Genomic DNA, 70,888 nt, shown 5'->3' with positions numbered 1-70,888 from the left:
GATTTTATTTATCAGTGAGAGAGAGAGAGAGAGGCAGAGACACAGGCAGAGGGAGAAGCAGGCTTCAGGAGCCTGATGCAGGACTTGATCCTGGGACTCCAGGATCATGCCCCGGGCCAAAGGCAGGCGCTAAACCCCTGAGCCACCCAGGGATCCCCCAGAGTGAGAGTTATTGCATAAGAAAGTCCAAGAACTTCCACTTCCTGCCAAGACAATAAATGAGAAACAATATTGCATATTCATAGTATTTGTTATGTTATTATGTTGCAAAGGTCAATGCCACCCTCAGAGTGTTGAAGCATGCAAGAGTGGTGGTCCCTATCATATCCCCATTGGGTTCACCAGGGTGACCTTACAGGAACCATATGGATAATAGAAGAAGACCCTGGAACTTTGGAAACTTAGGCAAGTAGTAGAACATCAACTGCAGTTACTTCCTGATATGGCAAGTATTCTCATGTGGATTAATACAGCCTTAGGTGTGTGGAATGCAGCTCTTAATTGACAACTAGCATTTTTTTCTATGCTGATCAGAAAGAAGGATCAGAAGCAGTTTATGTCTACATGGAACAAAACGGTACCCACGTATAGTCTCCCTCTAGGGATCAACTCATTCTTCTGTTATTGTGATGTACTCTGAAAGGACTTAGACCATCTGGACATTCCACAGGACACCGCAGTGGTTTACCATGATGACGGCATTGTGTTAAGTGCACTTGAAAAGCTTGAGGTACTAATTCTGTGTGACTTGGTAAAGCATATTCATTCCCAAAGCGGGGAAGTAAACCAGGTATGATCCAAGGGTCTAGGATCCAAAGAGCCAAGGGTCATATCATTGAAGCTCCTAGGGTTCACTGGTCTGGGGCATGCTGGAAAATCCCTCTAAAGGACAAAGTGTTGTACCTGTATCTCCTACCCCTGGGAAAGTACAACCTTCGACAGCCCTCCCCAGGTCTGAGAGACACACATTCCACACGGAAGGATCACCTATTTATCAGATGTGGAAGGTTTGAGTGAGACCCACGGTAGGGAAAGCCTGTGTAGTGGGCCCAGGGAGAGGCATAAGCAGCCTTGCCCCTGTGTTGTCCAGCCCAGCAGGTCCCACAGAACCATAAGCTTCTGTGGAGAAGGATGCCACATGGAATCTCTGCAGAGAGTCACAGTGCAGACAGACTACCAAGGGTCTAGAGCAAGGCCATAGCATCTGCAGCAGAGAACTGTGCACTGTCTGAAAACAGCTTCTGGTATGGCTGCTGGGTCTTGGTAGAAACTGTATCTGAGCATGACACATCATCTAAGCATGTGGCCACTCATGACCTTGACATTCTCTGGGATTGGGTAGGCCCTGCTGGAGGTGGTACACATGGGGTTGAAGGTGCAGAGAGCACAAGCAAACTGCAAGAAGAGGTGCCCCAGACCCTAGGTCCTTTGCCTCTGTCGCACTGATGCTTCTCCCTCAGCTGATGCTTCTCCCTTGGCTTTGCTTCTCCTTTAGCTAGCTGATGCTTCTCCCATAGTGCATACCTTTGGCCTTATGAGAAATTCCCTTTGACCAGTTTAGTTTGCTCAGGCTGCCATAACAATGATACAATAAATGTGTGGCACAAACCACAGGAATTTGTTTTCTCACAGCTCTGGAGGCTGGAAAGTCCAAGATCAAGTTTCCAGCAGGGTTGGGTTCTGGTGAAAGCTGTCCTAGCTTGAAGATGGCTGCCTTCTTGGTGTGTCCTCACATGGTGGAGAGGGAGAAAGGGCAACTTCCTGGTGTCTCTTCTTCAAGGACACTAATCCTATCAGATCAGAGCCCACCCTTATGACCTCTTTAACCTTAATCACTCCCATAAAGGCCCCATCTCCAATGCAGTCATGGTGGAGGTCAGGGCTTCAACAGAGGAATTGGGGTGAGGGGCAGGACACAAAAATTCATTCCATAACACCAGTGGACAGAGCAAGACAGTCATCTGAGCTTGGATCATGGGTGCATCAGCTTGGCATGGGTGCAAGCCAAAATGGTCTACTGCTGACCTACAGGAACTCAGAGGTGGCCTGAGAGACGATAGCTGGAGGACAGCTCCCATGGCCAGAGCTTCGGGTGGTGCACCTGGTCATCCACTTTGCTTGAGGTGGGGCACGCAGTGTGGTACACAAGGCTCTCCGGAAGCTGGCCCTTACACATAACTCTCTAGCACCCTGTTTCCTGGCTCTCCACCCACGCTGCATGCACCATTTCCTCTTTCTCTGGAGATTATGAGTCATTTCCCAGGCTGTCCCTCAGCTTAGATGTCTGTTCCATGTACTCATCCTTCAAGATTCAGTTCAAAAGTCCTTTCCTCACACTACCCCTCTCCCTACTACAGAATTGGTGGGTTTCCCTCTGTTTGCCTGATTTTTTGTCTAATGTAAATCCTGGTTTTGTGATGCGGGCTACAGTTCATTACAAACACTGCTCCCAGCCAGATCACTTGCGTGTTGAAGGCCAGGGTATCTGTAGGCTGACAGCTCTGAAATTTGTCTATCTGATCCAGAACACTCCCCTAAGCTCCAGACTGGCACATCCAACTATGCACTAGACATTACCACCTGGATGGATCATAGACTCTTGAATTTCCCAAACTTATCCCCCATTCTGGGTCCCCCATTGCCCCAACATCTCAGTAAGCAGCTCTCCCACCTTCCTTGGGTAGCTAGAAACCTTAGCAGCATCGTGGTTCCTTCTGCTTCCTTTTCAACCTCATTGTACACCAGTAATACTCACTGGCTCCAGACCCAAACTGTCTCTCAACATCATCTCTTCTGTTACCCGGCTGCCACCGCTCTCAGTACCTCTCCGGTATGGTCATCGCCAGCTTCCCATTGCACTGGGGGACCTCTCTACACTGGCGCCAAGCCCTGCCTTTCTTCTCCATCCAGCCCCTGGTTTGCATCCTTCCTGGAGCTTGTCACCCTTTCTGATCACTCTGCTACTGCCTGGTGTTTGCTGTGTCCTTGTTTGGGGGCAAACAAGGACTGTGTGTCTGTCTCTGTCACTACTACACCCCATACAGTCAGCATGGTGTCTGACTTATAGAAAGTGCCCAAGAAAAGTTCAGTGATTTAGTTCTAAAGGTGCAATTAAAGGCTAGTTCAACTGTTACTGGAGCGTGTTCTCGAGCAGCACTCAGATACGGACAGGACCAGCCCACACCGCAAGCACCAAGCACTTATACCCATGTTTCCAAACACCAGGTTATGAAGTCAAATGTAGTCACAAGAAGTGCAGCGCCAGGGTGCAGAGGAAGGAGAGGCAATCCGCCAGGTACGGAGCCTGCACTGAGATGACCTTCCTGCCAGGGTCTGCTCCAGTGCGCTGCCTGTTAATCATTGGCAGTGACTGTCATCCTGGAGATCGGAGCAGTACTGAGAGCAGAGCCTAGGTCCTCAGCCAGGAAATTATATCCAGGCTCCTTCCGTGCAGATTGTCCACTTGGAGGCCCAAAGAGGACATAGGAACCCACCCCATCGGCCCATCTAGTGAACATCTGACAAGCTCTTCCATCCCAATGCTTTCCTCCCATGATGCTTTATGATGACTCCTTTTCCTTTCCCTGTTTCCACTATTTAAATGCTCGTGTATGAAAATGGAAGCCTGGCTACTTCTTGGGGAAAGGCTGCAAGGGCTCCAGAGAACCAGTGCTCCATTTATAAGGTCAGTCACGATGTTGGTCCTTGCTGTCTGTTGTACGCATGCGTCCGCTGAAAAACACGTTCTATTCCTCTGCTGGAGCAAGATGGGAACACAGGGAAACAGATAAAATCTTAGAGTCTTCCCCTCTTTTGTCTGGTGCTATTTTCTCCCAATTCTGACTTTTAACATTTCATTAAAAAACCCATCTTGATCTTCTAAGAGTCAAGTTAAAAAAAAAAAAAAGAGAGAGAGAGAGAGACTATGTCTTTATTATAAGAATTAACTGCATAGACCAAAAGCCCTGGGGGGATTTGCCAAGGAACATCACCAGTTTTTCTTCCTGGTTTTATAAAGAAGAAATCAGTAAACCCAAGCAGGTGAATGGGGCCCACTGTCTGTGGTCACGAGGACAGACTCCGTCCAAGGCCAGCTGAGCTCAGACCCCTGTGTTCTGGGCCCTCAGCTGGCAGGGCAGGTGGGGCTTTCTGAGCCACTGCCCATGCCAGGCACCCTGCAGGCCTGAGCTCATCTCCCAGAGTTTCCAGGTGCCTTGTAAGGGTACCATCAAGAGCCCCTGTCTGAGCAAGGAAAGTCTAAGGAAGGTGTCAAGGTCACACGAGGGCTGAGATGAGGAGAGACTCTAAGTCAGATCTGTCAGGTGCCAAAGCTTGGGGCTGGCTCTCTCCCATGTCTTTCTCTCCCTAATTCAAGCATCCAGAGCCAACCCTGGCTGGATTTTCCAGGCCCGCATAAGTCAGCTAAACCCACCTGGTCTCTTTGCCAGGGTCTGGCGCCTCAACCCCCGCTCCTTCACTTGCTTCCTAAATGCAATCACCACCCTCCCTCCAACATCCACTCCTTGGGGATCCTCTGGCCACCCCAAAGGGCCCGCACACAGAACACAGCCTCCCACACTTTGGGGGCCTTTGGCTCTGTTCCCTTGAGGGAACACGTGTGCAATTAATTCCACAACAATGACACATGACTGACAATCATTTGTTGATTACCTTGCAGATGTTACACCTCATAACAGAGAGAACACCGTCTTCACCCATACCCGATGCCACGAAAACCAAGGCTTGGGGGTGGGTCAGTGACCCATCCAAAATGAAGTTGGCCCGGAGCAGAGCGGGCACCAGACCAGGCTGGTGGGCCTGCCTCACGGCGCAGCTCCCAGACTAACCCAGCTTCCTGCAGGAGTGGAGCACAGCCTCCGACGGCCGGGCTTCCTGCTCCAGCTGTGTGACCCCGGCGAGTTACCTAACCTCTCTGGTCTCTGTTCTTGTCTCCTGTAAAGCTTTCACGGGGTTGCTGTGAGGATCAACCAACAGAGACGTAAACTGGGCTTTTAATATGTGTTCGTTGTTAGTTTTCTTTTAGGAATTTTTATTATGCAAAATTTCATGGGGGGTGGTGAGGGTAAGTCAGAGCTCTAGGAGGGCAAACTGACTGACTCCTCCACCCTCACTCCTTCCGGATCTCTTTTTCCTGTCATTGTTGCCTTTTCTCTTGCTTTTATCTGGAACAAAGGAAGGAATACAAGATGAGAAGGAGGGCTGAGAGTGACAAGAAGGAGGGCTTTTCGACAATCCCACCTCTTCTGTCATGAGAGGATGGTCTCGTGGACATATACACTGACTTGGGAACAGGGATGTGAGTCTCCACCTTGTCATTTATGAGCAGTATGACCTTGGTCAAGTGACTCTAACTTCCCTGAGCTTCAGTTTGTTCATCTGTAAAATGGGAGAAATGGTACCAGCTTCTTCACTGGACTTAGGAAATCATTACCCCGGGACGGAGACCTCCCCAGCCTGCAGCTCTGGGCCAGCACAGCAGTGAATGTGCTCATAGATGTCCCCTTGTGGGCTCGGGGGGTGGGGGCGGGGGTTGCTTGGCTCCAATTATTGGGCTCTAGATAATAACGACTTTATTTAATTTCAGAAAGTTTGCTCCAGCCACATCCTCATCTCCAGCGAGTTTGGTACCCACGCCCGCATCCCCCCCAACACTGAGCATCACCTGCTCAGACCTCATTGTCCCTAACAGTAGCCTTTCCTGTGCCTCACACACGGGGGCCTGCACTCAGCAGTGAGTCACCCAGTCTCCCACTGGAACCAGTCTAATGGGTGCACTGGTTTCATCTTCAAGCCTCTGGGAATTCGCTTCAGTGGAAACTCTTCAAAGCATCAGTTTGGCTTCCTGTTTCCGTGGCCGTGATTTGCTCATCAATATTCTTCCCCATTCATCCATCGTCATTCCTGTCTTTCTGGGTAATTTCCAGAAGTTCCTTGTGCATCGGAGATATACCGCTGACCCTCAAAGGACACAGATTTGATCTGTGCGAGACTGCTTCTGCAATACTGCGTGACGAGGGGCGCCTGGGTGGCTCAGTGGTTGAGCATCTGCCTTCAACTCAGGGTGTGAACCCGGGATCCTGGGATCGAGTCCCACATCGTGCTCCCCTGCATGGAGCCTGCTTCTCCCTCTGCCTGTGTCTCTGCCTCTCTCTCTGTCTCTCATGAATAAAAAAATAAAATCTTTAGGAAAAGAACACTGCATGACGATTCTCTCTCCCCACCCATGACTCCACGCGTGAATCCCCTGAACCTGTGGCTAGGTTTGGTTATGTGACACAAGGGAATTAAGGTCGCAGATAGAATTAGAGTTGCTCATAAACTGGCCCTAGTATAGGAAGATTATCTTGGATTATCCAGGCGAGCCTAATGTAATCACAAAGGTCCTTAAAAATGGAAGGGGGAAGCAGAGGAGAGACAGAGAGCTGTGATGTGGGAAGGAGCCTGCCCACCCCCGCCTGGCTCAGAGGATGGGGAAGGAGCCCTGAGCTGAGGAATAGGAGCATCCTCACGAAGCTATGAGGCCAAGGGCATGCACGCTCCTTGAGAGCCCCCAGAATGGACCGTGGCCCTGCTCACACCTTGATTTTAGCTTGAAGACACCCATCTCGGACTCCTGACCTCCAGAACCTTAAGATAACAAATGTATGTTGCTCAAGCTGCTGAATTTGGGGTAATTCGTTACAGCAGCTATGGGGAATGCAGCAGTCCTGTTTGCCAGATGCACCTATGAATAAATGAGTGAATAGGGCCCTGGGTCCCTCTGCCAAGCAGTCCCTGTAACTCCTCCAGCTGTGCCCTCAGATGTGGTGGCCTGACGGAGCAGGCCAGCTCCGCCTCTCCCTCCAGCTCCTCTTCTGCTCCAGTGGAATCTCGAGTTTCATTAAAAGCGGCGCAGGGCACTTGTCTCACATGGAGCTCACGGTAAATTCAAAGGCTTCCCTGGATATTCACGTGCCCTCCAACACGCATGTCCAACCTGCTTCTGTTGCGTTGGTCACGTGTGTGCTGGTTGCCATTCATCTCAATGCAGCTGTGCTTTTTCTGGTTTTCTTTGTTTCTCACACCATCCTGGAAACATCCTCCAGGACGTGAACTCTCTCACTCCCGTCACTCGATCATCCCGCTTGGCTTTACACGACCACCTCCCCACCTTACAGATGAAGGGACTGAAGTGCCACTTGCTTATCGCGAATTCACCTTTTCCACTTCTTCGTGATTGCTTTAATACACGCTTACTGAGCGCTGGCTGTCTAGGCGCAGCCTTGTGTTCAGAACATCACAGGCGGTGGCCACCCCGGGTAGCCCAGTTCCCGAGAAGGAGGATGCGAAGCCTCCGTCGTCAGCACCCTGGAGAGAGAGAGGTCCGGCCGCCCAGCTCTGCTCACAGGGCTCCCCGATATTTAAAACAACCATACAAGCTGCAGCCACAAAACACAAGACAGCTACTCACCGCCTCTGGTCCTCTGGTCGAGTGCTCAGACCTGGCGCCTTGGGGACGTCTGAGCTCACAGCCGCTTAGGAGCCTGATTTGAGCCGCATCATGCCCGTGAGGTTCCCGCTGGCTGGACTCCCAGGCCTACCTCCACGGTAGGGCTGGTTTCTCAAGAGTTTGCCTGAAGTCGCTTGGCCCTTCCAGTAATATTTGTCCTGCCTACTTGTCCAGTCCGCCCGTCAGACTCCCGTTGCCTCGTTAGGACTCCTTCCTGATCTGACTGCAATCCTCCTTCCTCTCACAGGGTGAGAAGCTAATTTCCTTAATGACTAACTCTTTCTCCATCCTAACTAGGGTTTCGCAACTTGGGTAGTTATGTTTAAACAATAATTCTGTGCATTTCAGGATGTTTAGTAGCATCGCCGGCCCTTCTGCCCACTTGGTGCCTGAGCACCCTTGCACCCACACCCCTGTCCCTCATCCCCCACCCACCTCGTGACAACAACAAAAATGTCTCCAGACACTACCGACTGTCTCCTGAGGGCCAGAATAATCCCAGGGTTATTTCTACCTTCATGCCTCTGTTTCAGTTGGACCGAGTGATCTGTATTATTCTCCACTAGACTGAAAATCTATGGCTCTGTGTCATAGATTCTCTAGTTATAGTTTTTCAGAGGAAAATGAAAGTAGGGTGCTTTATTTATGTTTGTGTGGAATAAGAGGTCAATTTCCTTTATGGTAGTGATTAGTCAGAGTTCTCCAGAAAAACAGAACCAATAGGATGTGTATCACGGAATCAGCTCTTATGATTTGTGGAAGCACAAGTCCAAAATCTGTAGGGCAGACCAGCAGGCTGCAGACTCAGAGGAGAGTTGCAGGCCAAGCCCAAAGACTGTCTGTTGCAGAGTTCCTTCTTGCTCAAAGAAGGTCAGTCTTTTTCCTCTGAAAGCCTCCAACTAATTAGATGAGGCCCACCCACATTATGGAGGGCAATTTGCTTTACTTGAGGTCTACTGATTTAAATGTTAATCTCATCCAGAAAACACCTTCATGGAAACATCTAGGACAGTGTTTGACCACATATCTGGGCACTGTGGCCCAGCTATGTTGGTGCATAGAATCAATCCTCACAGGCAACAAGGATGGATTCGTTTATGGCAAAGACAGGGAGGATGAACTTGAACTCATCTGGAAATGTGGGGCCAGACTTCCAGACTTCCATGATTACTGCCTGAAATGTCAATGTTATAGAGGCCACACTGGAGCCATTAGTGGTCCTCAACCCTGGCCATTACAATCTCCTAGGGAGCCTTGAGAGGATAGCAATGTTGGAGTCACCCTCAAAGAGCCAGATCCATTTAGTCTGTGGTGGGGCTCAGACATGGATACATTGCTAGAGATCCCCAGATGCTCCTAACGTTTGACCAAAGTGGAGAGCCCCTGGGCAGAATGAATGTCTGATGCTCCCCGCAGAATAGACCGGCAGCGATGAGCACAGGCTTTGCAGCAAGGCGGGCTGGGCTTGAGTCCCACTTCCCTCCAAGTGAGTTATGCGATGCTAGAATAGCCATTACACCTCCCTAAGGCTGTTGCTTGATGAAGAAGATGCTTGGAAAGCACCTAGCATGGCTCCTTGGAGGAAGGAAATGCAACATACATCATCCATCAATTTACGCCTGCTCCCACCACTCGGCTCGGTATTAACAACCCGGGTGTCTCTTGCCATTTTCATGTAAGCTCCTCTTAAAATGTAGTAACAATTACATTTTATCTAACATGTGCTGTATTTTGAGGCAAATACTACACTAAAAGTAGGTATTTTTCTTATCCTCACAATTACACAATTCAGAAAAGTCCGTGATGGTCCCAGGCTACAAAAGAGGAAACTGAGGCACAGAGAGGTTAAGTGACTTGCCCAAGAAAGCTGTTAACAGTCTTGGATTTATCTGACTCTGAAGGTTAACATATTTTAAGAACTTTGCTTCCAGGAGACATAAATCAGGATTATAGCCACTGGTAAAGAGGAGGCAAAAAAAAAAAAAAAAAAGCCAGAGTTCCCAGATGTCACCACGATGTACCTAGAGAACCCAAGAAAAAAGAAATTAAAATTAATATGGGAGCAGAGCCATTAGTTATTTAATAGAGACTTTTGTTATAAAACAGTCATTTAACAAAAATTTTGGTACATATCCAAAATTCAGTCATTTTCCTGGTGAAAAGCAACAGGAAGCAGAAATCATACTTAAAAACAAAGATCCCATTCATAACAGCAACAAAAACAGAAACACTTGGAATAAACTTAGCAAAAGAGGTGAGGGAGGTTAATGAATACAACCACCAAACTTTATTAAGGGATATTAGAGAAGATTTAACCTTTGGAGACATGGTCTGTGCACATGGTAAATATTGTAAAACTTGTCAATTAGTTTGTTTAAGTTAGTTTAAGTTAAAGCAATTTCCTTTTTTTTTTTTCAAATAAAACTAGGCATCGAAATAATTTTGAAACAATTCAAAAAGTCCCAAGTACAATACAGAGTGCCTTCTGAGTTCGTAGCAACTTCAAAGTATCTCAAAAGGAAAAAGTTAGCTCTCCTGAGCACTTGAGTCACTTCCCCACTTCATTTCAGATTCAGTCACCTATGCCATGAGATTCTTTTTGCTTGGCTGTTCCTGGGCACAGTAAGATCCAAACTAATTGATCAAAAAACATACTTTACAGTTTTTAATGTCTTAAATTGTGAAACGTATCACAGGTTTAGAAATATTATACACACGTGCACACACACACACACACACACAGTTTAATAAATAATTAAATGAACACCCATGTAACCATCTAGGGTGGACAGACTTTTAAGAAGGCCCTATGATCTGGCTTTCATGTGCTTGTGTGATCCCTCCGTTTGAGTGTGGGTAGAACCTGTGACCTACCTCTAGACATAGAGAATATAACAAAAGTGAGGGAGCATATGTGATTGTGTGTGTGTGTTACAGAAGATGGTAACATCCATAATATGCTGTATTGTGAGCTGCCCTTCTGAGTTGGCCACATGGCTGGAAACTAGGGGCAGCCTCTAGTCCATAGCCAGCAAGACCCTAAGGCCCTCAGCATGGTAGCTAGTAGGAAACTTAAGTGTTGTCAACAATCACATGAGCCAGGGACCAGCTCCTTCTCCAGTAGAGCCTCAGATGAGACCACACCTTGATTATAGCCCAGCGGAGAACATGCCTAAGCTGTGCCCAGACTCCAGACCTACAGAAACCATGGGACAACAAATGTATATATTTTTAAGCTGCTGAATTGGGGGAAATATTGTCATTACCAATAGATAACTAATGTACAACCACGCGAGTGAGGCAATGGACTGCTACCAATACTTTAAGACTCAACGTACCTTTCCTAACACATCACTTCCCTCCTCCCCAGAAGCAAGCACTATCCTAATTTTTGTTTGGATCTTTCCTACGCTTTTCTTCATAGATTTACCATCTATGTAAGTATCACTAAATGGGATATGTTTGGCAAGCACACACAACTAACTCTAATAATAATAATAACATGGTCAATGGGGTAATTTTATTTATTTATTTATTTATTTATTTATTTATTTATTTATTTATTTATGATAGTCACAGAGAGAGAGAGAGAGAGGCAGAGACATAGGCAGAGGGAGAAGCAGGCTCCATGCACCGGGAGCCCAACGTGGGATTCGATCCTGGGTCTCCAGGATCTTGCCCTGGGCCAAAGGCAGGCGCCAAACCGCTGCGCCACCCAGGGATCCCAATGGGGTAATTTTTAACTTGACAAAGGAACTTTGAAATTGATCTTGAAGAATACATAGAAAGAAAGTAATGACAAAATATCTTGAAAAAGGAAAAAAATAAAATAGATCCTTTTACTAGATACTAGAAGACTATAAAGCTAATTCAATTCTGCTACAAGAATGGATTATGGAATGAGAGAATAAATATACCAGAAATGGACCCAGCTATGCCTAATAATTTAATATAAATTAAAGGTAACATCATAAACACTGTTTTTAAAAAGGGAATTTCCAATAAATTAGCAATTTATTTAATATTTATATTTACTTATTTAATAAATATCCAGACAGATCCTAACCTCGCAGTATGCTTCTGTTTGTGTGTGCACATATGTGCACTCCTGATCAGTTGATGTGTAGATAAAAAGTGGAATATAACACAAAAGAACATATAGGTGAATATTCCTCTGATTTGGTAATAAATTTCCTAAGATTGTTTTAGCTTAAAAGCAATAAAAAAAATCATGATGAAATTTACTGATAAATTTGACTGCATAAAAAATATTTGCATAAAGATGTAACTCATTTTTCCAGAAAGCAACCTAAACAAAGTTAGAAGACAAAGAATAATCCATAAACCATTTACAATAAATATGAAACAGTATTAACCTTTTGAGATATATCAAAAGCTCACACTGACAATCCAAAGACTAAAAGATTAATATAAAGAAAAGCAGAAATAGTAAAAATATCAAAAATAATAAGTATATCAACCTCACTATAGCAAGTGAAATTGCAGTGCAATATTGGCAAAGTGGGAGTTATGGTTGGCAAACAGTGGAATGAGATAGGTGTTCCCTCACTGTTTTCGTCCTGGGCCGAATGCAAATTTATTAGAATGTTTCTGGAGATCAGTTTGGTAAGATTGTTCCTACATCTTAAAAATGTGTTCTAGTTATTCCGTTTGTGATCATCCTTCCCAACCAAAAATGGTAAATGAAGTAGTTGATGTTAAAACCCATTCATCAAGACATCTGCAATGGCAAAAATGGAAACAGAGTAAATATTAGGGGAATCATGAAATACAGCATATGTACCCACTTGCTGGATGAGATGCAGGCATCTGATTGTTTACTTATAGCCTTTATTTTTTTTTAAAGATTTTATTTATTCATGAGAGACACACAGAGAGAGACGCAGAGACACAGGCAGAGGAAGAAGCAGGCTTCGTGCAGGGAGCCTGACATGGGACTCGATTCCGGGTCTCCAGGATCACGTCCTAGGCCAAAGGCGGTGCTAAACCGCTGAGCCACCCAGGCTGCCCTACTTATAGCCTTTAATGACAAAGATAAATTCTCATGGCTCTAAGTTAAAACAAATAAAAACAACACTGGAATTGTAGACTCTTCCCAGTAATGCAACAGCGGTTTTTAGTGGAGTTGGACACATCAGGGTGAAATCCCAGAGACACTACTTGTTTGCTGTGTACCTTTGCCAAGTTGATTCGTCCTTTTGAGTCTCAGGTTTGCTCACAGAATTGTTTTAAGGATCCAATGAAACCACATAAAGAAGAGAGCCCTACCTGCCTCCTTTTTTTAATAATGCTGAACATGGGGATTATGTAGCATGTGGAGGGAAGAGGCAAGAACCCAGATTCATGTACAGACTGATTATAAGTTTAAAATACATAAATATGTATTATTATCCATTAAGACTTAGAAGGACACATGGTTGGTTTCAATTTTCCATTTTTAAGGAAAAGTGGAAAAGAGTTGCCTAAATTTCCATGAGAGTGTGGCTTCTGTCCTGGGTGGAGATTGGGACCATCTTGTTCACGGGATCCTAGTATGAGATCTCCAGGTGAGAAATCTCATGCCAATCTTATTCCCAAATGACCGACTTACAAGAATTTCAAAACATTTTAACCCAGATGGGAAAAGGGGTTCCGGTGTGATTTGTGGAAATGACGAAACCACTTCTCTCACATGCTCCACAGCCTACGATGCTGGTCATCAGCTTTCACGGTGATCAATACCACCGAATATACAAAATGCAGATTCCCAGGCTCCATACTGAGAGATTCTCATTTTGGCAGGTCTGGAATGAAGCTGGGAAGTGTGTGTGAAACAAACAGTAAAGTTTATAAGTCTTAAGCATAGAGCTCAATGCACATGATACCCGTATGCACATACAGTATATCCGCACCCTAGAATACATATGGTATACGGGTACAGGTAATATACCAGCATACACACCTGAGTATACGTGCTTTTTCACATATGTATATATCTGTCTAACCACCATTCAGATCCAGGTGAAGAACACTTCCAGCATCCCAAAGACCCCTCCCCAGTCAATAACCCCTACCCTCGCTCCAAGTAGCCATTATTCTGTCAACGTGGATCACTTAGTCTGTTCTTAAACTTCACATAAAGGGAACCATATTGCATTCACTCTTTTGTATCTAGTTTCTCCTGCTTCACAACATGTTTACAAGATGAATTCCAGGTTGTTACCTGGAAGGGTAATTGGTTCACTTTTATCCCTGAATGTGGACAACCCCTCCATTCTTCTGTTGATGGCACCCAGGCTGACCTCAGCTTGCGGCTTTCTTGAATAGCACTGCTCGAATGTTCTTATCCATATCTTTTGCGAAATGTAGACTTTCATTCTACATTTTGGGTGTGGAATCGTTGGGCTACCGAGTAGGTATGTGTCTAATTCCAGTAGACACTGCCACACAGTGGAAATCCATGTTTTTAGAAGGAGTTTTGATGCAGGTGGTCTTGGACCACACTTTGAGAAACCCTACTTAGCTAAAAGCCCCATTATGTGAGCAAACACATTCCCTTGAGTTGACCCTTCCTTGGGGTACGCTACTTGGGGTACAAGTGGGGATACCAGCTAAGTGACTTGGGGACATGGGGAGAATAAGAAAACTAAATTTATACTACCTCTTAGCACCTCTTTGGAACAAATCTTTGTAATTTACTACTTTTTTCCCAAGAGAAGAAATTGAGACAAGGGAAGCTTTGATCAGGCTGGGAAAGTGGGAAGCCAGGTCACTGTGCCCCATCAACCAAGCCCTATCTCATCCCAACCATGAGCTAGTATAATAACATCCATTTATTTGCTGGCAAGGAGGGATTTGTATGGGACCTTGGGTTGTCCATACGGGGAGCAACTGACCCTTCCAACTCACCCGATACTAATTGCAAAGCCATTTCCCCCACGCTCTTAATGACGGAAGTGGCTTGCAGGAAGTAAGAGAGATGGCATTCCTCCTGAGGTGCTCAGCAGGTCTGACAACAAAGGCCAGTTATAGAAAAACCATCCTTTTTAGCCAGCTCTGGCCATTTTGCCATTGATTCAGCCAACTTCTCTGAGGTCAGAAAGCCAGGAAACAGGACTTCATGCTGGGAAAGTAGCAGAGGTGTGGGAAGGAGGGCCTGCCTGTCGTGTTGGCCAATGCGCTGCTTCCCTGGTCTCTCTGCCAGAAGCCAGTTACCCTTCCAGATTCCAGTGATCTCAGCAGGCTGGCTTAGCCTTGGCCCAGCCATGATCTCAACCTGCTCTCTACTGTTTTCAGCTGAGCACTACAACAGGGGTGGCAGAAACAGAGACACCTGCAGGTCTCCAGAAATGGGAGAAGGGCTTCCACGTGGAAGCGGGCAGGGGGAGTGAGAGGTGGTTATTAAAGGAGCCAGGCTCCTCACATGGAAGGCAGGCTCTAAACCCCACCCACCCCACCCACCTGGCTGGGCCCTATGTCCCTCCTTGAGTGTCCTCTACCAGAACACTACTGTTGATACTCACCCTCACTTCTCTAGAAACCCAGTGAAACAAGACAAACAGTGTTTTAACCTCAAACCTGAGTATGTCCCTAGAGCTCAATGTGTTGCCTGGTACATAATACGATCAATGAATATTTTGTTGAATACATGAGTGAATAAGTAATTGAGTGGATTTTGAATGAATGAATGAAGAAGTCAAATATCTTATTCATGCTCTTTTTCAGAGAATTAAGCTGCTAGGATCACGGAGTTGTAAAGCTCTTCTTCCTAACAAGAAATCCCTAGCTCTTTCAAAATAAAAAGGGACCCTGTTTTCCGAACTAGCAATGTCTGGAGATATTTGGGGTCATCACAACTGAAGCACGGGGTGCTACTGGCATCCAGCATGTAGAGGCCAGGGACACCATCACACACCCCAAGGTGGACAGGAGAGTTCAGCACAACGCAGAGGCATCCTAGCCAAACTGTCAATAGTGTCGAGGCCAAGAGAGCCAGATGTGGGCACGTGGCCTGCTGGAGGGCTGGCGTTGACATTGCTTGTGCAGAGTGGCAGCAGCGAAAGCTGTCTGGGAGAAACTTGCTCTGATTGAAAGCAAGATGAAAAGACTGGAACAGGTAAGAACCAGTCAGAGAAGATTTCACAAGTTGTATCAGCAGAAGCCAAAGAATTGGTACATCTGTGTGTCAAGAAGTGAGTGGGTGGTGTTTCTCTAGGATGTCTGTGACACCTAAACCCAGAAATGTGTTTGCGTCTTGTAGCTAAGACGGTGATAAATGCAGCCTTCCTCACAGCCCAAGGACTGTGGTGTGCGGCCATTTCATTTGGCCAGACCTGGAGTATTGGCTTCATTTTGATGAACAGTACTTTGCAACCTTCAAATATTATTGGTGTTGTTTCCCACACCCAATGAACTGGATGCTAGAATGGAAAGGAAAGAAGGTGGGAAGAAGAGAGGAAGAGAAGGGAAAGAAGGGAGGAAGGAGGGAGCCAGGGAAGGAAGGATTAAATCAAAGAAAGCATAATTGTCAAAAATACAAGTTATTTGGGGCACATTGCTTGCCCTGCTTTCATGTCATGGAAAGGACATTAGGGTGAACAAAAAGTTGGAAGACAAGGCCATTTGTGGTTCTCCCAGAGCGACCAGAAGGGTGAACTTTCCCACTTCCTAGTCCCTTAAAAAATAAGATATCTCAGACTTATCATCCTTGGTATGCCGGGATGTCTAATCCATGACCACATCATAAGAAAGCAAGCTGAGGGGATCCCTGGGTGGCTCAGCAGTTTAGTGCCTGCCTTTGGCCCAGGGTACGATCCTGGAGTCCTGGGATCGAGTCCCACGTTGGGCTCCTGGCGTGGAGCCTGCTTCTCCCTCCTCCTGTGTCTCTGTCTGCCTCTCTCTCTATGTCTATCATAAATAAATAAATAAATAAATAAATAAATAAATAAATAAATAAATAAATAAATAAATCTATCTTAAAAAAAATAGAAAGCAAGCTGATGATGATAATTCAGTTGCCAGTAAGATGGTGTCAGTCTTCACCTGCGGACTGCTTATGTGGCTCTCCACGTGGCCACACGATGGTTCCAGCCAATATTTCTTTCAGTTTCTTTTGGGGGAAGGGGGGGATATAGAACAGGATCTTCTGTGAAGGTTGTACTAGTTCGAGCTAATTTATTTATTATACAAGAATACACATCCCGGATAAAGTCCTTGATAATCGTTCCCTGCATTTGTACCTCAATCATCCTACTATTCATACAAGTCACCCCTAAATCTGGCTTCCCTGCATCTCGCCATGCCCATTCTATATCTGGAGGCTCAGGGTGGACGCTTAGCTTGTCCCGGATCCCTTGAGAGGGGGAGGCAGATCCGGAACTCACAGCTGTTCTTCTGATCAGCATCTGATGCTGAAGGTGTGTCCTGGGAATATACTACTATTTCTGGTTCTGCAGGCTTCAAGCTTAATTTGTCCAACGGCGGCCTCCTTTGCTCTGCCAAGCCTCCAGGCAAGTCCCTTTGCTCACTTCGGCCCCACGGTCTGTTCTGTCCTCGGGCAGCAGCAGTGGCACCTGCCCTCTGGGGTGCTCAGCCTGAGGCCTGGGGGGGCAGCCAGCTCCAGCACTCTGTGTCCTGAGTCCTTGCAAACCACCTGGCCTCCAGTTCGATTCCGCATGCCTGAACATGGGAAGGAGAGTACTGGCCCACCCATCAGGTTGGGAAGACCTGCTTTGTGGTGTGAACTGATCGAGTGGCTCCCGCATCTCCCCCACCGTGATTGCCATCTACCTGCGGGGCGCTAGTCCGACCGGCAAGAGGGCTGTCATCTTCCTCCTTTTCTTTCTTTCTTTTTTTTTCAACCAGGATGTGGAAGGTATACCAATCAGATACACAATTACAAAATGCAGCAGAATCCAAATTAAAAGGCCCAATTTAGGGCCACTGGAGCTAGTCTGGCTCAGGCAAGAGAGTTTTTTCACACACACACCTTGACGTGGGATCTCTAAAGTCTCAGGACCTGTCAGGTCAATGGTTTCCAAGGTTCTTTTTACCTTTCAAAATTAGTTAGTAGTTAGGAATTAATTGTATCAACAATTTTAATTTATATCGATATTTATTAACAGAAGGATTGATTCTATTAAAATGATGATACATGAAGAAATAAAAAATTGGTGATAAATTAATGAATTATGAGTCATCTAGGAGGAACACTTCTGTGGTGACAAGGTCTTCAGGAAGGAGCAGGAAGGCAAGTGGATGGCCCCAAACGTCCACCTCATCAAGTGGAAAGCACAAACAGGTGTCCTTCGCTGTTCCAAACTTTGCGTTATGTCCCTTCGCTTTTGGGAAAAACCCAACATTAGTACCGATTTTCACTTCTATGAAAAATGGTGAAAAGCAAAAAAGTAGCGGTCAGCGTTGGTTTTGCAGTGAGAGGAGCCTTGAGGAGGCAGCGCGCACCTGGCCGAGGACTGGCGCCCCCCGCACCCCCCGGGAAGTACCCTCAGCATCTCCGCCCCGGCCAGCTGAGCTGTGTGTGAGCATCCCGGCTTCACCTCCCCGTGCCGTGTGCATGTCAGCAAGGTGTGTCCTAAGTAGCAGAAAAGCACCTAAGGGAGGTTTTATTTGGGGGTCTGGGAATGCTAAAAAAAAAAAAAGAAAAAAATTTCGGAGAGATTAGTGGTAACTTTCTTTGCTTTTGGCCATTTTAGCTCAGGAAAAGTTCCACAGCCACGCTGTACTTCCAGATCTCGGGGAAAGCTGTATATTGTTGATGCTGTTTCCTCTTCCTCTCCTGAGATTTTCTGTGTCCTGCAGCCCTTGCAATCCTGGCTTACAGTAAACCTATGAAAAGAACTTCCCTTCTCAGTTTCTGTTTCCTAGTGGCTGCTAACTCCTGATATTAGACAGGATTGTGATAGCCAGGGGTAAATCAGAAAACAGGATTCTCACAGAAACCTGGGGCTTAATGCAAGAATAGAAAAAAAAAAAAAAATAGGGCAGCCCTGGTGGCTTAGCGGTTTAGCGCCGCCTTCAGCCCAGGGCGTGATCCTGGAGACCCGGGACCGAGTCCCATGTCCGGCTCCCTACATGGAGCCTGCTTCTCCCTCTGCCTCTCTCTGTCTCAAATAAATAAAATCTTTTAAAAAATAGTGATTTTGGTATTAAAGAATGTGAAGTTTATACTTATCTCCATGGAAGAGACGAATGAATCCAAACAAGAACATTGGATGATGATATCAAATACTCTTGGATATTTTTCAAGGATGCCACAACTGGATTCCTGTTTGGCTTTCTGAAAGCCTCCTCCCCAGCTTCAAGAGAACACCTACTCCAGGAAGCCTGCCTCTATTTCCCTCCTGAGATTTTCCTCCTAGGACACAGGTCACAGTTCATTGTATATTATTCCATTTGATGATGGTAACTTGGTGTCCCACACAACTACTATATGTTAGTTTTGGCAAACTTCCTTCTACATCTACAATAATGTTACTGCATTTACTGTGGGCCAAACCGACTTTGGCTTTACCTGGAGTATCTCACATAATTCCTACACGACCCTGAGACATGTACCATTACCCCCATCTTACAGCCGTGGAAGTTGATGCATACTGTTGTAGACACGAACGGTCCCCACATGCAGACCATTCGTTTTTGTTTGCGTTAACTCAGCTTGGGATGGGTTCTGCTGTGCTAACAACGAAACCTCAGTGGATGGATGGAATTAAGGTTTACTTGTTCACACCACCCTCTGCAGGTTTGCTGGCCCTCCTCCATCTATGGCCAAGCCTTTCTGGAATATGTGATCTCTGACATCAGGGGTGGAAGCAGAGATGGATACACCCAGCCTTTAACAACCCCTGCCTGGAAGTACGCTCCATTCTCCTTTAGAGTCACAGGGTGCAGCATGAAGGTCTCCCTCCTATAGTAGGGATCTTGGGGGCAAGTTATGCTTTAGAAAGAGCCTCTAGTGAGGAGTGGAGTTGAGGGAGGGGACACCTGGCTGGCTGGTGGGTGTCCTCCTGGCCCCCAGCTTCACTGGTCTTCTCAATCTGAAAGTGTTGGTTTCAAAGATCCTCACCTGTGATGTTTTTCCATAACTGTGGTGACTTTATATGCATTATTTTATGACTTATTTTTCCATCACAGATTTTGAAAACTTCCCATGTATGGATAAACTTCCATTTGAAAAATTCCATGTACTCAAGGGAAATTATGCTGAACATCAAAACACATACAGCCTTTGGCCTCGCATGTGTAGAAAGTGTGCCATTTGCCATGTTTTAAAAATCTGTTTACCAAGAGTTTTTTCTTCTGCCTCAATACACTTTTAAAAATTAGTCAAGGGGGATCCCTGGGTGACTCAGTGGTTTAGCGACTGCCTTTGGCCCAGGGTATGATCCTGGGGTTCTGGGATTGAGTCCCACATCAGGCTCCCTGCATGGGGCCTGCTTCTCCCTCTGCTTCTCTCATGAATAAAATCTTAAAAAAAAAAAAAAAAAAAGTTAAATGCATCAATCTTTTATCCCTTATAGTTTTTGTCATCCTTACACTCATGTCTGAAGTGACACAAAGTCCCTGAACTTTTCTCCTAGTATTATTTAAACTCCATTGTTTAAAATTTAAAACTTGGATCTACTTTTAATTTAGTCTGGTGTGAGGACAAGTAAGCAATCTTTTTTCAGATTGGTACGTAACTGAATCTTCACTGTTCAGCAAGTAATTTGCCATTTTCCCATTGATGTGAAATGAAAAGCCGTTTGTCCCCAAATCCAAATGCACAGGCATGAAGTACACTTCTGGACTCGTCTGTGGCAGCTCCAGCTCCAGATGTTAGACTAACAATCCTCATTTCCTTTCTTAGGTCCATTTCATATATGAGTTGTAGAATAGTATGATGAAACCAGGAGGGGAAACGTTTTTTATTGGAACTGCAAATTTAGACATCTTTACAATGTTATCTTTCTAGCCAAGATCATCTTTCATGATTAATATGAATGTTTGGGAATGGTTTTTCAATGCCTAAATGCATGTTATTCCTTACTTTTGAAGGCAGTACCAAAAAAGGCACAGCCTGCCCCAGAACGGAGTATCAGGTGGGATCTAGGTACATCTGGTACAATGTCTTCAGCTTACAAACAAGTTTAGGCCCAGAGAAGGGAGGTGAGGTGGCCTGGGTCACACAGCATTCTGGCAGTTGGGATGAGGATCCAGAAGTCACGGTCCCTTCCTGGGGGTTTCTCTCTCCTGACTCGGGTTCCTGAACCGTATGCCTCTGAGGCTGCAGGCCGGGGAGAAGCCACAGGGTCCGACACAGCTTTCCACGTCCCCTCCCCCGCAGGCCCCCCCGCCACACAAAGTCAGCGATCCACAGTGAAGAGAAAGACATTTAATCACTTCTTGGTCTTATCTCTTAAAGCGCTCAAAGTGTTTTCACAAGTGCAAAGGGAGCGATTGCTCTCAGCCAACATTTACCAGTAATTCCAACACACGCAAAAAAACTACAAATCACCGTGCTTTATACTTACTTTTAATTTCTGCACTGAAAAAAAAAAAAAAGGTGAAAACCATGACAGGTTAGTTTACAGTGACGTCACCTCTGCCTTTAAATTAACCTTTGCTCTTGGGGGCAGAAGGAGGAAAGAAAGACAGGAACACATCAGAGCAGGAGAGCAAAACGGTGGCCAAGACGCCCGGGTCTGGCTAACTCAGGCTCCGAAAACCCGGAGACAGTGGTGCCCTCGGTGCGCTAGCCTGTAAACACGGACAGGCGACAGTTAAGATACATTAAAAAAAAAAAAAAATCCCACAATTCCATTCTTAGAAATCAAGCACAAAAACTGACAGTGAATACAAGGTTCACGAGTGTGCCCCGCTGGCTGCAGAGGCCGCCACATGGTGTGGCACACGCGCCCCGGCCCCGAGCGGCACCTGCTCTACACAGAACCCCAGGCTTTGCTGAGCTGCCACGGGCGCCCCCTCGTCTCGCCAGCACAGGACGTTCTGCAGGTCGGGGGCGGCCTGCCACTGTGGCCTCCCCGGACAGACAGCAAGAGCCGCGGGGGCAGGTCTGTGTGCTTTCAAGGCTCTGCCTCTGGAATGTTCTGCACCGGGGCTGGGCTGGGTGGGGGGTTTTAGTTACGCTCCACAAGTTGTTTTAAGTGCTTGTTTTATTTTTCATGTGCAAACTGTCACTGTCTAAAGCTTTCAGAAGGACGTGTACAGATAGGAACACCCTGCAGAGAGACGAGGGCACTCGAGTGAAGGCCCTCCCTCCTGAGCGGGTGGGGGGCATGGGGGCGCATTACAGAAATATTTAGAGAAATGACGTGTTCTGCTGCGGTTAAGCTCTAGTCCCTGATTCGGTCTGTCCAAAGGAGGGGGCTCCTCAGTAGCTGATTGTCCATTCTTTGACGGAGGCATCATGGGAGGTCGTGACCAGCGTGTGCTCATCCAGCCAGGCCAGGCTGCTGACGTGGTGGAGACGGTGCGCATCTAGGGAGAAAGCAGGCACTTAAGGGAAGCCCAGCATCTCTGCTCCCCCAATGCCCCACACTAGGGGCACAGGATAAGCTGTGCCAACACCAACAACTGGCCCTCAGAGCTGACTGTGGGCTGCTGTTCATCAGACCCCTGGCCCTCTTCACAGAAGGGTGAGCATCTGGAAGATGGAAGGTGGGTGCAGGTCTTCTCAGCCCAGCATCCCTGCTTTCCCTCCCAGACACAGTACCATCCCGACAATCAGAAACGTCCCTTGGGAGATAAACTGCTCCTCCCACAAAGGGGTGAAAAGTCTTTCTTTTGATGCATAAAGCAACAATGCACAGAAAATACACAGCTTCCTCGTCCATCTGCTGTAATAAGATGGAGAGACAATGAATAAAGACTGAGAAACCTCTATAAGAAGTGGACCAGTGACCAGAATACCCTGAGAAATACCCCTCTGTAAGAGGTGCACCAGAGATTACCAGATTCCCCCTCAGGTTTCCGCCTCTACCCACGGACTCCAGCTGCATCGTGACCTTGCTGGGTCTTACTAGAAGCCTCACACACCAGCAGGCCCCAGATAATGTGTCCTGTACCGCCTCCAGCCTGGCCCTCCCATCTGGCTGGGGCTGCAGCCTGCCCGTGCCCTCCCTCCACAGCAGGTGCCAGGGGCCTTAGAGGTGGACTCAGATGGATTTTTAAATAGAAATCATCCCATTGGTTTTAATGCCAAAGGCTGCCCACTTGGTAGATAAGGACGATGGGGAGTGGACAGCACATGAAGGCCAGGGAGGAGTGGTTCAGGAGAGAAGTGCGGTCACAGGTGGCACTGGGACAGGAAGATTTCTGATCCACCCTGGACAGGTGCAGTCCCTCTTGGGGCCATGAGCCACATGTGACTAGAGCCCTTGAAGTGAGTTATTGTAGAAAAATGTAGAAGAAATGTAGAAGAAATGTTACATGTAGAAAATGTATGTTGGGCTAAATAAAACTTACTATCAAAACAAAACAAAACAAAACAACAACAACAACAAAAAACAGATGCCTGGGTGGCTCAGCAGTTGAGCATGTGCCTTCAGCTCGGGGTGTGATCCTGGGGTCCTGAGATGGAGGCCCATATCGGGCTCCCTATGAGGAGCCTGCTTCTCCCTCTGCCTATGTCTCTGCCTCTGTGTCTCTCATGAATAAATAAATAAAATCTTAAAATAAAGTAAAAATAATAAAAATAATTTTAAAAAAACCAACAAACAAACAGGTGAGACTATTCTTAAATGGGGCTGCTAAAAAAATGTGAAGTGCACATGAGGCTCTGTTACACTCCGACTGGGCACTGCCGGTTGTGGAGAGAACCTGGTCAGCAAGTTAATTCAGGGGTGGGGCGGGGGAGAGGAGTGCTGGGGTCTGAATGTCTGTGTCTGCCCCTCAAAATTGTATGCCGAGAAAGAGCTGAGGGCACGAAGGGGATCAGTGCCTCATTATGCGCCCTGTGGAGCACCGCCCTTCCTTGTGTGGGAGGCCCCATGAGAAGTCTGGGACTGCCCACCCCCTATCTGGGCCCTCAGCCTCCAGAACCATGAGCAATAATTCTGTGGTCTATAAGCTGCCCAGGCTGTGGTACTTTGTTATGGACTAAGAAACAGACATCAAGAGGGACCCCCCCCTCCATGTGCTAAGGCATGTGCCTGGGGTACAGAGACCACCTGCCCACACGCTAGGAACATGCACGTCCTCCATCCCTCTGAGGGTCTAGTAGGGGCCCACAGAACAAGAGCCCAGAAGCACAGATGGGACCCTCGGGCCCCGGGGACAGCCACTCTAAGGAGCCAAGGCAGAAGCGAGAGTCACCTTGGATCTTGACCCTGGTCTCGGGGTCACTCAGGGTCCAGACGTACACCATCATGTCCATGCCACCGGAAGCAAAGTGCTCGTTGTCTGGTGACCAGGCCAGGCAGACGATCTTCGCGTGGTGTCCATAAAAAACGTTGTTCTCCTAGTGGCGGGTTGAGAACAGAGATGTAGCAGGTCAGGGTCTGGGCCGGAGTGGCGCAGGTCATCTCCCCCGGCCTGCAGTGACCACCACCAGGGCCGATGTATATGCAGTGCTTTCTCTGCCAGGCACCTGGCACGCCTCACGGAGGCCTCATGAGGACCTGAGGTGCCCGCTGCTCCGTGATGAGGCGCCCGAGGGCGCGGTCCAGCATCAGGCAGCAGCCACTGCGGCCCCGGGAGCCCAGGGCCTCCATCACAGCACGCAGCTTGTGGTGCCAGGTGTGCCCACTCTCCTTCACTGAGCTCGGCCCAGCCAGCAGACAGAGCAGTGCAGACATGAGGGCTCAAGCACCCGCCTAGGGTGGGTGGCACTCAGTGAGTGTCTGGGGCAGCAGAGGGAGGCCGGCCTCCCCACCCGACACCCACCCACCACTCTGCAGCCCAGAGCGAGGACTCTGCAAGCTGGGCAAGGACGCTTTAGGAATGCTTTCTCTTCAGGGCATTCCATTTTCTTAATCCCTAGAAAGGGTCGACTTGATGATTTTCTTTCTCCAGTTTGCCTGTTTCGTGCTGTGTTTGTTGATCCCACTCTGTAGACTGCTGACTTGGCATGCCCTCAACAAGACTTCAGTTGTATATGAAGGAAATTACTTAAAATGAGTTAAACACAAAATCTGAGAAATGCAGTTAAGGGACAGAAGGAAATCTCCTGGGAGGCGGGGCATTAGGCCGATGGAGGTCTCGGCTACAGGTTTATGTCCTACATTCACTTGTTCCTTCTGTCAGAATTAACATTATAGTATCAGATAGGTTAAAAACAAAAAAACCCCCCAAAACCCTCAACTCTTGTTAATAACATATAAGCACAAGAATTTATGGGGAAGTGTATGGATGCTTATAATTTACTTTAAGTACACCCAGAATCGAGATTATCGGATGGGTAACCTAACACAGGGAGATGTTAATGGCAAGATCTGGGTGGTGAATTCTTTTGCCTCTGCTGCATTCCAAAACCATCCAAGTGCTGGGGGACTGATGGGGTGCAGGTCCCAGGGACCGGAGACCCTCCATCCTGCAACCCCCCACTCTGGCCAACAAGTGACTGAACCCCTAACAAAGCTCAGTCTGTGAACCGGGGTGCAGCTCCCACTGCCAAGTCTGTTCCATGATGAAATGGAAGGCTTTCGCCCCTCGGCTGCCCTCCGACGCCCAGGTGTCTCTGCACCCTGGTCTGCCCTCACCAGTCCACTGCCCAGTGCCCCCACACGAGGCTGTGCCGGATGATCCGAGTTCATCTTCACAAGACTTTAAATGGCTATGAGACTTGAGAAGAAAACCAGGTCCCCAAAGCCAGGAAGTCACTTAGCCAGACAGCCCAGGTGGACCAACCAGCCTGTCTTCACAGCAGGCCTCGCTGCCACCCAGGGCCCTAACTTCCTGGCGGCTGTTCTACACCACTAACAAAACCACCAGGTCCTAGACGACAGGGTACGCCGCCTCGTCCCACAGCATTCAGCTCCAAGAGCAAGGAAGCCACAAGTTCTTCTGCAAATGCTGATGACAGCAGGGAGAAGCCATGCTCTCCGCAGCCCATCCACTCACCGAGTAGCCGTCGGCAACACTGAACACCGTGACCACCTTGCTGGCATCACACACGGCGAGGAAGGCGCCATCGTGGGAATACGCCACGTCGGTCACGGGGCCCTTGGCCTCCAGGACCCGGCCTTCGTCCTTCAGCGTGGTGCCCAGGATGGAGTACAAGCGGACATTCCCGTCCTGCAGGACAGAGGGGCGGTGAGTCACTTCCCGATGTGCTCACTGGGGCAGCACACACAGGAATGTACACCATGTGCGCGCGCTCCAGACGCCCCCCTAAGACCTCTCAGCAGCTCCCACGGTGTACTCAGCAGTGCATGAAAAAATTACTCCAGAAGGTCACTACAATGCTGAATGCTAGGCGCCCCAATTCTGATTCTGCATGTTTGGGTGTTCAAGACTGCCCTTTTTCATAAACACTCCAATAAGTTCTAATCCAGGTATCCAGAGGCCAAACGTGGAGAACCACCTATACATGTGTAAGCGCTCCAGTGAGGGCCCCTGGTCTGGCTCTGTCCCCTCCGGCCACACGGCCCTTCTCAGCACCCAGCAAGTTCCTTTGGGCACAGATTCATTCTCTGACCAAGACCCCTCTGTCCAGCCTGCTGTCTCCCATCCTTGTCGTGACCCAGGCACTTCTTCACAGGGAAGGCACACCTGCTCTTTTAGAGGGCCTGTGCCACTCAGCCCATGGGCTGTCCCCTGGAGCCCGGGATGCCCATCAGTCTCTACCTAGCTCTCCTCGGCCAGAGCCTCTGAAGGGGTGTCTGACAGCTCTGCTGGCAGTTCCGCCTGTGCTGGGAGCCTAGCCAGGCTGACACCCCTTGGGCACCTCTCCTCCAGGCCAGGGAACACCCAACTTCATGCCTCCAGAGCCTCGTCCAGGTTCTGGGATTGAAAAATGATGGGCAGACAGAAGGAAGAGGGACAGGTGGTGTCCTTGTGAGTGCCCAAGGCTGCCCTGGGAGGCCGATCGAGGACCAGCCTGCCCTCTTGGGGTCGCTGAGCTGTCAGAGAGGCAAAGTTAATCCAAGGTCTCCCAGCTGTGTCCACGAAACAGCCCTGGCTCTGCCTCTAACACAAGAGGAATAGCTCAGTCGGCCCTGCAGGGTTTCTGAGCACAGATGCCCTGGAAGTGACAAGCCCACCTGATGCCTACCCACAGCAGGAGTCTGGGCTCCAGGTCTTGCGAGTAAACTGCCCACAAGGAAACCATTCCAAGGAAGGAAATGGCTATGTTCACAGACTACACAGAGGTCATCACGGAAGGCACAAGCCACCAATGTCCACCACCAGGCTAAGCGATGGGACACCCACTTGCTGAAATGCCATGAAAATCAATGGAGACCACTAGTGTGTGTGGGACAAAGGGGAAACTTGGTACAAGCACAGATGTGTCTTGTGTGATCACGGAGATTCACAGGCCCATGGTTCGCAGAGCACCAGGAAGATGAGAGCTGCCAAGACCTTGAGGTGGTAGCTGAAGGGACAAGATAGTCATCTCTTTTCAAGTGAAAAAAAGTAACAGGTCAAAGAAAGAAGCAGAGCACGGTGCTATGGCCCTGCAAGGGGGAACACCAGGTTCAAACCCCACGTCTCACTGTGACCTCCTGCCCCAGGACCACAGCTATGAACAACTCCCTGAAAAAGGGAAGGCATTTTGTTTCTCAAGACATGCCAGAGGGCAGGTATTCGGGCAAGAAAGGGTGACGGGCCCCGAAGGGACCAGCAGCACTACTGGGGTGCAGGCCTATAGGGACAGCGTCCGGGCAGAGCACATGCAGGAGAGCAGCGCCAAGGAACCATGGGAACCAGTGGGGCTGCTGCCCAGTCCAGGGGTAGGGCTGCGTGATAGGGAGATGCAGCACTCCATGGAGGGGCAGCCACAGACAGGACACATCTGACCCTGGAAACAGCTTACATGGGTGCAAAACGGTAAAGCCCACATGTCTTACTGCCACCAAGGATGACAGCAGATGAGAAGCTACGATGTAAAGACGATGAGCCCTGCCCTCTGTGTCTGGGCAGTGGTGGCTGACTTGGCGTCCATGGCCTCCCTCACCCACTTGAGCAGGCACTCTGACCTGCAGTCAGAACACCCAGTGGCCTGTCTGGCTGGTCCTTCTACAGGCTGGGTGCAGGGTATCAAGGATGATTTGAGGCTGGAGGCGGGACTGCCTGGTGAGCAACTGGAGTGGCCAGCGAGCGCAGAGCTGACGCATCCCGCAGGCCAGGTACTGGGCAAAGCGCTGCCCACGTACCAGCCTTTCATCAGCCTTCATGTGGCTCTGTGAGAACAGCCATGGGCCTCTTGGTGGGCAGCTGGCCCCAGGGGTCTTTGAGTGGCTGGGGAGCAGGTGGTTTCATAGGAAGCACCTGCAGGTGACCCCTAGGCTGGCCTCTGGCACGGCAGGTGCTGCTCAATGCTGGCTTCCTTCCTGGGGGCGCGAAGGTCGGTCATCTCGGCTGCAGAATCCCCTCTATCAGGGCACCTGAGCCCCCTGGGGCCGGATGGAACAAAGGGAGCTGGTCTGTAAAGCACTAAGGACTCGGCCTGGTAGGCAGGGACCACTGGGTCCCTGCGGCTCTCAGTTGAGGGCAGCAGGAGTCCACACTGTGCAGGACAGATGTCAGCAGTGAAGGAAAGCCGTGAACCACTGGGTTAGTGCTGCTTCGCCAGTGCTAGGAACCTTCTAGCCAGAGTCCTACCTGCAACCAGCCAGCCCAGCTCACCCATGCAGGTCTTCGCTCAGTGAGAGAGGTCACGCATGCCCCAAGCACTCATGCGGCTGACGGCCAAGCAGCACCGTCCCAGGCCAGCCCCTGCTCAGGGCTGGACCCTTGCTCTCCCACCACTTCCCTCCTGTTCTACCTCGGGACAGCTTGACACTCACACAGCGCATGTCACCCCCAAACCTCCTGACAGCCAGGGGCAGAGAATGTGAGGGACAGGGACTCACCGTGCCCCCGACAGCCACCATGTCACCGCTGGGGTGCACTGCCACAACTTCGGGCTCGTAGCCTGGGTTGTCGATGCTGAAGCACTTCTTCTGATCCTTGAGCAGGACGATCTGAAAATCACAGACGGCGGTCAGGGTGCCAAGGCCCGGGACAGGGTGCTGAGGCTGGGGACAGACCGCTCGGCCCAGCTACGGGCTCTGACCCGGAGCCTGCTGGAGGTGGGGGCCCTGTGACCCTGCATGGTACTTCCTCCCTCATCAGCCATCAGGGACAGTGACTGTGCCTAGTCACAGAATCATAGTAAGGATGGGCTGCTGTCATCACCAGGAGCACTGACTTCTCAGGAAGCCACTGGACACCTGAACTTCCCTTCCTCTCATTACCCAGTAAACAAGCTTTGTGGGACGGCGCCCTCATGAGGTTCTAGAGAACATAAGCGTTTCGTTTCTTCACACAAGCGAAGAACAAGGCTGTAAAGCAACACAGGGAATGAACAGTGCAGGATTCTAACTTCTGGCTTTCCAGGTCTAAAGAAACCCCCTTTGCAGCTTTGCCCTGTAGCATCCTGTGTGCGCCCCTGTGAGCGTCTCCCACAGCTGGGGAGACGCTGTTGGTACCCGTCTTCCAGACAGAAAACAGGGTCCCAGGTGTGGGTGCCGAGAACGGACAGCAGAGCTGGGCCCCAGGTCCACAGAAGCTCCTTGCTCCCAACCAGCCTCCCACGAGAGCTCGCCTCGTCCCTGGAAGCAGGGTGGGAGGAGATGGTGATAGCAAGACGGCTGGAGGCACCCAGCCCACCACGCCTATGCGGGCTTTCCCCAGCCAGCACCTCCTTGCTTCCCCGACTCCAGCTGGCGCAGGACAGGGTCCCCATGCAGGGTTGAGGTGTGCCGGTGTCCAGACCCTATGAGGACCTGCACACAGACAAACTAGGGCATGATCCTCCCACAGCCGCATACTGCTTGTGGGGACAGCTTTGTCTTAAGCCTCAGCTTCCCTGGATAAAAAAAGTCCTTAATAAAAGCAAACAAAAATAGCAGCTAAATTCCACTTAGCGTGTGCCACATGCTAATAGTACTACACACACTCCGCCCCTGGAGATGACAGGATCACCGCCTCCCCCACCCCTGTAATGGAAGAGAAAACAAGGTACAGAGAGAATCATAGGCCCAAAACCTTTCAACTCTCAAAACCAAGCTGGGACTCAGAATCCCTGGCTACCACCCGGTACCTTCTGCCCTCTGGTGCCCACAGAAGAGGCCCTCTGTGCCCTCCCCCCACGTGCCTCTCCCCCTCCTGCTCCTAGCTCACTGGACTACTCCCAGACAGCATGGCCTAGATTTGTGACAGCTCTGGCTTCATCCCATTGTACCCCTGCCCAAGCTACCAGCTGCCCCACAAAAGGCAGGCAGGCCCCCACCCCCACCCCCAGGCAGACAGGTGGCAGCACCCTTGATAAGATCTACTATTGAAAATGCAGGCTGAGAAACATTCGCCAGCCCCTTGGATGACTCAGGAAGTGGATTTACCCATTCGACAGCTAAGCACCAGGGGTACAAGCATTTGCTGCCACTCGCCTAAGAGGTGAGACATGAACCTAGCTATTTCCTGAGCTAAAATCACGGGCCCCTCCCAGCACATTCTGCTGATCCTCGGACCTGCAAGGAGGGGTTCTACAGAAGCCTCCTACCCAGGGCGGGCAGAGAGCCAGGGTAGCAGTGGCACATCACAGAACAATCGTGCACTCCTGCGCCGTGAGCCTTGGAGGGCCTTTCAGGACAGGAAACTGGGGCCCGAGACACGGAGCCTACCCCATGGAGAGGCAGCCCAGCCCCCGTGCTTCTAGAAGGCTGCCTTTCAGAGCTCCCCCAGCCCCCATGCTGCTATGGCTCTCCGCACACTCATTCCAACCGTTCCCCCACTGACCCATCCAGGCTGCTGGCAGTAATTGCTTGGCAGAAGTTCCTGCTATCTAGGACACACACAAAACCAGCCTCCCCGGAGCAATTAAGTGCACAGAATGGAGGAGGGGTGGCGGACCCTGCATGGCAGCTTTCTTCAGCAGGGTTGTCTCTCCTCCCATCAGAGGCTCGATCACACCTGCCCTCCTTGATCTATACCCTGAGATGCCCGGGTCTACTGACAGATGCCACCTCCTTTGGAACAGTATGCTTATGCAGTCAGTGGTCATGCCAGGGTCTCAGCCAAGGGCACTTTGTTCCAGAAATTCCAAAGGAAAGGTGTAGGGATGTGCCTTGAATGAGAACCCAGGCTGCAGAGCTGGGATTCCAAATCCCATTCTGGCCTCGGGTGCGCCAGATCACTGTCCGCCTCAGCCTCGTTTACAAAAGGAACTTGCAAGGCTCCAAGGAGCCTCGCGTGTACTTCCTCGTAAGCCTCCCTGTGAGCTGTCAGGGAGCGGAAAACCAGAGCTCAGAGAAGGTGAGGAACACACATGGAGTCACACAGCTCCGAGGCTCAGGGCTGGAAAGACAGCATTGCTCCTGCTGGGCCCCCAGCAGGCCCCAAGGGCTGACAGACACACAAGGAGGCTGATACCTGACGGCTGCCTGGGTTCAAATACCAGCTGTGCCCTCTGTCAGCTGCAGACCCCAGGCAAGAACTTACCCTCCCGGTGCCTGTTTCCTTATGTGTATAATGGGGAGGACCCCGTGCCTCCCAGACTGAGTGAACACACATGCAAGGGGTGCTCGGACACACACGCATCAGAGCTCCCACCGAACAGGACGCCGGAGGAGGACACACGTCAGATGCGGCCGCCCACCAGCAACGCCCAGCTGCCCTGCCACTCCTTCCAGCCAAGCTGAAGTGGACCGTACCTGCCCGATGCACACGACTACAGCATAGCCTCCAGGGCCGACAGCCACGCACTTTGGTTGCACGTCCATCTTCACAACTCCCTGACCACTGGTGGAGACAAGGGAAAAGGCGTTACGTCCAGCTCACGGGGGCTCGGCGCTGCACACCCACAGCAACTCAGGGTTTGGCGAGTGGAGATTCTGCTCCATCCACACCGAGGGAGCCAGGTGCTAAAACCTGGGACCCAGGAGAAAGAGCTCCCAGCTCCAGGGAGAGGAGAAATCCTGCAGGGGCTGGGGGTGGAGCGAAGAGGGGGTAGAGAAAGCGATGAAGTGGGGAAGGGGGGGCTCCTCTGCTGCTGTGGTGTGAGGGCTGTCCACCACCCCCTGGGAAAGCCCTTCCCGATCTCGTCCTGTGTCCATTGGCCACACCCTGGCAATCCCTATGTGGAGAAGGAACTGAGCCCACCTCCTACTCCCATGGTCACAGCCACTCAGCTCAGTAGGGTGATACTTTGGAAGAATCAATGGTTTCACAGATGAAAATCGTGTCTTCGTTTTTGGCTAATACCATGAAAACACGTTCTTGGAAAAATCTTACCCACACACATGCGCGTGCGCACACACGTGCAAACTTCTTGAAAATAGTAAACTAAGGAAAATCCCATGTGACTGGGCCAAGTGGGGGGGGTCCCCATGGCTCAGCCTCAGGGTCCCTGTCCTGTGAGGCAGTATGAGCAGTGGGAAGGCTTTCATGGGGGCTGTGCTAATGCAGGGTCACCAGAGGGCAGCATGAAGAGGAAGGCCAGGGCCTGGTTACCAGGTTCTGGGACACTTTCTGCACTTTTCATGAAGCTCGACCAACTCATAATTAACGCCCAGTCTGGCCAGGCAAGTGAGGCCCATGCAGCACCTTAGTGAGGGCCGCCAACACGTCCTCCCCCATGCAGAGCTTTCTCTGCCCCTCTTGCCTCAAGCGAGGCAAGCCCAGGACAGGGGTCTGTGTACTGAGGACAGCAAGGGCGTGGGGGCTACAAGTGCCAGTCCATACTTCCACGAGTCAGACCCTGCTCTCCGTCCTCCTCACTGTGCACAGGAAACTATAGATTATTTGCTAACAGCTACTACCCCAGCTCCAAAGATGGCCAATCCAAGGCACCGGAGCCAAGCTAAACCACATTGCCACTTCCACGGATTGCCTGGGTGCCTATCTGTCCTTTAGAGCACCTGCCATGTGTCAGGAGCCTTTGAGGGCCGCGCCGGGCCTTCTCGTCCATCTCCTGTTACCTTCCTTTGCTGATGAGGAACAGAACAGGGAGGGCATGTGGGCTGAGATGCTCCGCCTGGCTTCCCAGGCAGAGGCTAGACTGAGCACCATCCCCACGGGTCACCCGGACTCTAACCTGGCCCCTGGCCCAGGGCCTGGCCACAGGAGTAGTATTCGGAGGGGAGCAGTGAGAGGAGCAAAGTGCCCTCGAGAGCGGCACACAGTGCAGGCAAAAGGCTCCTCTTCCAGGGTATGCTCCGGCCCCCGGCCACCCTCACCTGTAGTCCCTCAGCATGAGGTTGGTGTACCGCACTGTGTCATCCATGCTGCAGCTCACCAGCTGCCCAGATTCGTCCACCGTCATCCTGGACACCTGGTTCGTGTGGCCCTTCCCAGCAAAGGAGTCATTCTCCCCTGTCTCTGAATCCCAGTAATGTGGGGCAGGGGTTAAGGAAGAGCAGTCTCCTGGACTCAGGGTAGGCCCCACCGGGAAGGCCTGGCTGTCCCGCATTCAGGGCAGCCTATTTGGGACAGGACTGTGAGCACAGGGCCCGAGGGGAAGTCTACATGGCAAGTCTAGGTCTGAGTTCCAGAACAGATGTTCCAGTGAAGCTGCGAGACAGCCAGTCCATCAGTAGGCCGGAACTGGACCTCCTGCAGCAGTGCTGCACAAGACCAAGGGAGCCAAGGAAGGAGTCGTGCAGATCCCTACCAGCTAGGGGTACCCACAGATCACAAGGTGCCCATGATGGGCTCCCATAGTGAGGGAACAGCTGCTCACTGGGCGCTGCACAGCTGAGCCCATGTTTACTCTGCTTTCTGTGGCGTGCTGTCAAGCTCACGACCGTCTGCAGGAGGCTGGCTGTACCCCCCTGCTCAGTGGGTGCCAGCCAGGTGCCGCCAGGTAGCATCCTGGAGCTGACACACCCAGGCAGGGCTCGTTTACAGACGGAGTCGGAGGTGCTCAGGTAAGAGGGGTGTTTTAAGTGATGAGATTTTTCTTCCACAGAAACAACTGGAAATCTCATTTCAAATGAAGATTCTTGTCGCCTTTCGAGAGCCACGGGCATGCTCCACTGCGGACATGTTCTTGTGAGAGAGACCCCAGCACTTGATACCCAAGGACACATAAATGTCTGAGAGCATCAGAGGTCATGCCAGGGTGCACTGGTGCTGGAGTTGGGGAAGATCTGGAAGGGGAGGCGTAGCGCCAGGAGGGGAGCCAAGGCAGGGCAGCTGAGACGGCATGACTGCAGACTGGCACGCCGCACCAGGAGGGGCAGATTGCAGAGCCTTCTTTGCCCCTCATGTTAATGCACCCCCCTATCCCCCAACACTCCCCTCCTTACATTTTATGGGTTAGAGGGTGACTTATCTGCCCTCCTACCCCAGGACTGCAGGGAGACCTCCCTAGCCTGGAGCTCTCTTGCGGAAACTGTGAAGCCCCACAGGGAAAATTCAGCTCTGCAGAGGTGAGAAACATGGGGTTCCTGGACAACCCCTGCCAGGAGGTAAGAAGCATGTGGACTAGGACACGGTCCATACAGGTGCAGGCCTTTCACGCAGTTCCAGGGCCCCACTGTGGGCAGCAGAAGAGAACTGCTTGATGATGCGCCTTTGGTGACTACCTGCACCCCACTCTACAGACAGCAGTCCTGGGAGGAGGGGGATACCAGCCCCAGGGGCGTAAACACACAGTGGGGGCTTAGGGGCAGTTTCACATGCCTCTAGGGAAAATTCTCTTGGGACCACAAATACCCCACCAGGAGAAGGGAGATGCAGGTCCCAGTCCCAGCTGCTGCCGACAAGCGGTGTGACTCTGGGGAAGGCACCTGAACATGCTGAGCTTCTGTTCTCCATTTCTAAAATGGGGACAGTGCTGACAGGTTGTAGGTCCTACTGAATCCAGACTCCTGGCTCATGGCTTGTGAGAGGGACCGGGCAGTACTAGGGGCTCGGGTGGGAGCAGCAGCTCCCTTCAGAGTTGAACAGCCACCTACTGCTGCACAGGGAGAAGTGACCCAGCAGGTGGAGGCTGCAGCCTGGATCCAGGGGCCCCCAACATGGACACAGCGTGCCTGAGCAGCCGCGGCTGGTTGGAGCCCTGCTGCCGCCACCTGGCTGGCTGGGGCCCCAGCTCCATGGGGACAGAAAAGTCCCCTCTCTCCTGCCAGTGGCCCTGGAGCCAGCTCTGTGAGTCAAAGGATATTAATGTGTCCATCGTGGCTCCCGGAGTAGATATAGGACTTGCCGCCGTTTTTATGCACCGTCAGACACTGGATGGATTTGCTGTGACCCTGTGGAGACAGACAGATGGGGTGGCATGGGCTGAGAACATGCCATTCTGCCTCTGCGACCTGCTGACCGCCCTACATGGACTGTGCCCTTGGGGGGGGAGGGGGAGACGAGGCAGAAGACCCTCGACACCGCGCCTGAAGTCAGTCCCAATACTGTGCCGCCCGCAGTGTGCCCGCAAACACCTTCCAGGAGCCACGGCCAGCTTTTCCCTAGCTGACCAGCCATCTGACCGAACCTCAGCATGCAGCCCTTCCCTCCTGGCTAGCTCTTCTCCTCAGGACACAGGGACTCCTGATAGCAGGGTGAAGGCCACTGTCCCAATCCCCATGGCCCAAGGGCCTGAGCCCCTAGCCTCTTTCTGCTAAACTCACACATTCCAAAGCAACTGGCATCCTGCCCGTGACCAGACCCCCAGGGCCACTGGTGCCCCACTCAGCCTCACGCAGGTTCTCCCCTTCCCTCGCTGGGTGTGCACCTCTTTCTGCCAGCCCCTCCAGGCAGAGCCCCTGCCTGGCGCAGCCTTACCTTAATGACCCGCAGGGGCTTGCTGGGATTGTTCTTGTCCAGGTAATTGATGTACCCAGACAGAGAGATGCTGAGGAGGTGGTCCTTCTGCCACAAGCAGCCCAGCTGCTGGTCCAGAACGGTGGAGCCCATTGTAAACGTATTGACGACAGAGTTCACATTGACATCCCAGATCTTAGAGGTTTTGTCTCCGGAAGCAGAGAGCAAATGGGTGCTATCAGGGCTCCAACTGATCTACTCAAATGAAACCATGGGCTACATGTCAGCAAGCACAGAGGGGGAAGGGGCTTCTGAAAGCAACCCACCCACCACCTCCATTTCTGAGCAGGGAGAAGCCAAGCCCAGGAGGGACCCGGAGGGACCGGTGTCCAGGTGCCGGCTCCTAGAGCTGGTTTCTCGAGGCCACGACACCCTTTCTGTGTGCCCCTGAAGCACTCTCCCACCGCCCCTACCTCAATGCCCCTCACACTTCACGCTTTTAATCTCCCAAGTTGTGAGCCAACAATTGCAAACGTGGCCTGGGCCCCGCCAGAGTCACAGACAGTCCCACAACACAGATCCGTACTCACAGCGTAAATGCCTCCGTCATGAGCCTTGTCTCCTCCCAGGGCACACACTTTCTCTCCTGTCTTTCCGTCGTAGATGTAGATCTTTCAAGGAATAACACACATGTGGGTCACAGGTGGGAGGATGCTCTCACCAGCTGGCACTCGAAATGAGTTCTTCCTTGTTCCTGGCTCTACCGTCAAGAATTTGCTACCGTGACTCTTAAAAAAGGAATCTGAAATACGTGCTAACAGGCGGAGTTTCCAGCTCCATTTAAAAGGAGAGAAATGGAAAGGGGTCCCCCACACTGTGATGACACAGCCCAGGAACCGAGCGCTTCCAGGAGGGGGATGAGGGGAGAGTCCTAGTCCCTCCTGGGAGGTCTGTCTGCCTGGAACAGCTGGGAGGCGGACAGATGAGCCCCCACTGCACCGGGCCCCGGGCCTCACCTGGCCATCTGCACTGGCCGTGGCAAATCTGTTCCCATCAGGAGAGAATCGCACACAGTTGACAAAGCGGTTGTGGTCCTGCGAGAAAGCATATGCATACGGTTATTCACCTGATGACAGGAGGTTCTAGGAGTTTCCTTATGAAATATGCAGTCTGCTTCAAACATCTGCTCCGGCTGCCAATGTGAAGTGTGAGTCCATGGGAAGACCTCCGAGTTTCACTACACAAGCCCGAGGCGGCTCCTGACTCACTGGGAGGTCTGTTTCAGCCTGCCTGCCTTGGCCCAGGCCCATCTGTGCCAGGAGGCTGTCCCCCCGCTAGGCCTCCCCTCCCCACGCTTGGTCGCTATGCTGGGTTCCCCTCATCCTCATCCCCAGCCCAGAACCCTAGGTCTCTTCCCTGAGTCTCCAAGCCAACACACAGTAGGTGCCCAGTGGGATCAGGGATCAGGATGGAGCAGACCTAGGGAGGTTCCGAAGAAATTAAACAATGGTCTTGCATTTTCAGGGAGTAAGACTCCAAACGATCTCTAGGAATGATTCCCTTTCCCAAATAAGTAAATTCACTTTCCTCTATCAAGGGTTTGCCTAAGAGAATATCCTCCAAACACTCCCCCGCCCCCTCCCCACCTGCAAGCCCCCTTTAGCAAACTACTGACTCTCCTCAAGGTAGGAAGGGCCAAGGGCTTCGGCAGGTATCAACACCTAACCTCAGGAAGACCACCGCCGCCCATCCCCTGCCCACACCTCGCCCTCCAAGCCCAAGCACTGAAGGAAAATCAGAAGCTGCTATCAGAAAGGCTTACACCTGTCTGGGTCATGTTCGAGGAGGAATCATGAATTGGTGCTAACCTGTGCACAGAAACCTCCTTAGGAAACAGGGTCTGTGCAGATGCAATCGAGTTACAGTGAGGTCTGTAGGGCGGCCCTGATGCAATGACGTGTGGGACACAATGCAACTGTGTCCCAATTGAGGGGGATCGGAACAGACACAGGCAGGGGGTGGGGAGGGAAGAGCATGTAAAGATGGAGGAGAAGAGGGAAAAGAATCTAGAAGGAGTCAGGGGGAACACAAGCCTGCTAACACCTGATCTCAGGCTCTGGCTTCCAGAATTGGGAATAATTTCCCAATGAAGCCCCTGGTCTGTAGTACTCTGTTATGGCGGCCCCAGGACACTATCAGGTAAACACATCATCTGTAGCGCTCCTGTAATAACAACCCTCCAAGGACACTATGCTCGCTGCACTGGTGAAGACACCCAGGCCAGGAATAAGAAATGGGGGCCAGGACCCTAAGGAGGTGAGCCACAGAGGCAGGATCAGAGGAATCCATGTGTCTGCAGAGGCCCACTGGGAGGGGGAGCAGAACAGTCATCCCTAAGTTGGAGTTTCCCTGGTGTAGGTAGCTCTGGTCCCGTGGAACCACGAGACTGCCATCTCTACCCGCTGACACTTCTAGGCCAGGCACCTTGGGCCCCACGGCAATTGGTCCAGAGCTGGTGCACAAAGCCAGCCCCGCAACCTGCTCTTCAGCAATCCCATCACTTCCCTCAGCTGACAAGGCCAGAAGCAGCTAACGCTTCATGTCATTCAGAGGGATCCCCTGCAGGGGCAGACACAGAAAAGCCTGAGCACTCTGAGCCCCGTGACACTGGTGATCCACACAAGCTGGCTTTCTGTCCTGCCTCCTCTAAGCGAGCACTGTTGTGGGGCTGAACCGTGCTCTGACTGAAGAGCCTATCCTCTGGGGCATTGTCATCAGTGCCTGTGATAGAGATGCGGGGGGGTAGGGGGGGTGGCTAGTGGCTTCAGCCTGAATGTGGCCCTGGTTTTGTGACCACTGGGAGCAGTCCTGTTACTAACATGCCACCCACCTGCCTCCTAGGGCCCAGCCTCAACCAGGCCAGGTCTGTAGGGTGACAGCAAGGCCACGGACCTGAGCTTCTGGTTGTGCTCACCTGTGTCAAGGCTGACCTTCCCTGCCCTGAGGTGTTGTGCTCCATGTTTCACAGCAGGTGCAATCCACCAATCCAAACCACAGTGGAACGGATCTGCTTTCAAAACCAGGATCTCTCAAGCCCTCCTGACTGTCTGCTTCCACCACTGCCCCAGTCACCCATCACCTTACTGCTGCACAGGCCTTGGGGAGCCTCCAGGCTCCTCCTAGGAGACAACCAGGGTCAGAGAGAACCGGAGTCTCTTGTTTCTCTTCCAGAACTCTCGACTCGACTGCACTGCCTCTGGGGCCTGGGCAGGCCGGGCGCCTTGTGGCAAAGCCACCCAGGTCCAATCCTTACTGGTCAAATGCCAAATACCACCGTGGTACCATCCACCCAAGGCTACAAGGGAGCTGGCCACAGCTGACCCAGGGAAGTAGGGATCCTATCCCCAAAAACTGGGATGCCCAAAGAATACACAACAGATGGAGCAGATCACCTCACTCCAGTTTTGCTGCTTCCCTGGCTTCAGGAATGTTCCTATACCCCAAGCCCAGCTCACAAGTTAGGATGCCCTCCTGAAGAGACCCAAGCCCGGCACCTACCCACAACCACCCAGTGGCCAGAGTAATCCCATTATGATGCTGCTGTCTCTCCTCAGAAAGGCCTTCTCCCCTGATCATCTGCCTCCATCTCTCTGGATCTGGTTCCTCACAGTACTCAGCATCCCGGATGTTTAGGGAGCATTGCGTATGATGGGTTTGTGGCCATCCTCTGCTGAGACATGGCATGGCCCTCCTCAGGCCCCGGAACAAGGCAGCCTTTTGGGCAAGCCTGGGTTTGGTGAGGGCCAGAAACAGCAGATGCACCCCTCCTCCCCCCTCCCCGGGACTAGGTGCTATGTGAACCCAAGGTCTCTAGCTTTAGAAACTCCTCTCCGTCAGCTTTTCCCGCAGCTTGAGCCAAGAGTCCAAATGAGCAGGAAACTACTGTCTGCTCCTGAAATAGCCCACTTAAAGGGAAACAGCCGGGAACAGCCCATTAACCAAAAAAGTGAGGGCTAAAAATAGCCTATTCCACAGGGAGGTAAGGCCTGAGTACAAAGAAGGAAGGGTCTGAGGGGTAAGGTACAGGGAGGGTCCAGACACATGCCAGCCTTCCTCTGGTGGCCCAGCCCAGCCACTACCCACTGAGCTAGGGCTCACAGCCCCTGGCCCTTCTCATGCTCCCTGGAAGAGTCACAGCACCACCCTGCAGGCCATCCGCCGATGCGGAGGGCCCTCGGTTTCTGGTCCACACCTGCCCTCCCATCAGTCACAGCCAACAAGAGCTCTGGCGGGGACCAAGTCAGTGGATCCTCCCTAGAACCCCCTGCTGTCACTATCCCTCCCCCATCATCACCTGACCCACAGTCACCCCTTCCTGACACTGAGAACAGAGTCCTGAAGCCATTAGGTAATAAGTAATGTACCTGAGCCCATGTCACGGATAGGGTCAGAGCACCACTGGGCTCCATGGCCTGACTCCAGCGAGCACAGGCAGACGAGCTGGTGTCAGCTCAGGTGTCCCCTCTGGGAGCCCTCCCTGGTTTCACTGGCCTCAGCTGTCCCCTGAACGTACAATTGCTATTAACATACTGAAATGCCCTGCCCACCTGTCTTGTTCCCTGTCATCAGTTCATGGAGGGAGAAACAGGCTCTGATGCCTGCGTGCACCTCCTCATCCTCCCTGAGGTCAGCACAAGCTCCATAGTTGGTGCTCTGAAAATGGTTTCCCGTCTTCACCTGAAACGGCCTCACCTTCCTTCAGTGGACGGTCCCCTCCACACCTGGCTTCGCCCTCACTCTGTGAAGTCTTCCCCGTAAGGGGCTTGGAGGGGTAGCAACACATCCTTCATTTGCTTCAGCTTGGCTGAGAAGCACAGAAGTGACCCCCCCTCCTCTGCCTGCCTCTTTTGCCACCTGGACAGGCCAGTTCAGCTACCACTTTGCTCTAGAGAAAGGGACAGGAAGCTTGTCCATGTGAGCTTGGCCAGGCCACTCCCCTGCCATCAGCCACAGCCTGCTGAGGAGGAGACCTGCCCTGCCAACCCCCAGAATGACCAGCACTAATGTACCCATGGCTCTCTGAAAAGCAAGACCAGCAGATGCAAGGGTGGAAGGCAGAATGGCTAAGGATGAGGCAGGGTATTGTGTGGGCCCCATCTGGGGTCAGGACAAAGCAGGCACCTGATACAATTTGAAGGAATGACATTGCTGCTTCTGCCCCATTGTGAGTCAGGAAACAGGAAAAATAGGACCAGAAAATCCTGCGTATTAGAGCTCCAATTTTAATTAACTGTCTAGAAAGGCAATGCCTCTAATAATAGCCAAGACGGATTTCTAGCTCAACTCACCTCCGCTGTGTAGAAGGAAGTGGGGCACCCGCACCTAGAGCCACCTGTGATAGGTGAGAGCACGTAGGTGGCAGGGGACAGCCACTCCGGGAGCAGCCGACCACACCACACAGCACACCTGGGTGGAGAGGACACACCAGGTGTCCCCGCTGCCATAGGTGTGCTCAGTCTGCTCTCACAAATACAGACTGGAAGTTTCCACTTTCAGATCACACAGCCATAGACTAGACAAACGGGCCCAAAGTAATTGAGTGCCGACTGAGCAATCGTTGAATGAGACAAACTATCATATTGACCGTAACGCCTGGCTGTGGGACGGGACACAGTCTTCCCAAGGGCCTGCTCCATAAGGGGCATCCACGATCAGTCCCAGCAGCCAACCTGCTCGGCCGACAGAAGAGGAAGCACAAGGCCAGAGGAGCACTCAAAGTTGTCCAATGCCCGCGAGGGCTAGGTGCACAGACAAGGCGGGCAAGCTAGCCAAGCATCTGTTGCAGGGCTGAGAGAGGCAAGGAGAAATTCTTGCTGCAGAAGCAGGAGTAGGTAAGGGCCTACCTGCCCCTTTTTTCTCAGGTCCCCCAAGGGACCTTGTCCACAGAATGCTAAAGGCAGAGGCAGTGAGGCCCAAAGACTCCATGCCATATGGTTTCCTATGACCCTTGGAAGCCACCTCCCCAGGTGGCCCACGGCATCTGTAACGTGGGTGGGCCGGGGCCTATTCCGTGTAAAGGGTCCTCCATCCCATCTTCCTGCAGCCTCTTGAGCCCACAGCACATTTAGGCAAAAGGAAAACTAACACTAATTGACCGCCTGAGGGCCTAGCAGAGTCTGGGTGAAGCTGATCCATGACTCAGCTCTGGAAGAACCAGAAGTCTACGCTCACTCTGCACCACGTGAGCAGCCGGTTTAAGCCAGTAAACTCAAGAATAAAAAAGAAAAACAATTCGACCCCCACTCAGGCCAGCAGGATGGACAAGTGGTCTGACTTGAGAATGTATGGTCACTCTGGTTTGTCTGAAATAGTGCTTTCACTTCCCCTTGGGTACTTGTACCACCAACGTTCTACTTTAGCATGTACTGAACTTGAGAGCACAATTTACTCTTTTTCAAGGCAGCAATTTGAGGGCAACCCCTCTGTGCTCCGGACATGCTCACCCCTTATCTCACGGTGTTAAACACGGTCAAAGGAAGACAGCAAGGAGCTGGAGCCTAGACAGGCAGGCAGCCATTCATCCACTACAGCTGTACCCTGGGGTTTCCAGGGTCCAGGGCAGATATATGTGGGTAAGTCAGACTGATCCACACGGTTGTCAACAATTTACAAGGCATTGTGGGTTGGTGTGGAGGGCCCCAAGTGTTCTCCCATCCATTATACACTGGCCAACTGAGTCTGTTAGAATCTTCTCTGACAGAAGCCCAGAGAACTCCCCATGGACACTCAGACGTTCACCAGCATCTCACATCTTCCCACAGCTCTGTGGGGCCATAGGGAGAGGGCCATCACTGTCCCATCTCCTGAGGGGACCCAGACACACCACTAGCCCATCCAGGGGTCACAGAGACAGACAGCTGCAGCGCTGGGCTGCCACCCAGTGTCCCCCACTCCTGGTCTGCAGCCAAGTCCTTACGCAGGGCCCATGGGTGACAGGCTCCACAGGCAGGCTTGAGGGCAAGGCTGTGTGCCCATCCTCGACACAGGTGCCAGCTGGGCAAATGTCTGTACCTGACACCCCTGGGCCGTGCTCTCATGTTGGAAAGGAAGCCAGAAAGAGAAAGAATATTCCGGCTAAGTTCCCAGGAGAGCACAAGAAGAAGGCTGACAGTATGGTGAAGTGACAGGCTTTCGCTGACTGGACTCAAACCTGGCTCTGCTTACATTTGCTAAGAGGAAGTGATCTTCCTCTTCCCCCAGGGTGGGGGTTCAAGCCCCACCGGCCTATGGCCCAGATCAACCAAATGAAATCAAACAGTGTGTGTGTGGAGGGGGGGGGGGAAGGGCAGGGTGGGGGGGAGACAGCTTCCTGTTGCCACAGAAATGTCCTATCTCCCTACTCCTCCCTCTCCTGGATGCCAGGCAGGCTGTTCAGTTATCTAACTCATCCCACAGTACCTCTAACCTGCACTTAGTAAATACTGACCTTGAACCACAGCCTTGGACAAAACCCTCACCGCCCACCAACTGGGCAGCAGCCACAGAACCACGGCAAAAGGACCTCTGAGCTGCACAGCCCGCAGGGCACAGAAAACTTGGCTGTGCTTCCCACGCAGCCAGCCTGGCCCTGGCTCAGGGGCCCTGGGGATGGAATGGAATCTGTTTCACTACCAGCAGGGGACCCCGCAGAGCCCTGCTGTACCTGAGCTGAGGTGTGCACTGGAAATTCGGACCACGGCCCGAGTGCTACCCTGTGGGGACCTGCTCAGGAAGCGGCATCATCCTTTCCGGCCACACCCTGCCCTCAGTTTATGAATCACTGCATTCAATCGTCCAAGTAAACAGTCCCTACTGAGTCACTTTAAGGATATTTTCTCATTTAATCCTTGATGAGGTAGGACAGGGAATGGCTCTGGAACCATAGGCAGCCCTGTGCAGTTAAGTTCATGGTTAAAATGCACTAATATCGATGTCCCCCACACCCACCTTGTAGATGGGAAAAGTGAGGCTGAGGTTGACCCTCAATCCAACCAGGGAGGAGGTTCAGAGCTGGGACACTCTTCTAAGGCATCTTCTACAGGCAAAGCATCTAACTCTCCACATTCCATGTCACATTCCAGCTGTGACCCTGCTCTCATCATCTCACCAGAGGAGATAAGTCCAGGTGTCCCTGAAGCTCACCAGCTCCACCACTGGGGAGGCTCAGCAGGTCTCTAGTTGGTGGAGCCAAGCCTGGGTTACCCCTTTTTAACAAAGGCTCTGCTAGGCCCGGATGCTCTCCTGATCACAGGGCATCAGAGATGCGCCCTCCCTGCAACCCCAGAAACACAAAGGTCTCCCAGGGTGGGCCCCTCCCTGCTGAAAGCACCCTTGTTGGCCTGTGCACAGGGCCACATGGGCCGGGGGCTAGTGTGCTGTCCCCCCATCACCTGAAGCTCCCCTATAAACCCCACTTCCATCCACACATCACAGCATCAATGGCACGTGCCCACAACCCTGCCATCGGTATCTGCAGGCCTAGACTGCTGGTTTCACATGCAAACCACCCCAGGGGGCAGTCCCACTTACGCCGATTGTAAACTTGAACTTGAATGGTGGCCCCTCAAAGAACGCGGCACAGTTATCATCACTGCCCGTGGCCAGCCGGTACGGTCTGCTCTGCTTGATGTCCACGCTATTGATGACCTTGTTGTGTCCTGTGATCTCGCCCACGGAAGAACCACTGTCCCATAGGAAGACGGCTCCAAACCTGTACCCAAAGAGAGGACCACGTGAAGAAAACAATCAGCGCTGGGAGTGATGGGGGAGATGTGGGCTGCCGACTGGCCAAAGCTTGGGGGTGGAGGGGAGACCCACCACAGCTGCGGCTGGACACACCGTGGTTTCGGCTATGTGCCGTATCTGTCAAAGAATCCGAGCACGGGCGCCCCTGGCAGGGACTGGATGTCTGTGTCTACGTGGTCCATGGCCAACAAGCCTCCCATGTGGACAGTCCCCTACAGACACTTGCCAGGGCTTATCAATTTCCTAACGGTTTCATTGGGCAGTATTTACAAGCTGCCATCGCTCTGAGAAAGGAGAGGATACCCTGCTGTCAGCGGACACCCAATTAAAATGTACTGCGGAGGTTACTTTGTGACTGAATGAAAACGGAATTGGTTGGACCAGATGACCTGGAAACAGTGGAAGAACTGCCACCTGCAGGAGCACACAGTAAAAATAGCCTCTGAGTAAGGGAAACGAGGGGCGTGCCTACCAGGTCCAAGTGTTTGCCACAGCCGTAGTGCCCTGGAGGGGCCCTGACCGGTGGTACTCACCCTGCTTGTCACTGGACCCGAGTACAGCCACTGCCGAGGGCCACCCTACCCTGTCTCCACTTGTCCCCTTTTCCTATGTAAGGTTGCACCACCTTTAGGGACGTGCCCAAACCCCTTGCAGGCATGTGTGGCTGTGTGGTCTGCTGGGAGGGACCCCAAGGATGTTCTTCAGGCTCCCTCCCACTTTCTCCCTTCCTGCTGACTGGAGCGTGAATGTTCCAGGAGGTGAGGAACCAAGGATGTCAGAGACAGAGAGGGAATGTGCCTGGGCCCCAAGAGGCCAGGCCCCGTGGGAATGCACACACACTTGTCCAGGTCCAGGCTGGCACAGGTGTCACTGTTCCCCTCCCAGCCAGGACACCCAGGAGGAAAGCAAAGACAAAACACGCGGGCAGGGAGGGGCCAAGGCCAGAGACTCACTTCTCCCTTCCTTCCCCGACTACTGCGATCCTCTTACTGTCTTCTGTCCAAGCAATGTCCTTGATCTTCCCAGCAAAAGGCTGATACTCATACTTTAAGAGGTGCTCCTTCTGCGTGGTATCCCAGATCCTCAGCTTTCCAGATACATCTGTGGACACAACAGGGTGGCGAGAGCCAGGTTCATCACTGGGCCAGGGCCGTGTGGGCACAAGGCACACCCACACAGTGCTGTCCAGGGGTTCACAGGCTTGCTGGAGTTACCCCAGGCTGCAGCTGGGAAGAGGGACCTGTTTCAGGTAAGCAAAATCTACCACTGGTCAAGCAGAGCCTGTGGCCTCTGTGAGGACCACTTCTGGGCCTCTGCAGTTCACCAGCCATCAGCTGAATGACAAGCCCTGTGCGGGATCAGAAAGCCAAGACACACCAAGGCACACCCCAAGGCATCAGGAAGCAGTCTGGTTCTAAAATGCTAGTAATCTCAAGGGGGGATCAAAATGGTAGAAGGGCCTTGGGCAGCTTTCTTAAGGTCTGGGACTGAAGTTCTTCGTTTGCCAAATGTGACGACAATACTAGTGACAGCTGCCTCTCCGGCACAGTGGCTGAGCTAACAAGGAGCAGAGCTGTGTGTGGCTGGCGCGGGCCATGATTTGCATGCAGCCCCCACCTGGGCTCCCCTCCAGCGCCTTGCCTGCACCCTCCCGCTGGCACCCCCGCATCTACAGCATCTAGGGCAAGGCGCATCCCACAGCCCAGATGACTGAGGTGTGAGCAGGATCCTTGTGTGAGGCACACCAGGAGGGTGGTACTACAGGCAGATCAGAAGCCAGGCCTCTCCTCAGGGATTAGTAATAAAGGAACGAGATGGGGAGGGAGAGGCACACCCTTCCCTTCCCAGCAGGATCCCGTCACCAAGATCTGAGACCAAACCCAACATAGCCCTTTCCAAATTAGCATGAGGATGGAGGATTTTACACTAACTCCTCAGGCTTAAATCCTCAGGCCAGACTGGGTCTGGGGACAAGTCCTCTCATTAGGTAGGCTCCCGTGGGTTCCCAGGATCCCCAGGCCCACTATAGGACAGAACAGCTTCTGTCTTCCCATCCAGGCCGCAGAGCTGAGGGAGGAGACAGAGGTTGCAGGGCCCTCCATGGGTGGCAAACACCACCTTACCCCTACAACTGCACCTAACAGAGGAGAAACGACAGTGCCACCTGGGGTGGGGGTAGCAGACTGCTGCAGAGAAGGGAACACGAGTTAGCATATGTGCAGTCTCAGCCTAGCACTTGGTTATGCTGTGGGTGCTCGCTGCAAGCTGGCCATTGCTCTGCAGGCCACCCGAGACCCGGACTCACCCAGGGGAGACTGACTGCCATGTGGGAGCACTACCTGAGGGGCCCCGGGGGTCCTCGGCCTCTCCAGGTGAGGTCCAAGAAGGCTGCCTGGTGGAGGTGAGTTCCAAAGATGACCTGGAACTAGGTAAGTCCCTAATAAACAGGCCAGTGGGAAAGGACAAGAGGCAGAGGCTAGAGCATCAGAAAAGGAGCAGCACCGTGTGTGTGCAGGAAGGACACACGTGTGCACGCGGTTTTGTGCTCACACTCACGCACACATCAGGCCGTGTGGTCAGCCAGGCTCAGGCTGGTCCAAGGGGCTCTACAGCCCGGCGGAATCAGCGTCCACAGCTCAGGCTGACGGGGTCCCACCCTCCTGGACAGGACGGAGCCAGCTTTCCTGCCTCCCCGGGGCCCTGCCAGCCACTTCCTGCTCCTCGGGGGGGCTCAGGCTCCTCTCCAGGCTGGCACCAGTCATCTTCCCACTGCCTCCCTGTTTGCCCCATGGGCCCTGCTTGCCCCATGAACCCTTCTGAGGAGGGCTGACAATGGCCCATACTTTCAGGTGTACAACTTAGTGACTCGCCAGGCTGATACATTACGCTGCGCGCAGAGCAGGTGTAACTGCCATCTGACCCGATGTATCTCCCGACTGTGTTCCCCATCCTGCTCCCTGTATCCCCAGGCTCCCTCATCCCATTCCTGGAAGCCCGTGTCTCTCTCCCTCCTTCCGCCCCTCCCTGCTGGCAACCACCCGTGTGTTCTCTGTATTTATAGTCTGATTCTGCTTTTGTTTGTTCTTTTTCCTTTCTTAGATTCCACTCCTAAGTGAAATCATACAGTCTTTGCCTTTCCCAGTCTATTTTACTTTAATACCCTCTAGGGTCTCCCATGGTGTCTGGGATGGCACGATCTCATCCTCCTTTAAGACTGCATCACGATTCTATCGTATACATATGCAGCACAGTTTCTGTATCCGTTCATCTATTCAGGGACCCTTAGGTTGCTTTTATACACTTTATTCTTTTTGGAAGCAGCTGGGGCCAGAAAGAGAGTGGGGCTTGGAGACCAGGCACTTGGGCCCCGATGAGGATGGCAGCCCCCATGCAGTCACAAAACAGACTAGGTGCCCACGGGTGCCAAGGCCCGTGCTAAGTGCCAGGGATATAACAAAGACACCTGCCCGGGGCCAGAGACAACGGGGACAAAGTACCTTCTGTCCACCGCTGGGAAGGCATCTCCCCCTCCAGATAATACACCGCCCCAAGGGGGAAAGGTTTGGGTGAGCCTGCCCCCTCTCCTCAGCAGCTTAGCAACATGGTGGGGTAGCAACGGGGAGCAGCGAGCGAGATGGGCCTTCCAGTGCCTGCTGAGGCCTCTGCTCTTCAGCTCTGCAGCCTGGTCTCTCCTCTACGTTCCTCACCTGAGCAACCCTTAACTACCCCCCCCTGCCCCCTGCCTCTAGGAAATCTGCCATTCTGCAGCCTGGGTGCACTACTCTGAGGGCAGCCTGGGACTCACAGCCCTGGTGGGTGCCCAAGGGACTGAGCGTGCAGCATAAACCACTAGCACAGAAGACAGGGCTAGAAAAAGGGAATTGGATGTGCCCTGGAAATGGCTCTGCATGAGACAACAGGGTACCATGGGCCATGTCAATCCAAGGGCAAAGACTGACCACTTTGTTCAGGGCTGGAGGCCTAGCCCCTGGCATGGACTTCTCACACAGACGACCTTCTGGAAGGTTCCATCATTCAGTACAGACACCGACCATCAGACTTACAGGAATCTAAAGGTCCCATAGAGGGCTGGAACCCCAACTGGGAGCAAGCCACAGGCCTCCAGAGGTGGGACTCCCACCTCAACCCCAGGGGAACCCCAGGTAACAGGTAACCCACTTAGCCAGAGAGCATAGCACTTTCTCAGCCTCCCTCCTCTCACTCCAAACCCTACACAATCACTATTTTTAGCCCAGGACCTAATCCCTGCAGTGAAGGTTGGTCTTCATTCAATTCAAAGGACCAGCTAGAAATGTAAATATGATCTCTGCATGCAGCCCAAACCTCCCTCAGTTCCTCTACCAAATCAGGGTGCTTTCATGAGAAAAAAATGTCAAACTGATCCTTTACTTATGTGAATTGCCCTTTGTAATGGTCTCTGTGCCAGCCTGCCTCATTGATTTAGCATTAGGATGTGAAGAGCCCAGATTTCTGGTAGATGAAGCACCGTGCCCTGGGATGCAGGAGTGCAGGCCTGGGCTCCCAAGTGATTCAGCAGCCGGGCCTGCAGCTCCAAGTGCCAGGGCAGAGAAGCTACGCCAAACAGGCAGTGGGGCCCTCGCCAACCACACTTCTCTCATGAGAAGACGACATAATTTTAAAAGGAACCAAGGCTACGTCTTGGGGCTTTCAAGGAAAAGGTATTTTGCTGGTATGCAGGGCCGGAAAAAAAAAATGCACAGCTAAAATGAATCAAGGGATATAAATTAGAGCAAGTTTTACAGATGGAGTTGGAGTAGATCTAAACACCAACATCATTAAGTGCCCACTTTGGGCCAGACTCCCAGCCAAGCCCATCACACACAACCCTGACTGCCTGCTTTAGCCAGCAGCCAGCATAGCATGCCTGTCTCCCTGGCATGTCCTGGGTTTAGTGGAAGACACTTTGATCACCCGCTGTCAGGTGCCACCAGCACAAGACCCTCCTAGGCATTTTGTATACGCTGCCCCTCTGGAACCTCTGTCCGGCTTCTGGGAGACCCAGGAAGGTAAGTTCTTCAAGGAAGGCCAAGCAGTAAGGGACATACCCTCCAGGGGTATGCCTCCCAGTGCCTCCCAAGCAGGGAGGGACAAACGGTAGGACAGACCAGCCCCTCGGGCATATGAATCCCAGCCCTCCTCTCTCGGCAGGATATTAGTTCTCTCAGCAATTCATTCCTCTCTGGGGAGGCTGACAAGGCCCAGGCCCGCCAGAGACAGGGCCGGGCACCGGCAAAGCAGCAAGTATCTGTTGAGCGCGTGAATGAATGAATGGGTGAATAAATGGGAGGCACCGGTAAGCCGCGCTAACTTCTGTGATTCCTGGCTCTCATCTGTAAATGGTAACACATCTACCTCAAAGAAGTGGGTGAACAAAGCATCCAACGTGGTAAAGATCTTTGTGTCCCTCCTCCTAGCCAGCCTCCCACAGAGCCACACAAAAGCCAGGCTAGAGAGAGCAAAGGCCCAGACCAGAGTGAAATGGAGCGCTTGCCTGAGGCCAGCATTGACAGGGACTGCGAAAGGAGCAGCTAATGAATAAAGGTGACACCAGACAAAGCCACAATTCAGAAAACACACGCGCGTGCACACACACACAAAATGAGCTCTCAAACATCATGGTACAGCTACCCGTGAAGGCCCCTGGCCAACCTCACAGGAGCATTTCTGCTGACCTCTGAGCTGGAAGCAGCTGGAACGCCACCAATGACAAAGTTCTGCAATGGGGCTCTTTGGCGGCTTATGTGCTTTCCTGTCAGCCTCAAATGAAACTACACTGGCTCCACCTGCTGCAACCCCCCCCCCCCATTCCTCTATCCTCCCCGCCCCCCACTCCCCTTCCCTCCCTCTCCACCTCCCACCACCGGACAAGCCAGGAGCCGGGTTTGGCCTGGGAGGGACTGCTGGGCCACATCACACGCATCCGTGAGCCACGCACGCACACAGGTACCTCCAGAGGCGATGTAGAACCCGCTGGGTGCATACTTGGCCACCACCACCTGATGGGCATGCTCCGTGTAGATGTCAGCAAGGGCTGGGTTCTGCAGGGAGGAGACCAGAATGAACACAAGGAACGGAGAAGCAGTCAGTTGCCTCCCACTCTCCCGATCAGTGGATCTGGGGGCTAAAATTAACGCACACGCACGCACTTAAGTCAAAACCTCCGTAAAGAAAAATCCCAGCGGTACGACTACCTGCCCACGCACCTGCCGCCTGCCTGCCTATCTTTGGGTCATAGAAATCTACGGTTCTAACTCTTTCTCTTTAGTTTACGGCTGTCATGAACTTGAGATGATGGTCTTTTGCTTTTCTGCCCTTGACATGGCACAAATGTGTGTGAATTACATATCTGTGAAGTACACACATGAAGTTTCACTGCAAAAAAGTCTACTCTTCTACGTTTCTCTATGGGAAGCTTCCAGTTGCGGCTGCTTTCTTGAGTCACCTGTGTGTGGTCCCCCTGTTCAGAAGCAGCTCCGCCCCAGCTGCCAAGCCGCGCACAGCCTGAAGCGGAGGCCTGGCTTTGAGCTCCAGCAGCAAGCACGGTGGGGCGTGGGGCTGGGAGCCTCCCCTTGTCCCAACCTTTGCGGGGAAATGTGGACTTCCTACTCGCTTTGTAGCACAGATGGAAGGTTGGCTGGACTCACAGCAAAAACAAGGCCAGCATCTGGGACTAGAAGCACCGTCGCTACTCAGCGAGAAGGTTTTAACATCTAATTTACTAAAAGTAGATTGTGGCGCCCCCACTTCCACACACAGTCGAGTGGCCTCAGCAAACCTGAAACACACGTACTGAGATGGCTCTCAATTTGTCTCTACAGCCGGGCTTTCTTGAGGAGGGAATAAAGAGTCGGTCATCTATCCTCAATTCCCACTGTCGGCTTTCTATGCTCCTGAAAGAGGCAGCTTCCCACAGGCTGGAGGCTAAGGGCACATCAGGTCCCAGGGTGGACACCCAGCTTTTCAGAGGCAGCTGCTGCAGGCACATCTAGCCTGACCCTCAACTGTCCTCACCTGTCCCCAACCTGACCACAAGATCAGAAGCCTGTACTATTCTCAGCCTTCCGGCTACAGGATCCGCACATCCCCCATTCTACCAGACCGAGACTGGAGAAGATGACCCTAAATTCTACCCCCACCCAACACCAGTCACCTTCTGGCATTCCTGTTAGTGCCATGTCTATCTGCAAATGCTGTTCCCCTGGCCAGGGCTACACCTACTTATGAGGCCTAATTGAAGAGCCATCTCCTGCAGGAAGGCTACTGTAACGGCCTCTCTTCTGTGGCCCTAAAGCATTTAACATGTCCCTACGGCAGTTACGACACGCGATACAAGTATCCCCTGCTTTTCCAAAGTTTGCTCTATGCCAACTTTACTTTTCCAAAGACCTACATTAGTACCTATTTTCACTAACCGAAAGAAATCCACAGGATTTCTGTGGAAAAGTGAAAAGGATTTTCACTTCCACGAAGAAAGGCAAAAAGCCCAACTAGCATTCAGCACTGGTTTTGTGGCAAGATGAGCCGGTATAGGGTAGCACGCACCCGGGAGCAGCCAAGTGGCGCCCATGGCTCCTTCGCCAGCAGACCTCCAAGCTGTGTCTGGAAGCACCTGGGCTTTACCTCCATTTATTTGGTGCATCTGTTAGCAAGATGTGTCCTAAGGTATCAGAAAAACCAGGACAGGTGATTTTTGGGGGGTCTAAGAATGCTCAAATTTTTTTTGTATAAAGTAACGGTAACTGCTTCTTTGCTTTAGTCCATTTTCGCTCATGTAAGGTTTCATAGAATGCTCTGGTTTTGGATAGTGGGGAAACCTGTAGTCCCAAATCTTGTAGTCCCAAACCTTGTTATTATCTCTTCCAATTAGTTTTTCTGTGACCAGCTTCAAGTGCATTTATTTATCTCTTCAACCATCAGAGCAGTTCACAAATAGTAGGTGCTCAATTAATGGTTTTCTGGGGGGAGAGAAAAGTTTACCAAGTCCTTTTCACCCCTAAGACTTAACACTCATCATTGTGTGATGCAGTGGGCACTTAATATACATACTTCCTAAATTAATCCATCTCAGGATAAATATCTGCTTATGAAATTAGAAAGGATTTCAAAGAGGATTGTTGTGAATGGCAAATAGGCACACGCAAACGTGCTCCATGTCATTCGCCTTTGGGGAAAAGCGAATTGAAACTACAACGAGGTACCACTACGTACCCACCAGAATTAGCAAGATTAAAAGATCAACATCACCAAATGCTGGCAAGGATGGTGGGGAGGTGGGGTGGCAAGGGTGGGGTGGGCGGGGCACAGGGTACTGGAAGTTTATGGATTGCTGGTAGGAATGTAAAAGTATGCAACTGGAACATAATTTGGCCAGTTGTTCATCAAGTTAAGCATACGCTTACCACGTATAAAAACTGCAATCCCACCCTCAGGCCTATGCCCGGAAAACAAAGCATGTATCCACAAAACGACACATGCATGCAGATTCATAGCTGCTTTACTCATTAACAGCTCCAAACTGGAAACAACCCAAATGTCTACCAACAGGCATTTGAAGAAACACTGTGCCCCAGCCAACAAAAAGGAGCATAGTACCAACCAACCAACACGCTCAGCAGCTCCAGTGCACCTCAAAGGCATTATGCTATGTGAAAAAGTTAGACACAAAAGACAACACTGGATTGCAGGACTCCTTTTTTTATGACATCCTGGAAAATGCCAACTTTAAGGGACAGAAAACCGATTGGGCCTTGTCAGGTGTTAGGTGTGGAAGCAACCCCGGATGGTGAGGGGTTAAGAGAGCACTTCTGCAAATGATGCAAAGGTTCTGTGTCAGGACTGAGTTGGTGGTTATGGGACTGAACATATCTGTCACTGTCACGTAGCAGATGAAACTTCCTGTATGTAAATTACACCTCAATAAAACAAAGACACTTGGTATCCAGTAGACAGGTCCCTAATCCAACCCACTCGTGCCCAGATTACTGCTTTATTCTAACACTCTAACATGGACAAGATCCCTTGCAAAGAAGGTGGCCAGCAAAGAAGCTGACCAAATGTGGACAGGCCACCCCTACTGAGATCCTTTCCAAGCATCTGTTTCAAGGCTGACTGAGGGATCTTACATCCTACACAGTGGGTACCAACAGCCCACTTTACATATGAGAAACACGTCCCATGGGCAACGGACTGCCCATGCTGGCACTCAGCCCCACTGGGCTCTGCCTTTAAAAGGGTGGGCTCCGAGGGCACAGGGTCAAGGATGCAAGATGAGTAGGCAATGCCCCTGGGAGAAGTTCTGCCCCTACACATTCCTTCCCCTAAATGGTCAGGGTGGCAAGTGCGGGGGGGTGGGGGGGTGGGGGGGACACCCAAGGTCATCCCCAGCAGGCTCAGCACCAGAATCCCAGGCTGGATGAGACATCTCCCTTGTCTGCACTGCAAATACAATTGAGCCAGCGAGGGAGGGGGCCAGATTCTCCAAGCTGAACATAATGACTTCATCGCAGTTGGTGGCAAGCTCTCCACCTCTGCTCAGCAGACACAAGGAGGCTAGCTTCTAGAGGCAGAAAGGGGAGCTCTCCTGTTCCCACTGTTGTCCTGCCCAGTCAAGCTCATTCCAGATCAACTAAGGTCTACAAGGCACAAGGATTTATTTGGACCCAATACTCCCTGCCTCATGGGGAGTGGGGAGGGTGAGGGTGCGGCAGCAGCTCCCCTCACTCATCCTCCCTCCCCTGCTGCCTCAGGGAAGAATAGGACTTGGATGAGTAATTTATTTGGCCAGAGCTAGGGAAGAAGGAAAATGAGCCAGTAAAGGGAAGAAAGCCAATTCTGGGTGCACCTGCCGTAACAGGAATATTCCTGTTACGGCAGGGGCTCCCCTCCCTAGGGGCCTGGGGAGGTGGTTCAGGAATGCCTTGAAGTCATCCAGCCAGGGGTGCTGAAGCTGGGGTACCCCTCCCCCAGGACTTCCTGCACTTCTACAGGGAGAGAAAAAAAATGGGTAGCCCTGGCACCTGAGGCCCCACGGGTGTTAAAGGGGATGTGGGCTGGCTGACACAGCCCGCCACAGCTTCCCATTGACTGGTCTCTGACCCAGGCCTGGCCCAGCCCTGCCCAGTCTTCTCTGACAGTTCCCAAACCCACCTCCTCTTTCCGCCCCCCTCCCCAGGTTCCATCTAGTTCCTCCCACCCCTCTTGGGGACTACACTAGTACCACTAGTCTCTATTTCTTGTCTCTAAGTCCCACCTCCGACTACCTTGTTTCCCTGCCTGATATCCTTCCCTCAGGAGCTGCAAGACCCAATCCCACTGCCTGCACTCTTCTCAGACCCCGCACCACACACAGGACCCCCACTCCGGCCCCCCTCAGGCTTGCCCTCCCAGACCAAAGCCCCTCCCCAGCACCACCCCTAGCTCAGGGCCTGGCAGTGGGCACTCAGCAATACTGCCGAGTGAGGGGCATAGCTCAGGGCTAGTGAGATCCTGGTATAAGCCCCAGAATGCTGCCCATCCCCCATCCCACGCCCACCGCCTGGGAGGTCAGGGAGCCTCACAGAAGACAGGAAAAGATGCAGTCAGAGGTGTGACAAAAGACTCTGGGACACGGCTGGCCTATCACATGCCTTGCAGACTCTACAAACACCTGCAGGGACAGCAAGGTGAGGGCATTCTGGCCACAGTGGGAGCCAGGTGACAGGAGGCACCACCCGAGGAGACCCTCTCTCCTGTGGACTACGGCCTGGGGGCTCCTACCTGTGGAGGCCCCTCCCCAGGACCAGACTTCCTTCTGACAATCTTGTCAAACAGAAAAGGACCCCAAATGCCCCACATTGTCCCAATCTCCACCCTGCAGGAGGAGACTCAAGATATCAACCAAGGGAATGCTGAAACTCCCTTCCTCGGGCAGTGTCTACCTAAGCCACCGGCTCCCCAAAGCTCTTTCAGGTCCTATGTCCTCTCAGGCTCAGGAGGGATCAGAGGTCACCACACCATCCACAGTGCAGCCTCCCTGACAGACCAGTGTAGAAGCTGTTGGCACGGCACTCTGAGAAGGGCCTCTGTGCTCTCCTGTAGCAGCTGCTGGTCCCTGGTGCCTCCAGAGTGTCCTGGGCTCCTCCAAACTCAGACCAGACAAAGTGAGCATGACCTTCTGGGAGGATTGCATTTCATTCAGAGCACTGGCTTTCCAAATACTTCTAGTTCCTAAAAGCAGTTCACTGGTAGCTGGACCTGGGTATCCAACACGATCTGCGGGGACCTCTGTTCATTGATGACTAAGGACAAACTCAAAGTACTGCACAGTAACCCTGTGTGGGGTTCGTGCAGACACGTGTGCTTCAAGCGGCAAGCTTGAGCCCCCCCCTCCACCCCTGCTGCCTCTGAAGAGAGAAAGAACACCTAAGTATGACTCATTTACTCCTTCCAAGAACTCCCTGCACCCCCTCTGAGCTGGCCCTAGACATCCAGTAGTGAGCAAATGCTTCATACAAATATGACCTGCGATCAGTAGCAATCAGCGAGCACTTCCCCGTTCCACCTTCAAAGCTCCCGCTCGCCCAGAGGACTGGCGTCCTAACTGGCAATCCAAAGTCCATCGTCCATTATGACTCACTCCTTCCTCCGTGAAATCACTAAGTGACTTTCTTCTCTTCATCTGCCTCCACCTGAAATGCCTTCCCTCCTTCCTAGTCCTCAATGATGCCTTCTAATTATCTTCTACCACCCAGGCAAAAGTCACCTCCAAGAATCCTTTCCTGCTGCTCCAACTGGAAACGATCTCTTCCAGCCCTGAATGCCCACTACCTGCCTCACCTCCCATCCCTTCAGCCTTACGACTTTCCGCCTTGTACCATTCTTACACCCACATGGCTTCTCACTAAACAGACTCCGCAGAGAACAGGGCCTGCATCTGATCCAACACCACTGCCTCCAAATGCCCCAGAAGACTCAGGCTGGCTGGACCCCAAGAACCATTCCTGAACCACTGTGCTCCGTGGAAGTTTCACTCTGTTGATTCCTCTAAAGCCTCACAGGAAGGTAAGCTTGCAACCCACTTCACAAGCAAACTGGGTACAGAAAGGGTGATGTACCCAAGGCTACCCAGCTGGTAAGTGGTGGGGGTGGGGACCTGAAGCCAGGTAAGAGCCTTTATTCCTCAGTTCTAGTCTCTTACCTATGATTGGTACCATCGTTAGCCGGATTCTTTGATTCAGAGGAGCACATCAATGTGGCTGATGTTTGAGCATTTCAAAACCATGTGGGGCCACTCAGGAATCCCTCATGGTCTGCCACTCCCCAAGGGACTGTTCCTCCTGCCTCCAACTCAACCTTTTCCTGACGGGAGCAAATCACATTTAACACAGGGACCCCCGCACACAGGACACTGGCACTTCCCCGCCTGTCCCCCACCTTTCCCTCTTCTGCCTAGAGCCTTCCTGAGCAGTCATGAGGGGAGTCTGGGGGAGGCTGTCTGGGGACAGTTCCTAGCACCTCCTGGGGCTTCGGTGGCCACATCTCTAGGAGACAGTCTGTAGCCAATAGGGCAGTTGTGAAAAGGAGGGCAATGTGTACCATCTCAGCCCAGGTGACCCTCTAGGGGTCCAGAATCAGGACCACCTCTCCGCTGGCCTCAAGCATGAGGCCCTAGGGATACTTGTAAATGAACTAAGCTAAATCCTACAGTGACCCCATGACTCATGTCCCTATTCTTACAGATAAGAAAGCCAAATGGGATAAAGTACAGTAAGTGCTCGGCCACCGCCCAGCACAAAATGCGCTCAACCAACATGAGCTCCTTTACCAGAGCCAGTGCTCCGGGTTGCATGCTGGACTGGCCTTAAGTCTGTGTTCCCTGGAGACCAGCTGAACATGGGCAGGGGAGAAGGGGGGGTTAAGTGCCCGGAGCCCCACACTGGGATGGTGTTGGGGAGAGGAACAGCCATTTCCTGGATAAGATCCCAGGGAGCAAAGATAAAACCAGGGGTAGAAGCTACTAGCAAGTAGACCAAAGCTTGGGATCCAGGTCTTCCTAGGGGGTATATCACCACCAAAGCTGGGCAGGTTCCACCACTGAGACTTTAGAAGAGAAGCACAAACAGCCCTTTCCACTCCAGAAGTCTACCATCTGTAAGAAGGCCCCGTGGTGGGGGGTGATGGGTTGGTGGGGGCACAGTCACAGGGTCAGGATCGTACGGGGATCCAAACAGGCATCTCCAGCCATCCCAGGACAGGCTTGGCCTCCACCACCCAACAGGAATCAGGACCACCTCTCCGCTGGCCTCAAGCATGAGGCTGCAACCTTGTTTTCTTTAACCTCCAAGGGTGTGATGTCCCTCTCTCTACCTCTACGAATGGGAACAGGGTAAGAAACACATCAAAACCACCAACCACGTGCAGGAGCCCATAACTGTGCTGAGAGCATACAAATCAGAGGTCTTCCAACCTCTGTGCACACTCTGTGCACACATGGTTCCCTATGTATATTGTCTCTCGTCTCTGCTGTCTCTGACTTGGACAGTTTCCTCTTCCTGGAAAACTCTTACTCAGCCTCCAAAGCCCAACTCAAATGTTTCCCTTCTCCAAAAACCTTCCCTGCTGCTCCGTGGCAAACTGGATCTTCCCTCTTATTCCCAAGCCACACGGGACATTCTTTTTTAAAATGCTTAACCAGAGCATTCGAAAGTTACCCACCAAGGTTCAATCTCAACACTACTGGTAGTTTGGGCCCGGTAACCTGTAGTTCAGTCCTGTGCATTGAGAGACACCTGGCAACATCCCTGACCTCTACTTACTAGATAGGTACTAGTAGCCCAAAAATAACTTCAGACATTGCCAAATATCTCTCAGGGGGTGGAGCTTGGGGCAAAATCTCCTCATAACCACGGATTTAAATCTTGGGCACTGTGGCCATGGGCAGGGCTCAGCAGGACGAGCTTAGTGAATGTGTGTGGGAAACACCAAGAGCCAAGGATTGGTTCTATCAGCTGTTAGGCACTTGCTGAGTGTGTTCATCTTAAACCTCAAATCTTAGGTATAGAACAATCTCTACTACAGATTTGGTCATATTACTGGTCGGCTTCATCTTTTTTTTTTTTTTTTTTTTTAAGATTTATTTAAGAGAGAGTACACACATGCATGCATACAGGCAGAGGGAACAGCACAGGGAGAGGGAGAAGCAGACTCCTTCCTGAGCAGGGAGCCTGATGTGGAGCTTGACCCAGGCCCCTGAGACTGTGACCTGAGCCACAGGCAGATGCTTAACCGACTGAGCTGCCCAGGTGCCCTGCAGTCAGCCTAATTTCTTAACTGTCCTGGTGGCCTCCACAACAGGGCTGCCCAGCCCCCCACCCCTGGGCCCTGCACACGCTCAGCTCCCTCACACCCAGGGCTCCAGCCCCAGAAGTCCACAACCCCTGCCGGGGACCTCTAGCCAAGCCCGCCTCACCTGCCTGACAGTACTGACCCTGTAGCGAGGGCCCCACGGCACCCGCGCTTCCCCACAGTGTCCATCCCATCCATGCCCTCATGTCGGTTTTCCCCACTAGACCGAGCTCTGAGGACAGGCTCCTGGGCTTAGCAAAGCAGATGCTTGATAAGTACTCGTACAGAAGAGGGAGGGGCAAGGCAGCTGGGCTGGGGGTGGAAAGGAAGTGCCTGTCCTGGGCCAGGTAAGGCTCAGGGAACCCCTGCCATGACTGCCCACGTGACAGCTCCAGCTGGGCCCCAAACAGCTCCATGGCCTTGTCTGAGCCCGTGTCCTCACTGGTTCAACCTCGTGCACATGCTGCCTGTGGTCTCCCATCCAGGGGGTAACCAAATACATCACTCCCTTCTGTCACCTGGAAGCTGGTTCCACTCCCCCCCAAGAGCAGGAGTTCCATGCAGGAGGGGCCTCCTCTGTATCTGTGCTCCCCCCAGGGCTGGTGGCCTTCCTTGACGCACAGCAGGGACTCAGGAGGCATGTACAAATAGACAGAAGGGACGATGTCAATCCTTCTCGAGCCATCTGTCCCTTCATGTACACCCCCCACCCCCCGGGGGGTGGGCACGCACAGGTGGTCCTTCTGCACATGGCTGGCAGCAGATTGCTCCTGGAGAAACCCAGGACTCAAGTTCAACAACCCTGCGTTTCACGCTGCGCTCTGAAGCAGAGCGTGCTGAACTGCAACAGATAGTTCACTTCCTGGAATTTGATTTTATATGTCACTTTTTCAAATATACGTTTTGGTTCTGGAATCTAGGGATTGGATTGCTTTAAAAGGGAGCTCCAAACCTGCCCTTGTAGCAGGTCTGCTGGCTGCTTCTGGCAGCTTTTGAGGCGTCTCTGCTGGGAAGTTCATTTGCCAAAGCTGTTTTATTACAGGGCCATGATGCTGGGCAGTTCAGAATCCTGAAAAGGCTCCCTCACTGCCATTGGGAGTAACTCTCGCCTGTCTCTGCAGAACAGGTAGGGGCAGTGAGTGGCATGCTGGCCTCACGGAAATATACCAGGCCCTCCCTTCTGGATTATTCTTCCTAGATGGCTATATCACTGCATGCTTTTAATTCTGTGTGGCCACAGATGTATTGAAAGAAAATAGGTAAGCAACACTCTTTTCTACAAGCTTATGAAATACCATTATGCTAGGTTCACAAAATAACTTTTAAGTCAACACAATGGATGACAGCAGTGGCTCCAACTGGGAAGTCACATGGGCATAGATACCTGTTTGGTTTGAAAGAAGGGGGAAATGCTGCAAAGTATTAAGTCCAGCAACCTCAAGCCGGCTGAACTTTTATTTTCAGCAGTAAAACCTTCGATGGCTGCCTATCATCTCCATGACACAGCTTGGCTTTCAAGGCCTTTTGACCAATGAATAAACCTATTGAGCACCTGTTATGTGTCAGGTACTTTCCTGGGTGAGAACACAATAGCAAATGAAACAGAGGAGAACAAAGGGCTGCTTTCGAGGAGCTTCCAGTCTAGTTACAGAAGATAGGTAGATGCACACGTAGTTGTAGAATGTGCTGGCCTGCTTCCTGGCTCGTTCTGGGTTAGCACTGAGGGGCAGAGAAGGCCAGGATGGGAGTGCTGTTAATTCTTATATCCTATCCTGAGACAGATATGTGACATAACTGGTCCAGCCGTGCTGAGAGGAGACTGGAGGAGAGCCAGCATGGAATCAGGAAGACCAGTCTGGGTTTTCTGTTTTGCAATCCAGAGAGGATGGTAGCTTAGATGAGGGTGGAAGCAGAACAGGCAGAAAAAATGTCAGTTCTGACGTTAGTCTGAAAGTAGTCTCCAGGATCCACTAAAGAATGAACTACTACGGGATGGGAGAGAAAGCGGGAAATCAAGTAGAAGGCTAAGGTTTGGGGCCTGAACAGCTAGAGGAACGGCACTGTTGTTTTGGGGGAAGGACATGTGGGAAACCTGAACGTGCTTTGGACACATCAAAGTAGGGGAAGCCAAGCAGACAGCTGTTGGGACATTCCCTCACCTGGTCCCAACCTTTCTTTCAGGCCTCCTCTCCCTGCTGAGCCTGTATAATAGGCAGACCATCTTCCTTCCTATCGCCTGAACGTTCATAAGGGTTTGTGTCTTTTTCCCAGGAATGCTGTGCCCCAATAAAAATGGTGTCCATCGTTAACTAAGTACCAATGGCTCCCAATCCTACAAGAGCCTAAGTGCCTGAGTTACATCCAGAAGAGGAACACGTCAGCAGCATCTCATGCTGTCCTGGCCCTGCAGAAACTTACATATAGATAGGAGAGGAAAGGAGACATGCCCTCAAGAAAGAATGGTAAACTCTGGGGTACCATGAAAAAAAAAAAAAAAAGACCTCGGAAGAACGAGCAGAATGGCTTTCACACGCTGGGGAACGTTTGCAAAGGGGGTGCTTGTGCACTGCTGAGAACTATTTCTCGGTTGGGAAGCAGCTCCCATGACTGGCCGCCCTTGCCTGCGGGCCCGACCCCTCTGCAGAGCGATGGGCCCACAGGGCTGCAGGAGATGCTGCAGTGCAAGAACCCTTCACGGCACCAGACACACAATAGGTACCTCACGTGAGGCCTCCCCCCTGGAAGTACATGTAGACCGCCACGACACGTGCATGATCATCAGTCAGGGGATCGTCAGTCAGGGCCAAACCCGGGAGCCCCCCTGCTGGATCTGAGAATGGTTGAGTCCATTTTGTTTGCCAGACTACAAGTGAGTACCTGCTTAGGGCCATCCAACTTTTATTTACTCAAAATCTTGGGACTTCACCGGGGAAAGCTCCAGATCACTCCCACCTAAGTCCCTGGTGAGGTTTCCCTCAGTGCTGAGGGAGGCCAGATCAGCTTTCTAGGAATCTGTGTGACTAGCACAAGAGCTCTTAGCACCTTCAGTGAACATTCACACCCGCCCACCCTTTCATGTGAGGTGCCCAGCAACCAGGGGCAGGACTGCAACTGCCACCTGGAGTTCGGTCCTTCAGCAGAGGGACAGCAGTGACAGGCTGGATCACCCAGAGATGACTGGAGGGCCAGCAGCACTTCAGACCACTCAGAGCTCTCCTTTCACAGGTCAGGAAAAAAGGCGAGGCCCACAGAGCCCCTTTACTCCCTTAGCCAGCTGCGAGGCCCCTGAGGGCAAGTGCATCTGATGAGCAACAATCCCAACCCAACTAAGGGTAATCACAACAAATGTGAATCTAAGTTGACAACCCCTGGGAACGTGACCAATCAAAATCATCCACCTACAAACTGTGCGCAAGGCCCAACCCCTAAGTGCTGGGCAGGAGAACTCCTCCCCCCACCGATGGTTGTGCTGGCACTTCCACCTTCCATCCCCCATTCTACAACTCAGGCTGAGGAAGGGAGAAGAAAGATCTCAGTGTGCGAACCCAGCAGTGGGGAGACCAACAAGCAGGCTGGGCCATTTCAGTAATTACAGAGGAGTAAGAGGAATCTGCGAGGATTTCCCACGACATTGGCTCAAGAAGCATTCCGGGCCTGGGTACAGGACGTCTGTCTAAATGACTCACGGGAGTAAACTGGTTCCTGGTTTTCCACTGGGGCTCACACCAGGCTGGAGCGCAGCGGCCTGCGCAGGAGCCCTGGCTCTGCCGCGGAGACCCTGGGTGTTCACGACCATCATACATAAGCGCCGTTTACCCAGTGCTGGGGTGTGCCCGGCGTGCTGGGCCGGAGGGGCGCCTCATCTCATTCAGTGGGCCCAGGCAGTCAGCGGGAAGTGGGGGCGGGGGGAGCCTCATCTCACCACCTCCATTTTACAGATGAGGACACGGACTCGGAGGCCCGAGTCAGCAAGTGCCCCGAGGTCAGGCCGCAGCTAGCCGGGCGTGTTTGATCCCCTTAATCCGGGGCCCCATACTTATGCACTGAGCTAATCTGAGCTAATCTGAGCCTCAGTTTCCCCAGAACCGACAGAAGAGGGCCTAGGGGAGCTTGAAAACCGCCTTCCAGGCTTCCGAGGTGTGGTCCCCCCGGGCTGCGGGGGCGTGGCGTCCGCCCCGGCCGGGCCCGCCGGCTCCCGCGGGAGACCCTGGGGGGCGGGGGGGGAAGGGGGAGGGGAAGGGGAATTAACCTGGGGGCTGCGCCCAGGGTCGGCGCCCGCGCCCGAGCGCCAGGTGGGCAGAGGCTACTCACGTCGATGTTCCTTAGGATGACGCACTTTCCGTTGGTGTAAAGAAAATTGTTGCCCTTGGGGTCGCCGCCGATGATTTTGGAGACGCCCCTCTCCACCTGGGGGAGGCTGGCGAACACCTTCTCTGCGGAGACACGGACCACGCGGGCGCGTTAGGGGCAGCCCCCGCGTCGCCCCCGGCCGGGCTGGGGATGGGGATGGGGCCGGGGCGCCGGGAGCGCACGCGAGAGGGGCCCCGGCCGGTCGCAGCCGGTCACCTGTTGCCTGTTTGCAGGAGCGCAGGGGACCGCGCGACTTCCCGGTCGGCGCCCCGGGCCGGGCCCTGCGGGGCGGCGGGGGCTCCGGGGGCTCCCACGGGCCCGCCTGCAGCAGCAAGTCCGGGGCGCCCGGGCCGGGGGTCGCCGCCGGGCGCCCCGAGGGCGGCGGGGCCGTCGCCGGCTCGCGTCCGACCCCCCCCCCGCGGCCCGCGCCCCGCACCCCGCGCCCCGCCGACGGCCGAGGGGCCCGGCGGGGGGCGCCCGCCCGGGGCAGCGGGCGCGGCACTTACTGATCTCGTACGGCATCCTCGCCCACTTGTTACCGCGAGCCTCCGGGCCGCCCGCGCCGCGAAGCACACTGCCGGGGCCGGGCGGGGCGCGGGGACGGGGCCGGGCCGGGCCGGGGACGCGGGGCCGGAAGGCGGCGCCGGGCGTGCCGGGCGCGGAGGGGGCGGTCCGAGGCCGGGGCTCCGAGGCCGGCTCGCGCCCTGCCCTGCGCGCTGCCGCCGCCGCCGCCGCCGCCGCCGCCGCCGCGCCGAACCCGGAAGCGCGGCCCCGCGCGCGGCTCGCCCCCAGCTTTGACCATATATAGTCAAGCGCTCGGCTCGGCGGCCGCAGCCCGCGTGAGCCTGCGCGGACCGGGCCGCCCCTCCCCCCGCGCGGCCCCGCCCCGGAAGTGACGTCCCACGCGGCCCCGTGAAAAGGGGGCTGCGCGGGCCGGGCGGGCGTCAGACCGGTTCTGGCCGCGGTGGCGCTCGGGCCGCCCGAGGCTGGGTCGGGGGCTGCGGCGCGTGGGGACTCGGGGCGGGTCGGGCCGGGACGGGGCCGGGGGCCTTTCTCGTGCTCGTGTTTGCGCAGCCGGCCCTCCGGGCGCCGCTCAGCTGCTGCTTCTCTTAAGAACCTGGGGGAGCTACACAGCCGAGGGCAGCGGAAACTTTGGGGATCTCCTGGGTGGGCCTGAACTCCCATCTCGAGACTTCTAGGGAAAGCAAAAGCCGAGGAGAGCGAAGGGAAGCCACAGGGTTTTCGTTGATCAGTGAGGCAGAAGGAGGCAGCGGCTCCTCGTTAAGTTAACCGGGGGCGGGTGTTGCCCGAAGGCTCCTTTTCCAGCGGGAAACCTTGGAGGGTGATCCTTGCCTTTCTACGCCTCTTTTTCTCAAAATCCCTCTTTCTCAAAATCCGTCCGGACAAATCCCTCATTGCCTCCTTGGCTGTTAGTCCCACAGGGCCAAGCTCTGAAGGCGCCCTTGGGTTAGTTAGGCAGGTGTCTGCTCTCTGGCCTGCTCGGCTCCTACCCTCCCCACCTTCACCTCCGTCTGCTATCCAGGTTGCAGCCTTTCAATTGAAACCTACTTTTCACCTTAAACTCTGTGGGAATTTCAAGTCTCCAGAGCTTAAAGCCTTTAAAAAAAAAAAAAAAAAAAAAGGCTGGTTGGGCCCTAAGGGCTGAGTCTAAGGGTTAGGAAAGCCTCCACCTACTGCCCTCGACTGTACCTTCCTTTCTTTCTCTTGCAAACTGTCTGCCTTGTTGCTCCAGGAATGCTCCCTGCCCGCAGGGCCTTGGGCGATTTTTCTACCTCAAATTACTCTTCCCAAGTACCTAACTGCTCCAGTGTCACCTGCTCCATGCAGGTTTGCTTCTTTGACCACCTTCTCTCAAATTCCAAGCTTCCAGCCCTTAGGAACATATTCCTGATTCTTTCCTGAAACATTCAGAGTATACACCTGGCACACAGATGGTCAAATGGTTGACCTCACACCCCACATGGGATCTTCGATCAAGAAACCATGGATGGGAGGGTAGTCTTGTGAACTCGAAGGACCCTGAAGGAAGGTTAAGCCTTCATACCAAAGGGTAACTACTGAAACAAGTAGTCCAACAAGTGGTGGCTGTAACTATCCTGAGAAACCAGGATTTAATTATCAGCCTTTAATGGGACTTGGATTCAGAACAGGTGGACTTAAGTTCACCCCTAGGATGCTTAACACAAGGATGTATGTGGAAGTAAAACTGGCACTAACCTCAAGCTCTTGCAAGCTGGTACTCTAACACGTGTACAGAGTCTCAGGCTTAATGCTGTTTGAAAAGGAACTTAAGCAAAACCACCTCAAAACCCTGGCAAAAGATCTTGCTGCTAGTTTAGGAAATTCTGCTAACCTGGGGACCCGAAGTTTGTGTGGGGATGCTGGTCCTAGCTTAAACATAGTCCTTCTACAGACAGGACTTGGCAGAAGATTACCAGGGTTGAAGGGGGGGTGGGGAGACGTCAGCATTATTCCTCTGGTTCATCTCTGGGATGGTCTGTTTGGTGGTCTCAGCTGTAAGGGCTCAGTAATAACGGAGTATCAGCTGTGGTTCCAGCACTTTTCCTTGGGTTCTGCATACATACACCTTAATACAACCTCCTAACAACCTGCCTTGGGTTTCTAGTAGGGACTCTGAATGTCAGTATCCTAGTGACTCCTGCTCTACGTGGTTCATCCAGCTACTTATCCCAGCACCTCCCCTCCATTACCAACTGTCTCCCTGGCATCTCTGTAGGAATATTCCTGGAGGCACTTCCTGAGGCCAAGCCAGACTAAGACCACCACCACCCACCTCACCTGCCATAGGGCTGCTTTAACCACTTCCTAACTGCTGTGTCCACTTGGAGCCAGAGTAACCTCAAACCTTGTCAGCACCCCCGGCATCTTCTGTCTCTTAAGATGTAAGCTTGGGACGTATGTTGCTCTCGTAAGGCCCTGGGGGACCCGGCCCCTGTCCTACTCTCCAGTAGCTCTGCCTGGCTCCCTTCCTAGCCACAGGGCCCACCTGGAGGACTCTGTAGCACTGCTCTGCACAGCATCTTGCTGCTGCACTTGTGGTTTCTGAGCCTTCCCTGTACACTCCAGTTCTAGGCCAGTCTGTTCAACTGAACTCTCCTAAGGCCACATTACTCCTCTGCTTGCTGGATTGACTTGCCTCCTCACACCCACAGTGAACTTGAATAGGGACCACATGTTCTTAGAATATTGAACAAAAGGCCCACCAGACGAATGAAGAGTATCACCTGAATTTGCATTGCATTCCAAAGCATCAATTAGTGTCTTAAAAACCTATTTAAGTAACTCCTTAAAGCTTAAACTCCTAGGCTGGCTTTGGGTAATCTGGTTGCAGTTACTTGGCTAACTCCCAACAAAACCCTTAGATCGGCTTCCAGGTGTCAGTACAAGGCCTTGATGCTTCATTCCGGGTCCATTCTGGAGTGGAGAAGGCTCTGGGCCGGTCCCACCACTTCCTGGCCTGTCTTTGCTCTTTGCACTAAACTCTGGAGTTGTAGAATGAACACAGCTATTTTTGCTTCTCTGCTGTCTGATACTCAGCACAGTGGCTGAAATGGTGCCCTGAGGGCAGGTGGAGTCCTGTCCTCAACTCTCCCTCCCTGTAAGGCTTGCTAGAGCTGCAGACTTCCCTAGCCTCAAACTTCGGAGCAGTTCCTGTGAGTCAGGCCCTCCCTTGCATACTCTCCTTTGGCTCAAAGGTTATGGCTTGCCCAAGTTCCCAAGCAAAGGTCTACAGCCAGGATTCAAGCTTGAGTCTGCTTTCTCCAGAACCCAGCTACCATCCTTATTAAGAAAAATGAATGAACCAGGGGCACCTGGGTGGTTCAGTCAGCTAAGCATTTGACTCTTTGATTTCAACTCAGGTTATCTTAAGGTTGTGAGATGGAACCCCACATCAGGCTCTGAGCTCATTCAGTCTAGATTTGTTCCTCTCCCTGTTTCCCCCACCCCCGATAAAATCATAAGTGAACCGGACCATTCCAGGAACACAAAACTCACAATAGGCAACTTTCTTTCATTCCAGCAAACCGTAGAATCCACTAGCTCAGACCAGTAGCTCAGCTAATGGAATTGGCCAAACAAGCATAGCTGAGCCCTTGTGCCTGCATTCTGCGAACAGGTCCTCTGCTTCCTCCAACTGGTCAAGTGTTTCTATATAGACCACCCAACCCCCAAAGCGGGGCCCACTGTCCAGATCTGCATGTGGCTGGCAAAGGTGTATTAACCTACGAGAGCTGCTGTAGTCAAGTACTACAAGCTGAGGGACTTAAGCAACAGACCATCTCCATCTGGTGATAGTTGATGGTTCCCTCTGCAGGATGGGAGGAAAGCCTTGAGTGGATCATTGGGGAATACACTTCAATACATGAAAGTAGGTAAGAGGCTTGCAGGTCTTCCCTCCCTGGGCCCTTGACTGCTGGCCTGAGGCCCCCTAGAAGGGAAAAGACCAAGATGCTTGAGTGTGCAGGCCATGCACTTTGGCAGGGACTTTAGCATTGGCGCTAGAAGTCTGCCACTCATTTTGGAGAACCTGCCCTTGAAAACCACCAACTAGGGAACAGACAGATCGATGGACAGGTGTCCTGCCAAAGGATCCCCAAGGAAATGATCAAATGACTAGTCCCCATCCCATCCCTGAACTGGCTTCTATCATAAAATATTCCAATACAGCAGCTTAGAGTGACCTTTTAAACCAGCACCAGAACACTGTCCTGTTTAGGAGCTACTTGGTTTCTGGGGCTGTGAGCCCCATGCTTTCACGGCCATGCCTGTAGGACTAAGGAACTTCTGCATTCAAGTGCAGCTGCAGGCTGGTGGTAGCCAGCTCCTAGATGGCCAGGAACTGCTTTCTGGCCTCAGTGTCCTCAGTTTAAGACCAACTGGGCCCAGGAATTCCTGGCCTCTTGTCCTGCCTGGGTAGGTTCTATACCTACCAATGGTGGTGTTGGGACTGGATCAGTAGGCCTCTGTACAAGAACTTGATTTCCATATTGTAATGCTTATTACAGGCAATTGCTCTACAGAGACTGCAAGGTGGAGGGAGGCTGGAGATGGAGTGGACTCTGGAGTCAAAGTTAACTGAGTACCACTATATACACTCGGGCATGACTAGCATCTGGTTTCTAGCTCCATGTCATAGCTGATGGCAAGAATTTTTTTTCTGGTTGAGTAACCCATTGTATACATATACTACATCTTCATCTATCCATGGACATTTGGGCTACTTACGTTATTTGGCTATTGTGGATAATACTGCAATAAACACTAGGATGCATGTATCCCTTTGAATTGGTATTTTTGTATCCTTTGGGTAAATACCTAGTAGTGCAACTCTTGGATCACTAGGTCTTCTATGAACTTTCTGAGGAACCTACATACTGTTTGTCAGTGGCTGCGCCAGTTTACATTTCCCACCAACCGTGCAGTAGACTTTCCCTTTCTCCGCATCCTTGCCAGCACCTGTTTCTTGATTTAGCCATTCTGACAGGTGTGAGGGGGCAGCTCCTTGTGGTATTGACTTTTAGTTCCCTGATCTGTGGTGTTTCTCATTTCTATTGGCCATCTGGAGGTCTTTTCCTGTCTTAATTTCTAATCGGACTACTTAGGTCCTCTTGGAGTTCTAGAAGTTATACTAAACCCCTTATGCTAAGGCAAGGGAAACAAAAGCAAATTTCATCAAAATAAAACCTTGTACGTAACAAAGGAAAGGTCTACAGAATGGGAGAAGATGCTAAGTGACACACCTGGAGAAGATACTTGCTAAATAACACCTGGAAAGTTGCTGCAGCCGATGTCAGGTTACTTCCTGTGTTGTCTAGGATTTTTACGGTTTCAAGCCTCCCACTTAGGTCTTTCATTCATCTTGAATTTTTTGTGTCTGGTGTAAGTGGCCCAGTATCAGCCTTCATATTGCTATCTGGGTTGCCCATATTTTTTTCCTCATCGGATACCCTTTCCTGCTTTGTCAAAGATGAAGTGACCACATAGTTCTGGGGTTCACATCTGGGTTTTCGGTTTCCTTGACTTGGGTCTTTCTATGCCAGTACCCTACTGTCTTGTTCACTATAGCTTTGTAATATCCGCTTGAAATCCAGAATCGTGAGGCCTCCAGCTTGGCTATTTTCCAAGTTTGCTTTGGCTATATAGGGGTAGCTGACTGGCTTAGTTGCAAAAGCTGAGGACTCCTAATATTCAGGGTCATGCTCTCAAGCCCCATGTTTGGTGTAGAGCTTACTGAAAAGTTCTCTGGATTGTTGGTTTGTTTTTTTGTTTTTTTAAAGCAAGGTTTTCTAATCTTGTCCAGACACAGGAGTCTTGAATCTTTAAATGCCTTTGGGCTACAGGTGTTAGTTCTCAGGATTGGTAGATATTTGAATATCTGAGACTCCCTCCTCCCACCTGGAACTGGGGGATGGTGCCGTTAGCTTCAGTGAACTTACACAGGGGAGAGTGAGTGTAGGTCCTGAGACACTTGCCCCTGCAGGTTAGAGATGACAAAGGTCAGGCAGTAGGACATGTGCACATTAGCCATGCAGCTAGTGTCTGCCAAGTATGTTGTAGATAATTGAATGATTCTCCAACTAAAAATCAATGGGGAGTAGCTTTTAAATTCTAAGTGTTAAGAAATGTTCATAGCTTACATAGCTTACTTAGCTACAAGAGCTTAGTCATAGAGCAGATACAAAGTCAGCCATTCCAGTGAAGGTCTCTTTATTGTGGAATATGGTATTTCAGTATTGGTTCACGAAACACTGACTTCAACCCTTCCTTGGTGCCCAACAACCACCCTATTTTTTTTAGTACTGAAATGCTTGAGTATCATTTTTGACTGTTGAGGAATTAAACCAACACATGGACGTTTCCAGTCTTTTCCATACATCTACAGTAGATGAAAGACCTGCATACCCTTTGCATTAAGGCTGAGCCCATTGAAAAGTTAAATGGACAATATTCTAGTGTTTAGTGTGCATTGGGCTTTATAGCCCTCTGTAAAACTGAGTGTCATGGGATAAAGCATAATCACAAGCTTGTTGTACTAGAAGTATGGAACTTGGAAGAACAGGAGTGCCTTATTGTGCTAGGCACCATGCCAGGGAGTTGGAAGTGCCAAGGGAACATGGGGCTTTGTGCCCTCAATTTAAGAAGGTTGGGGAAATTTCACAGGAGAAATGACTCCAATTGAAACCTGAAGGACCAGTAAAAGTATGTGGGGTGCCTTAAGGAAGAATTTATGTATCCGACAGGAAACTGCTCAGTCCATCCCAATTCTGGTAATAGAAGTGGCACAGAGAAGGTGCAAGGGGGGATCCTAAAGCTTTCTTAAAAGGCTCTGAGGGTCTTAAGTTCAGACTAGCTTTGTGGCCCTGAAGGGAGCATCTCAGGATATGTTAAACAGGATGAAGGTCAGATTTTGAGGCCACTTTTCTGGCCTTGTGGAGTGCATTGGGTAGAACAAGGCTGGAAGTGGGAGGACCAGCTAAGGATCATCGGAGTAGGCAGGGTGAGGCTGGTGGCAGCAGGGATGTACAAAAGCCACACAGATACGTGCTAGACTGTACTGCACAGAACTAACCTCCAGGTGGGTGAGTCGAGCCCAGGGGTGCCCAATTTCTGGTGAGGACACTGGAGTGGTGAGTGCTTTAGTACCTAAGCACTGAGACCTCAAGCATCAAGTGCGTGGTCTATGTGCCTCATGTATGCTAAATGTTAGTCTTTCGTCTGAACCAGCAATTGCGAACTCCAGTTCCCAGGACCCCTGCCGTGTATAAGGGAGTAAGACAACTGGGGCTAACCTGTACTCTTTAATAGTGCCTGAAATTGTAACTAGCAGCTTTCTAAATACTTATGTTAAACACGTAGTGATAGTCTTCAAGAGCGGCTGTTTGATTGCTAGGCAAAGTCCTGCAGCCAGGCCTCCGG

General features: G+C 52.0%; 2 protein-coding genes across 3 annotated transcripts in view; both read right to left on the bottom strand.

The window, feature by feature from the left end:
* Positions 1-7,751, bottom strand: part of SLC2A9 (solute carrier family 2 member 9) — a 226,976-nt gene extending 219,225 nt beyond the window's left edge. Inside the window, exon 1 of one of the 2 annotated variants that reach the window (XM_072737784.1) lies at positions 7,472-7,751. The gene's annotated coding sequence lies outside the window, so the exon portion shown is untranslated. The remainder of the gene's footprint in view (positions 1-7,471) is intronic. The other variant, XM_072737785.1, reaches the window with a different exon arrangement.
* Positions 7,752-20,885: 13,134 nt separating this feature from the next.
* Positions 20,886-63,656, bottom strand: WDR1 (WD repeat domain 1). Its single transcript, XM_072737780.1, has 15 exons — positions 63,436-63,656; positions 62,891-63,012; positions 50,205-50,295; positions 45,169-45,316; positions 44,000-44,180; positions 36,448-36,525; positions 36,022-36,102; positions 35,453-35,686; positions 34,839-34,926; positions 32,908-33,064; positions 31,384-31,471; positions 28,543-28,653; positions 25,589-25,762; positions 23,843-23,987; positions 20,886-22,006 (listed from the first exon to the last, which is right to left on the bottom strand). The coding sequence occupies exons 1-15, from the start codon at positions 63,449-63,451 to the stop codon at positions 21,900-21,902; spliced, it is 1,821 nt and encodes a 606-aa protein (XP_072593881.1). The 5' UTR covers positions 63,452-63,656; the 3' UTR covers positions 20,886-21,899.
* Between the last annotated feature and the right edge of the window lie 7,232 nt (positions 63,657-70,888).

Source organism: Vulpes vulpes, chromosome 14, assembly GCF_048418805.1.
Source record: "Vulpes vulpes isolate BD-2025 chromosome 14, VulVul3, whole genome shotgun sequence".
In the NCBI taxonomy this organism is placed as follows: Eukaryota; Metazoa; Chordata; class Mammalia; order Carnivora; family Canidae; genus Vulpes; species Vulpes vulpes.
This window is presented reverse-complemented; position numbering and strand designations above follow the sequence as displayed.

What these genes read in the sequence shown, in the direction of transcription:
- WDR1 (XM_072737780.1), bottom strand. An exon ending in ATGACGGAGGCATTTACGCT is followed by an intron (nt 35,687 to 36,021) that starts GTGAGTACGGAT and finishes TCATTTGAGTAG; the next exon opens with ATCAGTTGGAGCCCTGATAG. An exon ending in TGGTGGCTGTCGGGGGCACG is followed by an intron (nt 25,763 to 28,542) that starts GTGAGTCCCTGT and finishes TCTGTCCTGCAG; the next exon opens with GACGGGAATGTCCGCTTGTA.